The 63,055-nt window shown below is 47.4% G+C and overlaps 2 protein-coding genes across 4 annotated transcripts; one reads left to right on the top strand and one right to left on the bottom strand.

The window, feature by feature from the left end:
- The first annotated feature begins 7,710 nt into the window (after nucleotides 1–7,710).
- On the top strand, nucleotides 7,711–18,755 carry MPO (myeloperoxidase). The gene is made up of 12 exons (XM_003272305.4): nucleotides 7,711–8,041; nucleotides 8,187–8,280; nucleotides 8,632–8,807; nucleotides 9,000–9,123; nucleotides 9,221–9,350; nucleotides 9,433–9,639; nucleotides 10,503–10,821; nucleotides 12,939–13,099; nucleotides 14,954–15,209; nucleotides 15,691–15,861; nucleotides 16,718–16,955; nucleotides 17,747–18,755. Exons 1-12 carry the CDS (start codon nucleotides 7,888–7,890, stop codon nucleotides 17,952–17,954), a joined length of 2,238 nt encoding a protein of 745 aa, XP_003272353.2. The 5' UTR covers nucleotides 7,711–7,887; the 3' UTR covers nucleotides 17,955–18,755.
- A 1,265-nt stretch (nucleotides 18,756–20,020) lies between these two features.
- Nucleotides 20,021–50,152, bottom strand: LPO (lactoperoxidase). Of its 3 annotated transcripts, XM_030827154.1 has the most exons (13): nucleotides 49,841–50,025; nucleotides 45,536–45,613; nucleotides 44,510–44,597; nucleotides 40,948–41,108; nucleotides 39,407–39,524; nucleotides 38,888–39,017; nucleotides 37,962–38,168; nucleotides 36,072–36,396; nucleotides 33,587–33,747; nucleotides 23,612–23,864; nucleotides 22,278–22,451; nucleotides 21,018–21,255; nucleotides 20,171–20,817 (listed from the first exon to the last, which is right to left on the bottom strand). In XM_030827154.1, exons 2-13 carry the CDS (start codon nucleotides 45,609–45,611, stop codon nucleotides 20,610–20,612), a joined length of 2,139 nt encoding a protein of 712 aa, XP_030683014.1. In that variant the 5' UTR covers nucleotides 45,612–45,613; nucleotides 49,841–50,025; the 3' UTR covers nucleotides 20,171–20,609. The 3 variants fall into 3 exon arrangements, with proteins under 3 accessions (XP_003272351.1, XP_003272352.1, XP_030683014.1); XM_003272303.3 differs by lacking the exon at nucleotides 44,510–44,597 and having other exon boundaries at nucleotides 20,021–20,817; nucleotides 49,841–49,996; XM_003272304.2 differs by lacking the exons at nucleotides 40,948–41,108; nucleotides 44,510–44,597 and having other exon boundaries at nucleotides 20,091–20,817; nucleotides 49,841–50,152.
- Nucleotides 50,153–63,055: the final 12,903 nt, after the last annotated feature.

Raw genomic sequence — 63,055 nt, 5'->3', positions numbered from 1 at the left:
AGGAGATCGACACCATCTTAGCTAACATGGTGAAACCCCGTTTCTACTAAAAATACAAAAAATTGCTGGGCGTGGTGGCGGGTGCCTGTAGTCCCAGCTACTCGGGAGGCTGAGGCAGGAGAATGGTGTGAGCCCGGGAGGCGGAGCTTGCAGTGAGCCGAGATCACGCCACCGCACTCCAGCCTGGGTGACAGAGTGAGATTCCATCTCAAAAAAAAAAGAAAAGAAAAAAAGCTTACTTTGAATGTTTTTAAGGTTAAAAAAATACTTGTAAGATGTTGCAAGTTCTGTAGAGAAACTTAATGACCAAATTTACATTTTTCAAAAAGGAACTGCTTAGGACAAACCTAACAAGAAACAAACCTAACTGGAAACAAGCAAGCCCTATATGGGTAAAACAATAACATTTAAAGGAAAGATACGAAAGGAGACAAATGGAATGACACACTGAATTACTCAAGAATGTAAACTCCATGGGAACAAGTAATTGGTTAACTGCTGTATCCCCAGGACCCAGAACAGTGCTGGCGCATGGTAGGTGCTCAGTACATATATGTTGAGTGAATGAATGAATGTACAGGGATAGGAAGACAATATCATACAGATATCAATTGTTACCAAATTTATGTATAAATTGAATGCAATATCATTAAAAATCTCAACAGGATTTTTTATGGGACTAGACAAACATTCGGAAATTCTTAAGCAAGAGTAAATATGCTAAAATGCTAAAGATTATTTTTAAAAAGAATGAGGAAGGATAATTTATCTTACCAGTAATGAAAACATATTAGAAAGTTATAGTAATTGTAAGGATTAGGTATTGACATAGGAATAGATAGACTACTAGGAAGGTAGAGTAGAACAATCAGAAATACACACACATTTATGGTAAGTGACAAAACTAGTATCTGAATTCAATGGAGACATGACAGATTATTCAATTAAAGGCATTGGGACAACTGATTATCTGTTTGGGAAAAAAAAAAAAAAGATGGCTCCCCACCTCATACCATTCACACACACAAAATTCCAGATGGATTTGAGACCTAAGTGTAAAAAGCAAAGTGTTAAAGTATTATAAGGATATACAGGAAAATATGTTTATAATCTTGAAGAAAGGAAGAGCCCCTTTAAAAAAAAATCTGAAAGAGCGAAATCCAAAATAAATACATAAAACAAAAAGCAAAATCCATAAAAAAATTGATAAATTTGACCACCTTGAAATTAAGACACTATAAAAAACATAAATGAAAAGCGATGTACTAAAAAGAAATTTGGAACATACATAACAACTGAAGGACTTTAGTGCTTACCCAGAATATAGAATACTTGTTACAAATCAATAAAAAGAGTGACAACACCATAGAAAAATTAACAAAACAAAGGAAAGTTGCAGAAGATATAATTCAAATAAAAATATGCTCGACCTCACTATTAACCAAAGAAATAAAAGTTGAACCAATAATATGATTCCGTTCTTTGCTCATGAGATTTTTACAAAGCTTGGAGGACAGTTTAGCAATACGTATCTGTTAAGATTTTATTTATTAGACACAGGGTCTTGCTCTGTCGCCCAGGCTGGAGTGCACTGGTGTGATCATAGCTCACTGTAACCCTGAACTCCTGGGCTGAAGTGATCCTCCTGCCTCAGTCTCCCAAGTTGTTGGGACTACAGGGGTGTCACTGCACCCAGCTAATCTTTTTTTTTTTTTTTTTTTTTGAAGAGACAGAGTCTCATTATGTTGCTCAGGTTGATCCCAAACTACTGGGCTCAAGTGATCCTCCCACCTCAGCTTCCCAAAATGTTGGGATTATAGGTGTGAGCTACTGTGCCAGGACTTAATTTTTTTTTTTTTTTTTTGAGATGGAGTCTTACACTATCATCCAAGCTGGAGTGCAGTGGTGCCATCTTAGCTCACTGCAACCTCCACCTCCCGAGTTCAAGCGATTCTCGTGCCTCAGCCTCCCAAGTAAACTGGGATTACAGGTGTGCACCACCACACCTGGCCAATTTTTGTATTTTTAGTAGAGATGGGGTTTCATCATGTTGGCCAGGCTGGTATCGATCTCCTGACCTCAGGTGATCTGCCCACCTCAGCCTCCCAAAGGGCTGGGATTATAGGAGTGAGCCACAGCACCCAGTGTTTTTACTTTTATTTTTTTTTGAGACAGAGTCTCGCTCTGTCACCCAGGCTGGAGTGCAGTCATGCAATCTCAGCTCACTGCAGCCTCGACCTCCCAGATTCAAATGATTTTCCCACCTCAGCCCCATGAGTAGCTGGGACTACAGGCATGCACCACCATGCCCAGCTAATTTTTGTATTTTTTGTAGAGACGGGGTTTCACCATGTTGGCCAGGCTGGTCTTGAACTCCTGACTTCAGGTGATCTGCCCGCCATGGCCTCCCAAAGTGCCAGGGTTACAGGCATGAGCCACTGCATCTGGCCTTAAAAATTGTAAATGAACAAAACCTGTGGTCCACTTCTTCATTTTTACCACGGAGAACACTTGTGTGTATGTACAACAAGGCCTCTCAAGGTATTGTTTTGTTTTATTTTGTTTGTTTGTTTGTTTGTTTTGAGATGGAGTTTCACTCTTTGTTGCCCAGGCTGGAGTGCAGTGGCAGTGACATGATCTCAGCTCACTGCAACCTCCGCCTCCCGGGTTCGAGCAACTCTCCTGTCTCAGCCTCCTAAGTAGTTGGGATTACAGGTGCCCGCCACCATGCCTGGCTAATTTTTTTATTTTTAGTAGAGACAGGGTTTCACCATGTTGGCCAGGCTGGTCTCAAACTCATGACCTCAGGTGATTTGCCTGCCTTGGCCTCCCAAAACGTTGGGATTACAGGCATGAGCCACCGTGCCTGGCTGAGGGATTGTTTTTAATAGTGAAAAAAAATGTTAAAATGTCGGCTTCCATTAATAGAAGAATGGTCACAAAATGGAGAGACAGGCCAACTAAAGAATATCATGTAAGTTAAAAAAGTGTGATCCTACTCAGGAGGCTGAGTCAGGAGGATGGCTTGAGTCCAAGAGTTCCAGGCTGCAGTCTGCCACTGCACTCCAGCCTGGGCAGCAGAGTGAGGCCCTGTCTCTGAAAAATACCAAAAACCAAAAAACTTAAAAAAAAAAAAGTGACATCACGCTCTAAGATCACTTAGATCACAAATCTAAACATGTGCTGAGTGAAAGAAACACATTGCAGAACAATACATATAATGTGATATCATTTATGGAGAAAAACCAGGAAACAGAATATTTTTCACAGATCCATAAATATGAATGAATGTAAAGTATTACTAAAAGATTTGGAAGGTCAAATAGAAAAATGTCAACAGTGTTTACATCTAAAGAGTGGAGGAAGGGGACTGGAACTGAGGATGATGCAACAACCTAATCTAAAAGGAGCTTTAGCCTGGTCTGTAATTTTAAATTTTATTCCAAATATATCCAGATATTACCTATAGAATTCAAAATTAATTAAAACAGTTGTAAAGAGAGATAAAACAAGATCTATGGGCTGGGTAAAACTGGTTTGTCTAAGCAGCCGCTGCCTGTGCCGTCTCCCCAGCTTCCATAGCCTTCTGGGGGTGCCTCTTTCTCTCCAACGACACACAGGAAATCTGGCTGAAATCCCAACTGAATTGTTTCCTAAACAGCATTAAGAAAGAACACGCTGTTTTGCAAGCAGTAGCAGAGAGGGTCCGTTATCCCACCAGCAGTTGGGCTTCACCCTGGGGGTGGGGATATTTGGGAAATCTAAGTGGGCAGAAGAGACGGCAGTGGGGTGTGAGTGTGTTGGAGGTGGGGAGCTCTCTCAAATCACTATAGCCTTGAGATGTAGCAGTTCCAGCAGTGCCCTCCAGAGGCTACTCCCAGGAAGGGGAGCTGGCGGGTAACTCACATGGGACAAGGCTTATCTGAAATCCCTCCCACCCCCTAGAGCTGCATTCTCCTGGTTGCTCTGCATGCTGAGAAGCACTTTGAGCCTCAAACACACCTGGCCCGACAAATAGGGCCTAGATGAGGGAAGGACAGAGGTGCAGACAGGAGAGGCTGACCGCCTTGGGGTAACCTCAGGTGGGTCATTATTAATTGGTTGGAAACATGTCAAGTCATAGAACATCTCTAGCCCTGGCACACACATGTACACCCCCCGACTCACCCCAGGGCCAAAAGCAGGGGCTTTGGGGAATCCACGTCTTGAGAGTGCCCTCACCTCTGTGTGGGTGGAGCACTCAGGGAGTTTAAACGTCATTCTTGGAAAAGTATTTTCAAACATTCCTGGCCTGATTGCTGCCTGTGAGGAAGCAGAGCAAGCCTCTTAACAGGTGAATTGCTGACGTGCTGCCTGCCAGGTCTCCGTGTCCGGGCCTGCCTTTCCAGCTCACACTCCACACTGCAACCGGAGCGGGTGAGCTCTCTAAAGTAACTTGGACCATGCACTTCCACTTCACAGACCTCATGACTCCCTGGGGCTTCGGGACAATAATTTCTCAGTAGGTCTGTGAGAATGTTGCATCCTGGGCCTCTGCTTGGCCCACCAGCCTCACCCTGCCCACCCTCTCCCTGTGTTGGAACTGAGTGAAGCTGACAGTGTCATTCGCTGGGCCCAGAATGCTCTTCCTCTCTGTCTACTTGGTCAGCTTTGAGACATTCTTCGAGACAGTCTCCAGAATCAATTCCTCAAGAAAGCCTTCGTTGACCTCCCCCAGGTGATCCAAGTGCTGCTCTTCGCTGCTCCCTAAGGTCCCTGCATTGGTTCTGGGGGTGCCATTTGTTTGCCTTTCTGCTCCCCTCTGTGAGCTCCTTGAGGATAAGGCTCATGCTTTGCTTAGTGGAGATGCCCAATGCCCAGCGCAGCACCCGACAAGGGCTCAGTAAATACTTGTTGAAGGAATCATTGAATGACAAGGGCTCAGTAAATACTTGTTGAAGAAATCATTGAATGAAAGGTCAGGAACAGGTGTCCAGAGGCTACTGGGTAAAGAGCACTGGTTTGGAAGTCAGGAGACTGGGCATGGAGATTATTCTGAACTGTGCCACCCTGCCGACCTTGGTCAAGTCGTTTTCTTCCCTGGGCTCCTTCTTTCTCAGCTCTGCAATAAGGGGCTTGCATTAAATATCTCTCCCCTGTTGAGCCTTGACAATTCCCTTAAAAGACCAAAAGGACACTCAAGCATACTCAAGGTTGACAAGGGTGGCAGGGGACAGGCGCTCTCATACATGGCTGATGGGAGGATGAGGTACAATCTTCAGCAGGCCATTTGACTATCAATATTAAAAAGCCCTAAAACACGCATACCCAAATATGCAGGAATTTTACTTCTTGCCTAAGGAAATAATTGATGATGTGGTGAGAGATTTAACTCCATGGATGCTTATCCTAGTACTACTTATAATAATGAAAATCAGAAACAACTCTAAGTATCTAATGAGATAGAATTAGTTAATAAATCATATAAAATAGTTATATGAAATATTATACAGACATAAAAATGAAGTAAACCTATATTTATTGACACAGGGAGATGCCCAGACTAGAATTGTTAAGTACTGAAAGTAGACGGTAAAACAATATTTAAAGTTCTTCTTATCAATATTTAAAAAGATATATTATTATGTCTACATATAGGATATCAAATTCTTAAACGAGGTATTGGTGAGTGGTGGGATTATGGGCAATTATTTTCCTTCCTACTCTTTATTTATGTGAAGACAATGATAAACCTTGAAAGAAAAAAGTCCCCCAATCTCAATTGATGATGAGTAATTTTGATTTATTTTTATTTTTGCATACTCGTGTTCTCAAACTTTTCATCAATGAAAATTATATTACTTAAAGGATTGAAAAATCATTTCCGAAAGCCTCTAAAATTCTAGAGCCTGATTCACAAAGAGCCACTTGACCAACTTCACACATAGCAAGTCACTGGCAGGGCAAAAGCTTGTTCCCCTTCTCAGCAGGGGACAGAATCCCTGGACACACTGGGAAGATGTTCTGGGTGTTGCTTTCCCTTGTCCCTTGGCCGAGAGGTGGTCTGGGCATAGGAGACAAGAGTGGGCCGGGCGCGGTGGCTCACGTGTGTAATCCCAACAGCCGGTGGATCAGGAGGAGGTCAGGAGTTTGAGACCAGCCTGGCCAACATGTTGAAACCCCATCTCTACTAAAAACACAAAATATTAGCTGGGTGTGGTGGTGGGCGCCTGTAATCCCAGCTACTCGGGAGACTGAGGCAGGAGAATTGCTTGAACCCAGGAGGCAGAGGTTGCAGTGAGCCGAGATTGCACCACTGTACTCCAGCTCCACCAACAGTGAGAGACTCTATCTCAAAAAAAAAAAAAAAAAAAAAAAAAGTGGGTGGCAGGAAGGTGGCTGAAGGTAGGAGGGGGAACCTAAATGGGACATGGGAGGCATGGTTGGCACGAGCTCAGCCTGACCAGGGCCTAGAGAGGTAGACTGATTCAGTCAAAAGTCGTAGTACTTTTCCTGCTGAGATTGGTGGCCCTTTTGCTGGGCTTTCTCAAGCAACAAATATCCTCTTCTATTTCAGAATGATTCTGAATCATTAACCCAAGCCCTCCCAACTGCACTGATCTTGTCCCAGAGAGGCCCTGGGCTGTATCACCTAACTGATCACTGACCACAACCAGCTCTGCTCTGTCCTGGTTCCTGAAATCCAGGAGCAGATGGTGGTGGGGAGGAGGAGTTTGCAGACAGCCCTCTACTAGAAGCCAAGAAGAAAGGGGAGTGAGGAGGGATAGAGGAACTTATCTTGGTCCTGCGCCTACAGCCCCCAGGGTCCTCCTTCCTGTGAAGCCCAACGGTCTCCAGCCAGATTTCCTGTCCCCTTAGCCCCACCAAGAACAAGAGGCTGCCCATCGGGTGGCTGTAGGATGCAGGTTACTGTTGGAGTGGGGGATGGCCACCTGAGGCCAATTGGGTCATCTTTACTCCAGGTCTCCCTTTCATCCTCCTGTCTTCCCTGGGGGCACTCTATTCCCTGAAATTCCTTGGGCTACCAGTTCCTGACTTTTGCTCGTTTCAAAGGAACCCTGGATAACCAGTGTAACCAGAATTTCAGAGGGGTTAGTTGTGTATCCCCTGAGGACAGCACTGGTATAGGCACACAATGGTGAGCTGAGAAATCTTGGGCTGGAAGTGCTAAATTCAAAGGGTGGGGACAGGCTGGGGCCAGTGGTTCATGCCTGTAATCCCAGCACTTTGGGAGGCTGAGGCGGGTGGATCGCTTGAGGTCAGGAGTTCAAGACCAGCCTGGCCAACATGGTGAAACCCTGTATCTACTAAAAATACAAAAGTTACCTTCTTGCCTAAGGAAAAATACAAAAATTACTTCTTGCCTAAGGAAATAATTGATGATGTGGCTAGAGGCTAGGGCGTGGTGGCGAGCACCTGTAATCCCAGCTACTTGGGAGGTTGAGGCAGGAGAATCACTTGAACCATTGCACATCAGCCTGGGCAACAGAGCAAGATAACATCTCAAAAAAAAAAAAAAAAAAAAGGCTGGGGACAATGCTGGCCCCTCCTTTCCTGCCCCGTCCCCCCATTTCAGGGGCCCCTCTGTGTGTACCTTCCAACCCCAGTGGGGGAGGAGAAAGAGTTCAGTCTCCAGGACCAGACCTTCCTCTGCCTCACCCCGCCCCCAGCTTAGAGGACATAAAAGCACAGATTGAGCTAAGAGGAGCTGACAGTATCAGGTGAGCTGTGGAGGTGGGGTCCTTGGAGGCTGGATGACAGCAGCTGGCAAGGGGATAAGGGTGCAGTGAGCCCCTCCCTCAAGGAGGTCTGGCTTTATCCATAGACAGGGCCCTCTGAGGTGGGGCTGAGGTACAAAGGGGGATTGAGCAGCCCGGGAGAAGAGACATGGGGGTTCCCTTCTTCCCTTCTCTCAGATGCATGGTGGACTTAAGACCTTGCTGGGCTGGGGGTCTCACTGCAGAGATGAAGCTGCTTCTGGCCTTAGCAGGGCTCCTGGCCACTCTGGCCATGCCCCAGCCCTCTGAAGGTGCTGCTCCAGGTAACAGTTCCCAAGGTGGGAGAAGATGGTGTGTTGGGATGGCTGTGTTCCAGAGACCCCTTTTCTCAGAGCAGGGCTTCCTAGCTCTGGGGCCTGATAGGGGGTTGGGGCCCATTCCTGACTTTGTGATCCTTGCTCTGGGCAGCTGTCCTGGGGGAAGTGGACACCTCGTTGGTGCTGAGCTGCATGGAGGAGGCCAAGCAGCTGGTGGACAAGGCCTACAAGGAGCGGCGGGAAAGGTGGGGCACGAGGCACTGTCCCGCTCTGGGCAAGGATATCCCAGGCCTTTCAGAGAAGGAGCAGGTGGCAGGGAGCTTGAAGGTGGGAGAGGGGGACTACGGGGACCCATGTGGACTCCCTTTCTGTCTGTCTGTCCCTGTGTCTCTGGATGGGAGAACAGCTTAAAAGCCATCCTTCCCAAAGCCTTGCCTCTGTCTGGACACCCAGATCCATATCCTTTTTATAAAAGGAAGCCTTCCTCCCACCTGTGGGCCTGCCTGCATGGTCCTGCATGTCTGCCCCTGGGCTGGGGCTCTGCTGGGTGGGTCTGCATCCCTTCTCTGGCCCTCACTCCTCCTTTGTCCAAGCAGCATCAAGCAGCGGCTTCGCAGTGGCTCAGCCAGCCCCATGGAACTCCTATCCTACTTCAAGCAGCCGGTGGCAGCCACCAGGACGGCGGTAAGGGCTGCTGACTACCTGCACGTGGCTCTAGACCTGCTGGAGAGGAAGCTGCGGTCCCTGTGGCGAGGGCCATTCAATGTCACTGGTACTGTTGCCCATCCCACGCCAGGTCCCTGCTCCACTGGTGACTCCTCCTAGGGACCCCAGCCGTCTCTCAGTGATCCCCTCAACTTCTTCTTCCAGGGAGTCTCAGGGGTCTCCAGGGCTCCTCAGCCTCAGGTTGCCTGGGATAGGAAGTGAAGCGGCTCAGCTCCCCCATTGTTCTTTCCCCCGGCAGATGTGCTGACGCCCGCCCAGCTGAATGTGTTGTCCAAGTCAAGCGGCTGCGCCTACCAGGACGTGGGGGTGACTTGCCCGGAGCAGGACAAATACCGCACCATCACCGGGATGTGCAACAACAGGTGCGGCTGGCGGGGGGTGGCTGCAGGAACCGGGCTCAGAGAGGCGTCCCGGGCGCCACAAGCCTCCCAGTATCAGCGCCCTGTTCTCCCCTTGCAGACGCAGCCCCACGCTGGGGGCCTCCAACCGTGCCTTTGTGCGCTGGCTGCCGGCAGAGTATGAGGACGGCTTCTCGCTTCCCTACGGCTGGACGCCCGGGGTCAAGCGCAACGGCTTCCCGGTGGCTCTGGTGAGCGCCGGCGGGCAGAGGGGTCGAGGCCTGGCCACGCGGTGCCCGGACCCAGGCGCCAGCTGACCTCCGTGTCCCGCAGGCTCGCGCGGTCTCCAACGAGATCGTGCGCTTCCCCACGGATCAGCTGACTCCAGACCAGGAGCGCTCGCTCATGTTCATGCAGTGGGGCCAGCTGTTGGACCACGACCTCGACTTCACCCCTGAGCCGGCCGCCCGGGCCTCCTTCGTCACTGGCGTCAACTGCGAGACCAGCTGCGTGCAGCAGCCGCCCTGCTTCCCGCTCAAGGTGGCCCTGCTTCCCGCCCACTGCCTGGGTGGGGAGAGGGGAGATTGTTTCTGGAAGGGGCCATCTCCCTTCTGTGCCCAGGTTTCCTTTCCCAGCCGCTGAGGAAGGCTGGCCCTGCCTCCCTTGTGTCCAGAGGTACTGGCTGCTCAGCTATGACCTGTCTCCTTCCTGCGCCTGGGCTCAGCCAGCTGGCAGCCAGGGCCGTCCATTTGCTCACTGCCTCTCGCAGGCCAAGGGAGAGAGGGTTGTTCCTCTTTGGCTGACAGGAGTCCTGTTGGTGGAATCACTGGCTCTTTGTTAGGTTGGGAGAGGGTTCTGGGAGGAGACGTTTCCAGTGCCCCCCAAGCCTCCATGCTCAGTCCTGTTCCCTCCCCACTGAGGGGGCAGCCCCAACCCCCATCACACAGAAAGAGAGAGCCTGGGGGTCTGGTGGGTGCCGTGGGACAGGGCTGGGAGTGGGCAGGGTGGTCGAGGCACTGCTGAGTAGGGAAGGAGGAGGAGAGAAAGGAGAGAGCGCCTGAGAGAGGGAGAGACCGACAGGAGAATGTCAGGGCCAGAGGGAAAGCAGGCACAGAAGAGAGAAGGGGAGAGAGACAGGCGACGCTTTAGTGAGGAGGGGTCCGAGGCCTGGCAGTGCCCAGACCCAGGGGTTTTCCAGGTTCCCAGTTCAGTGTTCTGCTCATTAACCCTGCACCTCAGAGGCTGCTGCTGATGGCGCCCCAGGCAGCGATCCCGTTCAGGCCTCCAGACGCCTCTCTGCAGGTTGAGGGTACCAGAGGTCCTGAGGGCAGGGGGAGAGCCAGTTCTGCCTGGGCACCTTCCCCGCCCTCGGTGAGCCAGTCTAGCCTCTCTCTGTGCCTCAGATCCCGCCCAACGACCCCCGCATCAAGAACCAAGCCGACTGCATCCCGTTCTTCCGCTCCTGCCCGGCCTGCCCCGGGAGCAACATCACCATCCGCAACCAGATCAACGCGCTCACCTCCTTCGTGGACGCCAGCATGGTGTACGGCAGCGAGGAGCCCCTGGCCAGGAACCTGCGCAACATGTCCAACCAGCTGGGGCTGCTGGCCGTCAACCAGCGCTTCCAAGACAACGGGCGGGCCCTGCTGCCCTTCGACAACCTGCACGATGACCCCTGTCTCCTCACCAACCGCTCAGCGCGCATCCCCTGCTTCCTGGCAGGTCAGCTTTGGGGTGGGGACCAGGGGGTGGCATAGGAGGTGTTTCTTGTTGGAGCCACAGTGAGTCTGTTTGTGAGCAGCTTGTCGGTTTGTACTTAGACTGTCCTCACCAGCCATTACTATCAACTTCATGATATTAATCCAGTTGCCTTGGTAACAAGTCAGATGGAGCCAGAAAAGCAGAAAAGCAAACAACCTCTCCAGCCCTAAGATGGTGACCCAGACATGGCCAAGGAGCCTCTGTCCGTCAGTCCATTGCTTTCTCTGTTCCTCTTTTCCCTTCTGGACTCTGGAAGAGAGGAGAGTCGAATCCCTCAGGGGCGGGGAACTAAAGGACAGAGAGCGCTGTGGTGCCCTCACCCTCTAGAGCGACACTATCCAATGTGGTAGCCTCTAGCTGCATGTGGCTATTTTAATTTTAGTTATTTTAAATTAAATAAACCCAGTTTCTCAGCAGTGCTAACCACATTTCAAATGCTCAATTGCCTTACAGTCTAGTGGCTCCCCCTATTGGGTGGCACAGATGTAAAATATTTTCATCATCTCGGAAGGTTGAGTTGGACCACACTGCTCCAAAATATCCCCTCCTGCGCATCTTAATTGCCCATAATAAGAGATGATGGGATTTTAAATGTAAACAATTGGCAGTTTTGGAGACACAATTGGGGCAGTGATGGCAGCCATGACCAGACATTTTCCAGTGTTTTTTTTTTTTTTTTCTAAGACGGAATCTCACTCTGTCACCCAGGCTGGAGTACAGTGGCACAGTCTCGGCTCACTGAAACTTCTGCCTCCTGGGTTTAAGCGATTCTTCTGCCTCAGCCTCCTGAGTAGCAGGGACTACAGGCGCCTGCCACCATGCTTGGCTAATTTTTTGTATTTTTAGTAGAGATGGTGTTTTACCATGTTGGCCAGGCTGGTCTCAAACTCCTGACCTTGTGATCTGCCCACCTTAGCCTCCCAAAGTGCTGGGATTACAGGTGTGAGCTACCACACCCAGCCATTTTCCAGTGTTTTTAAATGTAAACCCAATAGTGGACCTCAGGCCCTTTCCTCTGGCCTCCCTCTGTCTCCTCCTGGTGGTTCCTGCTGGTCTCTCCCTGGCTGGGACCCTGGGAGGAGGATCCAGGTTGGACTTTCTGCAAGAGATGCCCGACCTCTTCTGGGCTAGTTAGGCAAGGGCAGCCCTCCTTAGCCAGACTCAGCTGCCCCCAGCCTAGCTTTGATGAGCCCCATGTCCCAAGCCTGGGTCATTATGACCTCATCCCCATGGAGATGCTGCTCTCAGAGAATTTCCTTTCCACCAGCTTCTAGAGCTGGCAGGGACTGACCCTAGTGTCCTGACCCTAGCCCTCTGGCCCCTGCAGAGAAGGGTTGTGGGAGACCTAGGGGAACCAGGGGGAATCTGCTTAGTTTTCTTGAACAGTCTCAGGTGTGGACTCCACACATCTCATGTCCTAACCCCCTGCCCTGGGGCAGGCTGCACGATTGGCATGTAGTAAAGGGCAGGGCTGACAACTCTATTCAAACGGTGGTGGCTTTCTGGAGTCCTGTGTTGAGAAGGATTCCGAGGTTGCATCCAATTTTAGCAGGAAAGAGTGCTGTGATCATTAGCTGCATCAGACATGGGCATGGATGTAGGCTGTGCTGACATGCATGCTTCTTCCCAGACACTCCTTGGAATCAAGAGAATCAATGAACCAAGCAGTGTTCATAAGTCTCATACTTTGCACCAGGCACTCTGTTAAGCCCCATGTATCCATATGTGTGGTAGGAGGGAGGGTAAAATATAAAAAGGCACAAGCCTCGGTCCTGTGCTCAAGGAGCTCCCAGTTTCAGGTACAGGAAAGTGGCATGTCATGTGTTGGAAGTGATACCTATTGAATGAGCATCCCCAACCAGCAGCGGCCCTGAGCTGAGGCAGAAGCTATTATTGTGGACTGGGGCATCAGGGCAGGCCTCCTAGAGGAGTGTAAATTGGGGATGGTTTGAAAAGATGGATGGGGAGGAGGGATGAGTAGGAGGCATTTCAGGCCTTGGCTGGGGAGGGGGTTTCAGTGGAGCAAACCTTTTCTGGGATGGAGGCCTTAAGAATGACAGTGTTTTTGCCTCCCCAAGGGGACACCCGTTCCAGTGAGATGCCCGAGCTCACCTCCATGCACACCCTCTTACTTCGGGAGCACAACCGGCTGGCTACGGAGCTCAAGAGACTGAACCCTAGGTGGGATGGGGAGAGGCTCTACCAGGAAGCCCGGAAGATCGTGGGGGCCATGGTCCAGGTAGGCAGTCTTGAGCAGCCGGCACACGGGATCCAGATGTGCCCCTGCAACATCCTAGCTGTGTGACCTTGGGCAAGTTCCTAACCCTCCTGAGCCTTGCCTTCTTCATCCATAAGGCTGTAAGGATTATAATACATATACGAAAACATCTTTCAGACAGTAAGTGCTTGACAAAGCCTCCTTCCCTTCCCTCTCCTTCTTCGCTGGTTTGCTCCCTGCAGTCTTCTTTCCTGTGGGTCTGTTATTGGTGTTGGGAGGGTTGAATGTTTGGTTTAGTGCCTGAGTAGCTGTTCAGTAAATTCTTCTTCCCTCCATCTCACTGTCGCTCTTAGCTCCTTTACCCACTCACCTCTTCTTTTTAAAATTAAAAGAATTATAGGGCTGGGCGCGGTGGCTCATGCCTGTAATCCCAGCACTTTGGGAGGCTGAGGCGGGTGGATCATAAGGTCAGGAGATTGAGACCATGCTGGCTAACATGGTGAAACCTCATCTCTACTAAAAATACAAAAATTAGTCAGGCGTGGTGGCGGGCACCTGTAGTCCCAGCTACTTGGGAGGCCGAGGCAGGAGAACGGCGTGAACCCGGGAGGCAGAGATTGCAGTGAGCTGAGGTGGCACCACTGCACTCCAGCCTGGGTGACAGAGCAAGACTCCATCTCAAAATAAATAAATAAATAAAATAAAATTTAAAAAATATTATTATTATTTTATTTTTATTTTTTGATACAGTTGCCCAGGCTGGAGTGCAGTGGTGCGATCTTGGCTCACTGCAACCTCCACCTTTCAGGCTCAAGCCATTCTCCCATCTCAGCCTTCTGAGTAGCTGGGATTTCAAGCACAGGCCACCACGCTGGGCTAATTTTTGTATTTTTTGTAGAGATGGGGTTTCGCCATGTTACCCAGTGTGGTCTCAAACTCCTGGGCTCAAGTGATCCACCCTCCTCGACCTCCCAAATCCCTGGGATTACAGGCACGAGTCACTGTGTTCGGCCCACTCACCTCTTCCTTTTGGCTCTGTCATAATCCACCCAATGTCCTTAGCCTCATTTACTCCTGGGGCAATGTTCCTGGTTCTGTCTCTCAACATCTGGTGCTTCATTGCCCCCACCCTCTCCCTCAGAGGCAGACGCAGACACACACACACACACACACACACACACACACACACACACTCCTAGATTCTGGAGGAGAGAGTTTTCGGTGTCAAGGGTGAGTTTGTGATTTGCACTAAGAACTCAAGTGAAATTTATTTACACTCCAAAATAACTTCTAGAATCTAGAATGTAGAGTGAGACTGTTCCATGTCTTCACTTTTCACAGGGAAAATCATGCCAGAATGGCTCTTCATTCCTTCCTGCTTCTCTGCTTTCCACAAACCTAAACTGAGCCCTACTGTGGGCAGGCACTTGGTGGGCACTGTGAAGTATTTCAGCAACTTCAATTTCCCTTGCTCTCAAGGACTTTATAAGATAGTTGCAGAAATGAGACATTGATAACTTGAGGACAAGGAAGTTATCACAATGACTAAAAAAGTGATTTGCTATTTAGTCCTGTAAGGCAGAGGGCAATATAATTATCCTTAATGTACATTTGAGGAACTCAGGCTCAGAGAGGTTAATAACTGGTCCAAGGTCACCCAGCCAGCAAGCAGTAGAACTCTATTTATGCCTCTCAGTGCCACTCTGTTAGGCCCAGGTCCGGTATTGTAGGAGGCTATTCCCTGACCATAGAGGGATGGGAGGGGTCCCCCAAGCCAAGAGCAGGCAGAGACTCTGGCCCTCCTGTGCTGCCTGCCAGGTGGCATTTGCTGTGGAGGAGTGGGTGGAGAGGCCATTCCAAATGACTTGTCTTTAGATCATCACTTACCGGGACTACCTGCCCCTGGTGCTGGGGCCAGCGGCCATGAGGAAGTACCTGCCCACGTACCGTTCCTACAATGACTCAGTGGACCCGCGCATCGCCAACGTCTTCACCAATGCCTTCCGCTACGGCCACACCCTCATCCAACCCTTCATGTTCCGCCTGGACAATCGGTACCAGCCCATGGAACCCAACCCCCGTGTCCCCCTCAGCAGGGTCTTTTTTGCCTCCTGGAGGGTCGTGCTGGAAGGTAAGCAGGAGCTAGGCCAGGAGCGAGTGGGCTGACAGCTAAAGGCGGGGTAGGGGTCACCTTGGCTCTAGAGAGCTAGGGTGGGGAGCAATCTGCTTTCCTCCCATCTTGGAGATCTGGTCTGACTCTCCAGCCTCAGTTCCTCTGGCTCTGCTTCCATATCTGATAATAAACAGTGGGGTGGGGATGGCCCTCAGAGGGAAATGGCTACTTCCTATGTGTTGTGACGAAGCCATGGCCTGGGAGCATCCCAATCTTGCGAGTCTGAATGGCATAATCTCCCGAGACCTATATGCCCCTGGGGTCACGTAGTGACTGGTGAGGACCTGCTCACTGGGGCCACCACCTTGGCACCAGGCACTGCATGTGCCCAGCCCTCTTCTCGAATCCTCCTGACCCTACCTGGACTTGTCCCTGACTCCAATCTGAGCTCTGATACTGAGCCAGATACTTCCCCTGACCTGGCTCCTCTGGTCCCCAGGTGGCATTGACCCCATCCTCCGGGGCCTCATGGCCACCCCTGCCAAGCTGAATCGTCAGAACCAAATTGCGGTGGATGAGATCCGGGAGCGATTGTTTGAGCAGGTCATGAGGATTGGGCTGGACCTGCCTGCCCTGAACATGCAGCGCAGCAGGGACCACGGCCTCCCAGGTGAGGGGCTGCAGGAGTCTCCCCTGATGCTCCCCTCCCTTGAGCTGCCTCCCAGGTAGCCCATCACCCCCCTTCCCACTCTAGGGCCCCTGCCCTCTCCAAAGCATATTAGAGGCACTTTGCTCTCAGGAAGTAGTCTGAGGCCAGGCCCCTGCCTTTCCCCGGACCCACCTGATAAATTTCCAGCTCCTCTCAACCTCCTTTGCATGCTGTAATTCTCATATTAGGGGCATCATCATCATAATGATAACCCACAGTCTGAAAATCTGTCTCTGTCATCATTCCATTTTGCTTCATTGTACGTTAACTCTGGGGGAAGAGATTATTGTTGCCTTCATTTTACTGATGAGGAAACTGAGGCTTGATGAGATTCAGAACCTGGCCAGGTTCTCTAGCCAAGTCAGTGGGAAAGCTGGAATTTGAAGCCAGATTAACCTAACCCCAAAGCCTGTGCCTATGATATGGGGTAGCCCATGTGGCTGAGGCTCCTAGATACATTTCACCTCTCATGGGTCAGAGACAGACACATTGGGCTGCTCTGGAGGGGGACAAGGAGATGTCCCTATTCTTGGACCCAGCAGGAACTGTGGCAGTTTAGGGTTTGCCTTATGGTAGGAGAGTAAGAGAAAGACAGAGAAGGTCCCAGAGAGGCCCAGTTGTGCCCCTTGGTCTAAGCCAAAGGTTCAGGGTTCCCTGAGGTGAGGTCCTTCCTTCCCTCTGTGACCTTGGTTGTGTTGGGAAGGTGGGTTTTCTGAGCTGCTGGCAGGTATGTGAATCTTCCCTGCTGTCTCCAGTGACCTCCCCACCTGGAAGCAGAGGGACCTGCCCATAGCCACCTGTCCCCTCCCCCATGCAGGATACAATGCCTGGAGGCGCTTCTGTGGGCTCCCGCAGCCTGACACGGTGGGCGAGCTGGGCACGGTGCTGAGGAACCTGCAATTGGCGAGGAAACTGATGGAGCAGTATGGCACGCCCAACAACATCGATATATGGATGGGCGGCGTGTCCGAGCCTCTGGAGCGTAACGGCCGCGTGGGTCCACTCCTCGCCTGCATCATCGGTACCCAGTTCAGGAAGCTCCGGGATGGTGATCGGTGAGGAGGGGCAGGCGCCACGGGTCGCTGGGTGGCTGTGGGCCCATCCCTGACTCTCTTGGAGCCCAAATTTCCTCCCATCAGTTGAACAACTGGAGGGAGTCAGTGATTTTCCAGTGTGTTCCAGGAATCCTCCAGATGCCCTAGAGTGCCCCTAACGTGCCCTGAACCTGTTGGGGGTGCAGCAAGGAGAGACCTGGACCCCTGGTTGTAAAGGGAGGAAGATAGAAAAATGCCACCATTAGCTACTTCTTCCCATGGGTTTCACTGTGCAACCACGTGGGCGTCAGTCACCAGTGGGCAGTCCCCTCTCAGCTTTCCCACAGCTCCCCTTAGTGTCATTTCCTCGTGGTCCTGACGTCTTCATGTCTAGTTCTTGCTTAGCCTGTATCGCACCTTTGGGAAAATTAGACAAAGGTGCCCCTCTCTGGGTGGACGAATTATAAACCACCCCCAAGATTCTCTTCCACTCCTGTGGATGCAGCTCCTGGCCAGGGCACAGGACTTCAGGAGTGTGTGTGGGCCCGGGTCCCCCTGCAGCATGGTGCCCTGGAGGCCGCCGGGCTAGGGGTAAGGGAAAGGCCACTGGGCAGCTGTGCTTTACTCTGCACGATGAGTGGAGCATCACTTGTGTGAAAGCCCCTGGGCTGCCCAAGAGCCTGGGGCCCTCCTATGCTGCCAGGTGGCATTTGTTGTGGCTTTGTTATATCCAGGGAGCAGCACAAGCCCGTCGATGCCCTGCCGGCCCAGAATATCCTCGGGCACAGTGTCCATGGGTGTTCCCTATGCAGGTTTTGGTGGGAGAACGAGGGTGTGTTCAGCACGCAGCAGCGACAGGCCCTGGCCCAGATCTCATTGCCCCGGATCATCTGTGACAACACAGGCATCACCACCGTGTCTAAGAACAACATCTTCATGTCCAACTCATATCCCCGGGACTTTGTCAACTGCCGTACACTTCCTGCATTGAACCTGGCTTCCTGGAGGGAAGCCTCCTAGAGGCTAGGTAAGGGGGTGCAGCAGTGAGGGGTATATCTGGGCTGGCCAGTTGGAACCACGGAGATCTCCTTGCCCTAGGTGAGCCCAGCCCTGTTCTGGGTGCAGCTGAGAAAATGAGTGACTAGACGTTCATTTGTGTGCTCATGTATGTGCGAAGTATATAAATTGGCATTTCATGTGTGTGTGTTGTCTGAACATGGGGAGTGTTTCATGGGTTATGTGTATGTGCCATTTATGTGAGTGTGTGTTTGTGCTGATGACAATACTGAGTATGTGGAAGGCAGCAGAGCAGACTGGTGAGGAGCACAGCTCAGGAACTAGACTGCCTGAGTTCCAATCTTGGCTCTGTGGCTTGCTAGCTATGTGACCTTGAGCAAATTACCCTCCTTAAACAAGAGTTTTCTTCCTTGTAAATTACATCTGTCACGGTTTCTTGGAGGGCCCACTTGTGTCCTCTGGTTCTTCATTTATTGAGCACCTACGACATGCAAGGCACTGTACTAGGCATGAGAAGCATATAGAGGCAAGAAAGAGATACCAAGATGCCATCTGCGTCCTGGTTAGCAGAGCTGGACCAGTGGTGCCTTGGAGGGATGAGCCAGCCGCAGCTGGGCTGTGTGGTTGACTTATGGGCCCAGCCAGCCAGGCTCAGGCCATGGCTCCCCTTTTTCTTCCTCACCCCAATTTCTTGCTTATTCACTGAAGTCCTCCTGAAGAGGAACTGGGCCTGTTGCCCTTTCTGTACCATTTATTTGCTCCCAATGATTATGATAATAAAGGCACCGCCGACGGGGACCTCCACTCTGTCTGTGTCTGAGGAGGAACTGGCGCTTTTGCAGAGGCTTACTCTGGGCTCTGAACTTGAACCAGTGTGGTCTGTGCTCAGGGCCCTGTGTTTCTGAACTGAGGGTGAGGGTGTTGGGGAGTTTTCCTTTGAGATCCATACGTGGAGGGCAGTCATCTCTTGGAAGCCTGGGGGCCAGGGCATGCAGTGCAGACCCTCCTTCCTCACCTTCTGCCCCTGCCACCCTGCAGGGAACTGTGGTCACCAAGCCCTCATGTTTGTTCATTGCTCTAGCAAACGTTTGCTGTGTGTTCACTCTATGTCAGGCCTGTGCCAGGGGCTAGGAAGTGGAGGGGACAAAATGCTGTATGGTAGGAGAGAAAGTACAGAGACCTGGTGAGGAGGAAGGCCCTTCCCCGACGAGAGGGGCCTCTGCATCCTGCATCCCAGCAGCCTGGCACAGGGGTTCAGAAGCCCTCAAGAAGTGGACTCCTTCTCATTCATGTTGCACATGGCTCCTGGAGCAGCGAGAGCAGATGTCTGGGCCCAGAGGACAGGGCCAGCACTGAGGGAGGGAATGGAGTGTATATCCCTAGTTGTCTTGCCTGGAGCTTGAACCCTGAGTCTGACCGGCAGACTCCCTCCCTCTCCCCTTCTTTTTCAAATATGGGGAGGCGGCCAGAAGTGGTGTAGGATGGTGGGGTCTACCATACTCATGGGGCCCCTGGTAATGTTAGGACCTCACCATGGTAAGCAGCAGCATAAATACTGCTTGTCCTCATTTCTATGATGAGGAGAGGGCTGCTCAGAGGAGTGAAGCGACTCGTCTGAGGCCTTAAAGAAGTGGGTGGCAGTGCCAGGCTGCTGCCGCGGTCATCTGGCTCCTGGGCTCTTCCCACAGGATGACTGGGTGTCTCCCACTCCCACCCCACCAGTTGGGGGATCTGGAGGCCCTGGCTGGGCTAATCTTTCCCAGGGGGTCATTTAAAAGAAGAACATATGAATATGTACTGGGCAGAAGCTCAAGGAATGTTCTGGAAGTGCCCCTTCAGAGGCATCACAGGATCTAAGGACCACTCTAGAAGAGGGTATTTCTCAGAAGGGCCACTGGAAGGGATATTAGCTTCAGCTGTGGGGGACCCAGGCTTGGTTTTCCTTCCTGTTTTATCCCTTGGCACCACCACCTACCATCCCCCCCAATGCCCTCTCTCTTGCTACTCCACGGCCAGTGCTTCTTTTCCCCAGGAGCCCGCTGCCCCTCCCCTTTCTTTGAGAACTCTTGGAAATCCCACCAAACCATCCCCTCTCACCTCAAGACCCATGCACGCGCCATCTCAGTGGTAAGACATGTATGGCCTGTAAACATCTAGTTACTTATTTGGCAGTGATTCCAAGGTCTGCTTTTGGAGGGAACAGTGTCACGGCTAGCATCTTTAGTCAGTCATCAGGTGTTTTTGAGCACTTCTAATGTGCTGTGCACCATGCTAGGTGCCACAGGGGACCCTCGGAGGCAGGCTGAAGTCCTGGTCCAGGGAGCTTACAATCTAGGAGAGGACTGGAGAAAGATAAAGTTAAGGGCCAAAACTTGTGGAGGGAAGAGGCAGGTAACATCCAGCAAGCTGGAGCAGAAGGGCATCTCAGAGGGGCTAAGTCTTGACAGAAAGGAGAAGCCACAGGAGCCGAGTGTAAGAGCTGGGAGGGCCGAGGCAGCCACCCTGGGGCCCGAGCAAGCTGTTCACCCAGGGGTGTAGAAAGGCCCAGCTGCAAAGAAGTGTTGGGACTGCGGTATGGAGCTCTAAGGGACCAGGTCATTGAACTTGCTTGAAATGGCCCTGTGGACCAAAGGGAACTTTCCTGTGCAGCGCGGGCCCCTAATTCTTCACTGAGGCCCAGGGTGACAGGTCCAGCTTGTCGATGGCTGAGCAATCCACGAAATCATAGGGGTAGCTCTTGGCCCGGAATGGGTCCCGCGGGACCTTGGTGATGCGGGTGTTGTCACAGACAAGGCGTGAGAAGGACATTTTCCGTAGAGAGTCCTTCTGCTCCTTCGTGAAGACCCCAGGGTTTTCCCACCAGAACCTGCAGAGACAGAAGTAGAGTCACTCCACAGTCTGGCCGCTGGCCCCTCCCCCCTCTGTTACAGGGGAAAGAAAGGGTCACAGGGACCATGAAAAGCCCTACTCACACTGAGATCCAGAGTCAGCGCTCATGCAGGACGTTGGGACACCCCTCTTGGAGAAGGGCCCTGCCCTTCCCTCCCTGGCTGAGGACGCACTTGCCTGTCTCCATCACGGATCTGCTGGAACTGCTTGCCCAAGAGGCAGGCCAGGAGAGGCCCCACCCGACCCCTTTCCACCAGCGGCTCAGCAATGGCCCCTATCCAAATGTCAATGTTGTCAGGGGTCCCGTAGAGACCCAGTAACTTCTTGGCCAGCATCTTGTTCTTCAGCACTGTGTTCAACTCCTCTAGTGTCTGCGGCTGTGAGAGGTCACAGAAGGCTCTCCAGGAATTGTACCCTAGGGTGGAGAGACTGAAGCTGTCTTATCCCGGGGACTTCCTGTTCACAGCCCCCTTTGGGGCCATGTCCACTCCAGCTCTATCAGCCCTAGAAAGTCTGGGCTTACAGCCTTTGGGATGGGGAAGGAGAGAATCCATTGTTTTTTATCTGCACTTCAATCTTAAGGGGGCTAGTTGGTTAAGTCCTATGTAACCACTAAGCAATCATGAAAGTTATGTGGTACGTACTATGAGTCCAGGCACTATTCTAAGCACTGTGCAAATAGGTAACTGAAGAATAGAAATGTTAAGTAATTTGCCCAAAGTCTTATAACTAGTAAATGGCATAGGTGGGATTTGAACTCAGGCAGTCTGGTTCTTAATTAAATTGCCTTTCATCGGGGCAAAAGAAAGATCCAACAGTCATTGGTTTCTCTCTATTGTTTTCTTAATGTTTTCAGGGCTTTTAAACTGTTTTTAAAGTTAGTTGGTGACCTCTTTTTCATTTAAGGAATGCCAAGATAGTACCAGATATATGCTCTTTTCTCTGTGTTAGGGGAAATGGGACATTCTGTTTCATAGATGAACAAAGTGGTTTTAAAAATGGCCTGGGGCTGGACATGGTGGCTTGCACCTGTAATGCCAGTGCTTTGGGAGGCCAAGGTGGGAGATTGCTTGAGGCCAGGAGTTCGAGACCAGCCTGGGCAGCATAGCAAGACTATGTCTATATTTTAAAAAAAAAAAAAGCTAGGCATATGGCACACCTGTAGTCCCACCTACATGGTAGGCTTAAGCAGGAGGATTACTTGAAGCTAGGAGTTTGAGGCTGCTGTGAGCTGTGATCACACCACTGTACTCTAGCCTAGGCAACAGAGCAAGACCCTGTTTAAAAAAAAAACCTCAAACAAAAAAAACTGGCCTGTCTTTTGTTTCAGAACTGATCAGATGATCAGATCCTCAGGGTTATAGAAGAGAGTCTCCAGGAGCCCTAGAAAGTTAGCTAAAATTTCCCCAGTGCAGGCCAGACTTCAGACCCACTCACCAGGTTGCCCATGGTCCCGGCAACGCTGTATGTTGATGGCAGCCAGGTCAAAGCCATGGATCCTGTGAGTTGGCTGGAAAAGCTTGTTGCGCAGCTCTCCAGTCATCATTTTATTCTGTTTCATCAGCTTGGATTGCTTGGCCAGCAGGCCCCGCACCAGAGGATCAATTCCACCTGCCAAGGGAGACCCAGAAGCCATGCTTAGGATGGGGGAAGAGTGGGAACATCATCCATGGCTTGCCTCTGCCTCCACCAGCCATTTTCTCTTGGTTGAATGTGGGTCAGCTGGACATCCCAGGCTGAAGGAGGGAGAGAAGAGCACAGTGCAGCCTGAAGGGTGTGCTCAGGGAGACAGGGGCATCCAGATTGTCCGCTCTGGGGGTGGGCAAAAAGGGGCAGTCGTGGGATGATGGCATGAATATAAACATTGAGATATTTTTTGGCCATGCATAGTGGCTCATGCCTGTAATCCTAACACTTTGGGAAGCCAAGGTGGGAAGACTGCTTGGGCCCAGAAGTTTGGGACCAGCCTGGACAACATGGCAAAACCCCGCCTCTGAAAAAAAGGCAAAAAAATTAGCCGGGTATGGCGGTGTGTGCCTTGTAGTCCCAGCTACAAGGGAGGCTGAGGTAGGAGGATTACGTGAGCCCAGGAGGTCAAGGCCGCAGTGAGCCGAGATTGCGCCATTGCACTCCAGCCTGAGTGACAGAGTGGGACCCTGTCTCAAAAAAAGAGGTATTTTTAAAGCTCTAGTTCATGGAGTCAGCTTTTTCTTCCATATGTTCTGCTGAGGAACGTTGCATAATGGAAAGAGGTTGCATAAATCTCAGGAAAATGTCCTTGACTCGCTAGGCTTTAAGGAAAGCGAATTTCAACACAACATAGCCTAGGGATAAAGGAACGTTGGGTCCAACATCTGGCACCTCTATGAAGCGAAAAATTCTAGAGGAGATCAGAAAAGAGCAATTTATTTATCAAACCCTGTAGGAGTCAGAGAAGCCTAGGGCAGGGAAAGGAGGTAGGGAAATCCCAGTCATCTTAGAAGCCAAGAGGAAAGAAAGAATAACTGATACTTACTGATCACCTCCTGTGTGTCAGGAACCATTGTAGGGTGCTCCACATGTATATCTCACTTAATGTTTTGGATAGCCTCGTGAGATGGGTACTATTATTGTCCCCATTTTATAAATGAGGAAACTGAGGCTCAGTGAGGTGAATTCACTTGCCCAAGGTCATGTAAAAGTGCTTGGAATCTGACTTCCAACCCAGGTTTCCCTACGACAGGCTGCAGAGTGGGAGACCCAGGTGACAGCACTTCCCTGAAAGGGCATACCATCTTTGACCATCCTCCAAGTGTTGAAGAAGAGGGTGTGGAGGGGGAGTTCTGGTTCTGGCCCCCATGGCTGATAATTCTCATCCAGGCGGAACATACTAGAGGGGACCTCCAAGTGGCCAAAGCGGAAGGCGAAGGTGAAGACATTGGAAATTCTGGGATCCACAGATTCATTGTAGCCTTGATATGGGGGTATCCACTTCTGCATGTGGTCACCTAGCAAAGTGGGTAGGTAGTCCCTAAAGGTGATAATCTGGAGGGAGAATAAAATCAAGAGGAAAGGATGTAAGAAGGTTTAAACCTCTGCAGAGGGAGGCTGTGAAAGAGCTGCAGCCAAGAGTGATGAGCTGTTGAAAACCAAGGATGACAAATGGATAGCATGTGTGCCCAGTTCCCATTCCTATGACCATAGCAGACATTGCTAATAAATCATGTTTTTTTCTGCTGATCTCTTACAATTTGTCTCCACGTAGGCTCTACTAATCAGTCATTTGAACTTGGCATATGAAACGTACTGTCTTTGTCATCTTTGTGCTAAGTTTGTGACCTTGATGCTAAAGTGACAGTCTTTGTGTGTCACTTTAATGTAACAATGTCAGGGCAAGAGGAATGATAAACCACAGGAATGATTCAGGGGCAACTGAGGAAAGTTCATCCAATCTCCAGTCCTGAAAGAAATACAGAAGAATGGAAACACTGGTTTCTGGTTTTCTTTTACATAAAAACTCAATGAACTAACACAAATAAAAAATTTTCAGAAAAGAAAAATGCCTCCACATAACCTAATAATTATATTAGTTTTTATTCTTGTAGTCTTTGTCCATATGTTACTGACTTTTACATAGTTATAATCCTACAGAATGCATCCTGTGCATTCTGCTTTTTCGCTTCACATTTTCCACATTTCTATCTAGCTTTCACAGTGAAGCCCTGTGTCTCTCTGCTCTTAACCCAGTGCCATAAGGAGCTCAGGTGCAGTGATTCCTGTTCCTCTAGAAGGTTGCTCAGCAACAGCAGGCAGCCAGGGAAGTACTTTCCTGCCTTGCAGACAGCACCAGCAGGGATTGAGTGGGAAGCCCCCAAACACCAGAAGAGTGAAGTAGACCAGAATAGCATTGCAAGGCTCAGGAAACTAAGCTTTGGCGGACCTAAAGCCCACAAAAGTAGTCCAGAACCTACATGCTAAACCTAAACAAGGTAACTATGTGCTAAAATAGAAGTGCTTTTTTTTTTCTTTTTTTGACAGGGTCTCACTTTGTCACCCAGGCTGGAATGCAGTGGTGCCATCTTGGCTCACTGTCACCCTGACCTCCCTGGTTTAAGTGTTCCTCTTGCCTCAGCACCCCCAAGTAGCTGACACCACAGGTGCATGCCACCAAGTCCGGCTAGTTTTTGTATTTTTAGTAGAGACGGGGTTTCACCATGTTAGCCAAGCTGGTCTTGAACTCCCGACTTCAGGTGATCCACCTGCCTTGGCCTCCCAAAGTGCTAGAATTACAGGCGTGAGCCACTGCACCCGGCCTACAATAAAAAATTTAAATAGGATCAAGGGTCTCCTAATATAGCAACCAAAATGTCTAAGATACAACTGAAAATCACTCATAATACCAAGAGCCAGAAATGCCACGTTTTGAGTAAAAAAACAAGCAACTGATGCCAAGGATGACACGAATCAGATGCTATAATTATCTGATAAAAATTTTAAAAGCAGCCATTATAAAAATGCTTCAATAATCAATTAGATTCTCCTGAAACAAATACAATATCATAGCAAAGAAGTAGAAATTATAAAAAAGAAACAAATCAAAATTACAGAACTGAAAATACACTAACTGAAATTTTAAAAAAGCTTGAATAGACTCAATAACAGAGTGGGAATGACAGAGGATAGAACTGGAGACAGATCAATAGAATTTACTCAATCTGAACAACAGAAGGAAAATAGACTTTAAAAATGGCTCAAACAACCCAGAGCCTCCGGGTTCTGTGAGACCATAACAAAAGATCTGGCATTCATATCAATGGAGTCCCAGAAACAGAAGAGAAAGGGGGTGAAACTGAAAAAGCATTTGAATAAATAATGCCCGAAAATTTCTCAAAATTGGTGAGAGGCACACATTTACAGATTCAAGAAGATGAATGAATCCCAAACAGGATAAACAGCGAAATTCACTCCAAAGCATATCATAATTAAATTTCTGAAAACTAAACATAAAGTATTAAAATAGTCAAAGAGAAATGACGCATTACCTATAAAGAAACACCAATTCAAGTAATGGTAAAGGGCTGGGTGTGGTGGCTCACGCCTGTAATCCCAGCACTTTGGGAGGCTGAGGCGGGCAGATCACCTGAGGTCAGGAGTTTGAGACTAACCTGGCCAACATGGCGAAATCCTGTCTCTACTAGAAATACAAAAGGAATTATCCAGGTGTGGTGGTGCGCATCTGTAATGCCAGCTACTCAGGAGGCTGAGGCAAGAGAATCACTTGAGCCCAGGAGGCAGAGGTTGCAGTGAGTCGAGATGTCGCCACTGCACTCCAGCCTGAGCAACAGAGCAAGACTCCGTCTCAAACAAACAAACAAACAAACAAACAAACAAGATATCAGTGAAGCTCTCATCTGAAACCACAGAAGCCAGGGGAAGTGTCGCCACATTTTTCATGTGCTGAAAGACAAGAACCGTCAACCCTGAATCCAATAGCTGGTGAAATGATTCTTCAGGAATAAAGGGGAAATAAAGACGTTCTCACACAAAGGAAGATTCAGAATTTGCTGCACACAGACCTATCCTTAAACAATGGCTAAAGGAAACTCTGTAAACACGAAGAATGGTAACAGAAGAAGGACAAGACCTTCAGAAAGGAAAGAACAATGTAATGGGTAAAAATAGAAGTAAACATCAATTCTTTTCCACCTCATGAATTTTTTCATTATATTTTATGGTTGATGCACCATCTGATGTGCTGTAAAATGTATATAGAAGAAATGCTTCAGACAATTATATTTCAAAAGTGGGGAAGGTGAAGGGACCAAATGGAAGTAAGTTTTCTACATGTCACTTGAAATGATAAAGCACTGACACCAATAGGTTGTGATACGTCGTAAATCCATATCTCTATCTCTATCTCTATCTTTATTTCTATATCTATCTACCCATCTATCCTGAGAACAACCACTAAGAAAATTATACAAAGCAATATGTGATCAAATGGACCTCTAAAAAATGTTCAATTAACCCACAGGAAGGCAAGAAAAACAATATTAGAGGAAGAAGAAACAGAAGGAACAAACAGAAAACAAATAATAAAATGAGAGATATGGGAGATTTAATCTCTAACATGTTAATAATTACTTTAAAGATAATTTAAAGGTAATAATTACTGAAGGTCAGAGATTGGCAGAGTATATTTCTTTTCCTTTTTTTTTTTAAATGACCCAACCATATGCTGTCTAAAAGAAACTCGCTTCAAACATAATGACATAGGTAGGTTGAAATTGATGGAATAAGAAAGATCATGCAGACATAAATTTTCAAAAGCAGGGGTGACTATATTAATATCAGATAAAGTTGACTTCAGAGGACAAAAGTAGACATTACATAATGATAAAAGGATCTATCCATCAAGAAGATGAAGCAATCCTAAATGATATGGATCAAACAACAGAACTTTAAAGCTTTAAAATACATGAAGCAAAACCTGACAGGACTGGAAGAAGAAATAGGCAAATTCTCATTTATAGCTAGGGATTTCAACACCTGACTCTCAGTAAGTGGGAGAATTACTAGACAGAAAATTAGCTGGAGTGCAGAACTGAATAGCACCATCAGCCAACAGATCCAATTGACATTTACAGAACATTGCATTCAACAAAGCAGAAAACACATTCTTTTTAAGAACTCATAGATTATTCAACAAGATAGTCCCACAGCAGGCTTATAAAACAAATCTTAACAAATTTAAAATAATTGAAATCATACAGAGTATAGTTTCTGATCATGATGGAATCAAACTAGAAATCAATAACAGGAAGGCAACAGGCAAATCTACAAACACTTGGAAATTAAATAACACACTTCTAAATTATACATAGGTTAAAGATGAAGTCTGAAAGGGAACTTAAAAAATACCTACTGAATGAAAATGAAAACACAACATATCAAAATTTGTGGAAGGTAGTCAACTCAGTGCTAAGAGGGAAATTTATAGCACTAAATACATTAGAAAATAGAAAAGATTGCAAATCAGTCATCTAAGTTTCTACTTCAAGAAACTTGAAAAATAAGAGCAAAATAAATCCAAAGCAAGCAGGATAAAGGATAAAAATCATATGAGCCTATCAATTGATGCAGAAAAACCATTTGACAAAGTTCCACACCTATTCATGATAAAAACTCTCACTACACTAGGAACGAAGCAGAACTTCCTCAACCTCATAAAGGGCAACTATAAAACATTTATAACTAATATTATACTTAATGGTGAAAGATTGAATACTTTCTCAATTGGGAAGACAAGGATGCCTGCTTTCTTACCATGCGCATTTAATATAGTATTGGAAGTTTGAGCCACTAGGAAGTTCTAGGAATTGCCACGTAATAAGGCAAGAAAAAGAAAGAAAAATCATATAGATTAGAAAAGAAGAAACACAACTGTCTTTATTGGCATATTACATGATTACCTGTGTAGAAAATCCAAGTAATCTACAGCAGAATGCCTAGAACTAGTTGAATTTAGCAAGGTCACAGGATACAAAATCAACACATAAAAAAATCAATTATATTTTCATACACTGATAAAATAAGTAGAAACTGCAATAAAGCTGTAATACCATTTATAATTCCTCCAAAGAAAATGAAATACTGGGCTGGGCGTGGTGGCTCACACCTGTAATCCCAGCACTTCGGGAGGCTGGGGTGGGCGGATCATGAGGTCAAGAGATTGAGACCATTCTGGCCAACATGGTGAAACTCTGTCTCTACTAAAAATACAGAAATTAGTTGGGTGTGGTGGCGGGCGCCTGTAATCCCAGCTACTCAGGAGGCTGAGGCAGGAGAATCACTTGAACCCGGGAGGTTGCAGTGAGCCAAGATCACACTACTGCACTCCAGCCTGGTGACAGAGCAAGACTCCGTCTCAAAACAAAACGAAAAGGAAATACTGAGGTATAAATCTAACAAAACATGTACAGAATCTGTGTGATAAAACTACAAAATGTTGATTAAAGAAATAAAAAATCTAAAGATTGGGGAGACATACTGAGTTTATGGATTGGAAAAATCAACATTGTAAAGATGTCAACTCTCTGAATTTATATATAATTTTAATGCAATTTCTATCAAAATTTCCATAAGGTTTTTTGTTAGACATACACAAACTAATTTAATAATATGTATGGAAAGGGAAAGATCCTAGAATATCCAAAACAATTTTGAAAAAGAAGAATAAAGTGTTTTAAGGCTTACTGTATAGCTACAGTAATTGAGCACTGTGGTATTAGAGGAATAGACATACATACAAACCAATGGAAGAGAATAGACAACCCAGAAATAGATCCATGTAAATATGCCCAAATATTTTTTGCCAAAGAAACAAAAGCAATTCAATGGAGAAACAACAGCCTTTCAATAAGTGCTGCTGGAGCAATTTAACATCCATAGCCAGAAAAAATTTAAAAAAGCATCTTGACCTAAACCTCACACTTTATGCAAAAATTCACCCAAAATGGATCATAGACTTAAATGTAAAACATAAAACTATAAAACTTCTAGAAGGAAAAAGCAGGAGAAAATCTTTGGGACCTAGGACTAGGAAAAAAGTTCTGAGACTTGACACCACATGCACAATCCAGGAAAGGAAAATTTGATTAAAAGGACTTCATTAAAATTAAAAGCTTTTGCTCTACAAAAGACCTTCTTAAGAGGATGAAAAAAAAAAACCCACAAAATTATAGACTGGGAGAAAATCTCTGCAAATCACATATCTGACAAAGGACTTGTGTCTAGAATACATAAAGAACTCTCAAAACTCAACATTACAAGTCAAATAGTCCAATTTGAAAATAGGCAAAATATATGAACAAGTATTTTATTGAAGAGGATACACAAGTGGCAAATGAACACAGGAAAAGATGTTCAATGTTACCAGCCATTAGAGAAATGCAAATTAAAACAATGAGCTATTACTACACACCTATCAGAAAGGATAAAACAAAAAATGGTGATGACACCATCAGGATGCTAAGAAATTGGATCATGCATACATTGCTGATAGGAATGTAAATGGTACAGCCACTCTAAAAAATAGTTTGGCAGTTCCTTTTAAAACTAAAAGTAGAAGACTCAGAGTAGCCAAAGCTGTCCTAAGCAAAAAGAACAAAACCAGAAGAATCACATTACCTGACTTCAAGTTATACTACAGAGCTATAGTAACCAAAACAGCATGGTACTGGCATAGAAACAGACACAAAGACCAATGTAACAGAATAGAGAACCCAGAAACAAATCCACACATCTACAGTTAACTCATTTTCAACAAAGATGCCAAGAACATACACTGGGGAAAAGACAGTCTCTTCAATAAATGGTGCTGGGAAAACTGAATATCCATATGCAGGAGAATAAAACTAGACCCCTATCTTTTACCCATATATAAAAATCAAATCAAAATAGATTAAAGACAAATCTAAGACCTCAAACTGTGAAACTACTGCAAGAAAACATTGGAGAAAATCTCCAGGACATTGGTCTGGGCAAAAATGTCTTGAGCACTATCCCACAAGCATAGGCCACCAAAGCAAAAATGGACAAACGGGATCACATCAAGTTAAAAAGCTTCTGCACAACAAAGGATACAATCAACAAAGTGAAGAGATAACCCACGGAATGGGAGAAAATATTAATATTTGCAAGCTACCCTTCTGACAGGGGATTAAAAACCAGAATATATAAGAAGCTCAAACAACTCTATAGGAAAAAAAATCTAATAATCCAATCAAAAGATAGGCAAAAGATTTGAATAGACATTTCTCAAAAGAAGACGTACAAATGGCAAACAGGCATATGAAAACGTGCTCAATGTCATTGATCATCAGAGAAATGCAAATCAAAACTACAATGAGATATTATGCCATCCCAGTTAAAATAACATATAAAAAAGACAGGCAATAACAAATGCTGGCAAGAATGTTGAGAACAGGGAATCCTTGTACACTTTTGGCAGGAATGTAAATTAGTACAACCACTATGGAGAACAGTTTGGAGATTCCTCAGAAAACTAAAAATTGAGCTGCCATATGATCCAGCAATCTCATTACTGGGTGTATACCCAAAAGAAATAAAATCAGTATATCAAAGAGATATCTGCACTCTTAGATTTGTTACAGCACTGTTTACAATAGCTAAGATTTGAAAGCAACTTGTGTCCATCAACAGATGAATGGATAAAGAAAATGTGATACATATACACAATGGTGTACTATTCAGCCATAAAAAAGAATGAAATCTAGTCAATTGCAACAACATGGATGGAAGTGGAAATCATTATGTTACGTGAAATATGCCAGGCACAGAAAGACAAACATGGCATGTTCTCACTTATTTGTGGGATTTAAATACCAAAACAATTGAACTCATGGACATAGAAAGTAGAAAGATGGTTACCAGAGCCTCAGAAGGGTAATGACGGGCTGTGGGGGGTGGAGGTGGAGATGGTTAGTGGGTACCAAAAAATAGAATGATGGCCGGGCGCGGTGGCTCATGTCTGCAATCTCAGCACTTTGGGAGGCCGAGGCGGGTGGATCACTTAAGGTCAGGAGTTTGAGACCAGCCTGGCCAACATGGTGAAACTCTATCTCTACTAAAAATACAAAAATCAGCAGGACGTGGTGGCAGACGCCTGAAATCCCAGCTACTCAGGAGGCTGAGGAAGCCTGGGCGACAGAGCAAGACTCTATCTCAAAAAAAAGAAAAATAAAAAGAGTAAGACCTACTATTTGATAGCACAACAGGGTGACTATAGTTAATAATAACTTAATTGTACATTTTAAAATAACTTAAGAGTGTAACAGGATTGTTTGCAATTCAATGTATAAATGCTTGAGAGCATGGATACCTCATTCTTTTTTTTTTTTTTTTTTTGAAGGGGAGTCTCACTCTGTCGCCCAGGCTGGAGTGCAGTGGTGTGATCCTGGCTCACTGCAATCTCTTCCTCCTGGGTTCAAGCGATTCTCCTGCCTCATCCTCCAAGTAGCTGGGACTACAGGCGCATGCCACCATGCCCAGCTAATTTTTGTATTTTTAGTAGAGACAAGGTTTCACCATGTTGGCCAGGATGGTCTCGATCTCTTGACCTTATGATTTGCCCACCTCGGCCTCCCAAAGTGCTGGGATTACAGGCGTGAGCCACCGTGCCCAGCAGGATACCCCATTCTTCATGATGTGCTTATTTCGCATTGTATGCCCTTATCAAGACATCTAATGTACCCCATACATATAGACGCCTACTATGTACCCACAAAATTAAAAAATTAAAAAAAAACTAAAAATGGACTTACCATGTGACCTAGCAATTGCACTCTTAGGCATGTATCTCAAAGAAATAAACATTTCTTTTCATGCAGAACCTAATGTTTGAATGTTTATAGTAGCTTTATTCATAATAATCTCAAACTGGAAACTATCCAAATGCCCTTCAAAAGTTGAATGGTTAAACAAATTGTAGTTCATTCATACCATGGAATGCTACTCAGCAACAAAAAGTAGTGAACTATTGATATACACAACAGCATGGATGAGCCTCAAAGATATTATGCTTAATGAAAAAAGCCCATCTCAGCTGGATACGTGTTGCATAATTCCATGTATATAACATCTGTGAAATAACATAGAGGTGGAGAACAGATCAGTGCTTGTCAGGGGTTAGGGATATAGGGGTGAGGGTGGATGTGGCTATGAAGAGATAGCATGAGGGAGTTTTAGAGGACAGTACAGTTAAGAGTCTTTATTGTGGTAGTACTTGAAGCTACATATGTGATAAAACTTCATAGAGCTATGCAGACACATACACACACACAGATGATTGCATTTATAATTGGTGAGATCTGAGTAAGCTCTATGGTTTCTATCAATGTTAACTTCCTGGTTTTGCCATTGTATCTTGGTTATGTAAGATATTAGCACTTACATGCTAATGTAAGGAGGAGACTGGGTGAGGAGTGCATGGGACCTCCTTGTACATTTTTTTAAATTTCCTGTACTTAGATTCTTAGAATCTAATAATCTGCAGGGAGGGAGTCCCAAGAGCCCTGCCACCAGGGCCCACCTGGCTCCCACTCCTGGCTCTGCCCTCTGCTTGCTGCTGCGCCTCCATCTACCTTCTCTGTTCCCAAACCTGTTTCCCCCGGCCTCTCTGCTGCTTCTCTCCTGTTGTCTCATCTTTTGAAACTCCCCTCCTATTGCAATATATTAGAATCTATAATTATTTCAAAATAAAATGTTTAAAAAATATGTGCATGGTTAATATCAACATATCAACCTTTGTAAGTCTCTTCTAGTTAGTTGATCAGCCAATCAACAGTATCCGTTGAGTATGCCCATGAGATGGGCTTAAATGTAGAGAATTAAAAAGGAAGAGAATCAAATCAAAATAACCCAAATCACTGCGATGTAGCAGTCCCAGGCGTGAAGGAGCCTACAGTCCCAGTAATGGCACCCGAGCAGGCACACTGAAGGGACCAATGCACAAGTGACTTTCCAACACTCCAAATCCAGAGATTCATTTTGAGACAGAGAAGGTGAAGAAATGAAAGGAAGGGTATTTCAAAGAATGAGACAACAAGAGAGAAGCAGCAGAGGGGCCGGGGGAAACGGAGGTGTGGGAATAGAAGAGAGAGCCTGAGGCACAGCAGCGAGCAGAGGGCAGAGCCAGGAGTGGGAGCCAGGTGGGACCAGGTGACTGTGCTCCTGGGACTCCCTACCTGCACGAAGGCTCCCAGGATTTTCCGGGCTTCCTGGTAGAGCTTCTCTCCATCCCACTGAGGGTTGAGTCTCTTTAGTTCTCTGGCCAGCCGGTTATGCTCGCGGAGAAACAGGGTGTGGGACGTGGCCAGCAAAATATGCTCTGAGGCTCGAGAATCTCCTGAAAGCCCAGAAGGCAGGAAGTTAGATTCTCCCTAACAGCCCCAGGACCCAGTAACCTGCACAAAGAAATGATGGTGCCCCACAGCAACCCCCCCCCATCAACAAGCCCTCCTTCCCATCAGGTGAAGAGGGATGGGGAGGGAGTGCTGAATCATAGGTTTGACTCTCAGTTCTGTATACACACTTTTTAGCTGTGTGACCTTGGACAAGTTACTTAACACTTCTGAGCCTCGGTCTCCTTACCTATGAAAATGAGAATAAAGCCTATGATAGCACTGTGACAAAGGCTAGTGGTGACAAACTACACAGTAACATTTTGCTAATTATAACCCAGCCGCCTTCTAGGAAGGGGGGCTTCGAATGAATGAGGAGCTTTTTACTTCACAGAGCAAATTTGAAGGTTTTAGGAATGTGGGTTTGAGATGGGGAGCTTGGGTAGGGCTGAGTTCCTTTGGGTAATAAAGGGAGAATAATCTGGCGATGGGGGTCTATAGTGGGAGGGAGAGAGGAGTAAGGATGGGGGAGCAGTTAAATGGCCAAAGACCAGGTGTCTCATAAGGGGATAAGGGACTTCTCCCTGTGCCCTCTAATCTTTAGGAGAGTCTATCTATCTGTCTATCTATCTATCTATCTATCTATCTATCTATCTATCTATCTATCTATCTATCTATCTATCTATCTATCTATCTATCATCTATCTATCTATCTGGACAGTGTTGCTCTGTTGCCCAGGCTGGAGTGCAATGGCATTATCTTGGCTAACTGCAGCCTCAACCTCGTGGGCTCAAGTGATCCTCCTGCTTCAGCCTCCAGAGTAGCTGGGACTACAGGCATGTGCCACCAGGTGTTGCTAGTTTTTAAATTTTTTGTAGAGACAGGAGTCTTGCTATGTTGCTCAGGCTGGTCTTGAACTTGTGGCCTCAAACAATCCTCCCACCTAAGCCTCCCAGTGTTGGGATTACAGGCGTGAGCCACTGCACCAGGCCAGGAAAGTCTATTTAAAATTGCAAATTCTTGGTGTGAGTGCATATTTTTATGAAAAACAAAAAAGAACTCAGTTTTGTGTCTGGATTGATGTAGGGTATATGTGAACACAAAATCCAAAAGATCTATAAAGGTATCTTGGCCTATGAGCTGGCCTTCTGCAATGTCAGGGTGGCCAGGGGGTTTGTCCAAAGAGAGAGGATGTTTGAGGCTGGAATAGCCTCTAGAAGCTGGAGACAGAGAGGACCAGGAGGGCACCTGGAATGAACAGAATTGGCAGGGCTTTGGTCGTGCACAGGCTGAATGGAGTGGGGATTTTGCCCCCAGGTTATAAAACGCTTTAAAAATATACATTCCTCTTCATCTAGAACTTCCTCTTCTGGGAAATTATCTTAATAAATGTATTAAAAATAAGAACAAAGATTTATCAGTGAAGATGTTCATTACCTAAACAACAGCAACAAAACACAGGAAAACTGGAAATAACTAAATCCCCCCAAGTCGGAGAAAATAAATCCCCCCAAGTCCCCCCAAGTTGAGAAAATAAATGATGGTAATATGTGTCATGAAATACCAGGCAGTCATTAAAAATCATGTCATAGAAGAACAGTTAATGGCATGGAATAGATTAAGTGAAGACGTCAGGTTTTGGAGCATTATTTATAGTAAGACCTGATTATGTAAAACAATGTAGAACTGTACCTGTGATAGAAAAAATACTGGAAAATAAGCATGAAAATGTTAACGATGATTATTGGTGGGTAGTGGGATTGTGTGAATTTTCTTTTTCTTTTCTTTTCTTTTCTTTTTTTTTTTTTTTTTGAGACGGAGTCTTGCTCTGTTGCCCAGGCTGGAGTGCAGTGGCGTGATCTCGGCTTACTGCAACCTCCGCCTCCTGGGTTCAGGTGATTCTTCTACCTCAGCCTCCCGAGTAGCTGGGACTACAGGGGTGTGCCACCACGCCTGGCTAATTTTTTGTATTTTTAGAAGAGACAGGGTTTCACCATGTTAGCCAGGATGGTCTCGATCTCCTGACCTCATGATCTGCCCGCCTCAGCCTTCCAAAGTGCTGGGATTACAGGTATGAGCCATCATGCCTGGCACTTTCTTTTTATTTTCTTTGTTACTTTTCTGGACTTCCTGATTTTGTTTTACAGTGAACACATGTTCTTGAATTCTTTATTCATCTGGGCCCTTCTGCTAGTCCTGGACCAGTGCTAGGGACAGCAATGGCTCAGTGTGCATTTTTCCAGAAAGACGACAAGAAGGGGGCAGTGGTAAAGCTTCCCTGGATAATCCCCTTGTCCTTGGGCCCTTCTGTTCCCAGGCTAGACTCACCTGCCAGGAAGCAGGGCACATGGGCAGTGGTGTTGATGAACTCACAGGGGCTTGGCTTCTTGCTGTCATAGGGCAGGTAGGGTAGTCCATGGTCTGAGACCTCCTGGTTGACAGCCATGAGGCCCAGGGGGCTGCTGAGGTTGCGGAGGCGGCTGGCCAGGCTTGGCTCAGAGCTGTACACAAAGCTGGCATCCAGGAAGGAGGTCAGAGCGTTGATCTGCTCTCGGGCCAGGGACTTGTAGGGTGGAGTGGGGCAGACGAACCCGGCTCGGAAGAAAGGCATGCATTTCCCTTGAGTCCTCGCCTTGGGGTCATTGGGTGGGAACTGCAGAGAGAGTGGGCATAAGTGACTGGGCAGGGGTGGAACAGCTGGGCCCTGGCAACCTCTCCCCAGGGCAAGTCTGGATGCAAAGATGCTGATGGCGCCCTCCTGGGAACCTGGTACCAGACACTGACCCCAGACACTTCTTGCTAACATTACACACCCTGGGTTCATAATATCCTGAAGTTCCTTACATCCTGTTGTGTGAAAGAGCTGAGGGTAATCATTCAGTCCTCACAGTGACAGCTCCAAATTTCTGGTGGGGAGGGAGTCCTGAGCTCCCTGGACAGGAAAGCAGGACACGAGGTGGGAACAGGTTTGTTAATAATTACTACTAACGACAGCTGCCATGTGTTTATTTTGGACTTACCATGTGCCAGGAATTAGGCATACTTTAACTCATCTCAGTCCTCAAAAAAACCCTGTAAGGTGGACAATTCAGTTCCATTTTATAGATGAGAAAACTGGGGCTCAGAAAAGTTAAGTAAGTTGCCTAAGAACTTATACACTGGAAGGGAAAGATGTAGGATTCAGATCATTGTCTTCATTCCACAGTTTATGCTCTTTATACCACAGCACAGAGCCTCGATTTATTTTTTGAGTGAATAAATGACTCTCCAACTGTAATACCCATGAATAATAAGAAAAGATGCATTGCTGCAAGCTCCTCTCCCTTCGGATGGAAATCCCTACAAATCCCCGCTGCTCACTCAGATTCATCCAGGTTTCAGGTCCTTCTGAGTGGAGTTGAAGTCATCCTCCACAATGATGTACAGCAGTATAAACTTTATCATGTACAAAATGAATCTCTGGTGATCTTAGTAAAAATGTAGAATCGATTTCCTAACGTCTTGGGTGAGACTTGAGATTTTGCATTTCTTTTTTTTTCTTTTTCTTTTTTCTTTTTTGAGTTGGAGTCTCGCTCTGTTGCCCAGGCTGGAGTGCAGTGGCGTGATCTCGGCTCACTGCAACCTCCGCCTCCCAGGTTCAAGTGGTTCTCCTGCCTCAACCTCCTGAGTAGCTGGGACCACAGGCATGTGCCACCTCGCCAGGCTAATTTTTGTATTTTTAGTAGAGACGGGGTTTCACCATGTTGGCCAGGCTGGTCTCAAACTCCTGACCTCAGGTGATCTGTCCACCTCAGCCTTCCCAAGTGCTGGGATTATAGGCGTGAGCCACCTCGCCCAACTGAGATTTTACATTTCTAATAAGCTCCCAGGTGTTACCAATGCTGCTGGGTCGGAATGTAGACAACCTTCTCCAGTGTTCCCATTCTGCTATCAGTAGTTTACTTGTCCAATTCCCACACTGGCCCTTTGTTCTTGAGAGCAGGAGCAGTGTCCCGTTCACTTTGGAATCCTCAGCGCTTAGTGCACTGCCTGGTATGGGGTGGTCAATGTCTATTTACTGAATAAACGGATGAGTGAATGAATGGACACGTGAGGCATGGGAAACTACCAAATCAGTATCCAAGATCTATCCAGAGATCCTAGCTGATGAGCTGGGAATGTCTGCTACATCAGGGTGGGCAAGGGACTAGTCAGAGACGCCCAGCTGCAGGACCCTACCATAATGGGGAAGCAGTTGTCTCCCTGGATACAGTACTCATCACACTGGGCTTTGGAGTACTCGCTACTCCCCAGCTCGGTGTCAGGGGCAAAGTCCAGGTCGTGATCCACAATCTGACCCCACTGCATGAAGAGCAGGGACCTGTTTTGGTCCAGAACACCCTCCTCATTCAGATAGCCAACAATCTTGTTAGATACCTCCCGGGCCTACAGATGGAGAGAGAAGGGGAGGGCAGATTAGAGGAAAAAGTGCTTTGAGGATTCAGATGCAACTACAGCTTATTAACTACCTACCATGTTGCCGGTACACTTAATCCCTACAAGGAGTTTGTGAGGTGGGCGGCATTAACCTATTCGGTATCGGGGGAGATTGAATCCTGGACAGGTGAAGTCAGTTCTCCAAGGTCCTGCCGCTACAAAGGGACAGGGATGGGATTGAACCCAGATCCGTATGACTTGATGACTTGCCAGGCCAGTGCCCTTTCCACTAAGAGAGGGAAAACAAAGACAGGCTGCCTCTGAAATGCGAGCTAGGGAGGTGCCAGGTGTCCAGGAATAGGAGAGGGGCTCTGGGTAGGGGCTGCCAACTCGATAAGGCCAACAAATAGGACCTCCAGGCAAACAACAGCTGATGCACTCCAGGGGCGGGGGCTGGGGTAAGCGCGAGCGGGATGGGGCAGGGAGGCCATCTGCCCGGGAGACCCCAGGGTATCTGGCCTGCGGCGGCCGGGACGTGACCACCACGTGGCCGGGCTCCGGGCTCCGAGCTCTGCTGCCCTCTAGCGGAAGGTGGGGGTCTGTGCAGATCTCCTTCGCGCACCCCTGCTGCCCCCACCGATCCCTCCTCCTCCTTTCCCCGCGTGTTTGGATAGTGCATCCTGTCCCCTCTGGCTCCCATCCTTCACCCCCGCCCGGCCTGCCCTCACCAGCGGGAGAGGGAAACCGTTGCGCGTCTTCCCCGGCGTCCAGCCGAAGGGCAGGGAGAGCCCGTCCTCGTACTCCGCGGGCAGCCAGCGCGCCAGAGCCCTGTTGGCGGCGCCTAGCTCAGGCTTCCTCCTGAAACCAGCACGATCCTCGCTGAGTTTCGGCAGGGCCGGTTCCGGGGCTCCAAAGCCCAGGACCCCATGGGGGAAGGAGCCTCTGCTCGAGGCGGAGGGGACGCAGAGAAGGGGGCCTCTCAAATGTGGGGTCTCTGAACTGCGCCCACCCCTTGAAGGCGCGGGGCTCCCCCGCCCCGGGGAAAGGTGCCGCTTCCAGAGACACACAGTGGGCTGGAGGGAGAGGGCTGGAGACGCGCGATCTTGAGAAGGTGGGGAAGGTGGGAACGCCAGCCCAGGTGGGCAAGGCAGTGGCAGATCTGCCTGAAGTGCCCAAGGGACAAAGGCCTTGGCGGGGCGGGGCGGGGTGGCTGGAAGTGTCGGCCCCCACACCCCAAGCCCCGCCACCTGTTGTTGCAGTCTCCCGTAATGGTGCGGTAAGGGCTGCACTGGTCGCATCTCACCACGGGAGCAGGAGCACCACAGCCCACCTCCAGAGACAGTGAAGTCAAGTCCAGGCTGGGATCTGAAACAGAAGGGACCCCAAAGGGACTGAGTTCTTTCTCCATTCACAGGCACCCGTGGGAGGCAGGAAATGAAGACCAGAGGTGAACCTGCCATGTTTTGGAATGCATTCCATTCTAAGTAAGCGTTTCTCAAGTGGTTTCTCAATTAATCTGACAGCACGTTAAGGTAATACATTTTATTCCCCATTCTACAGGGAAGAAAATGAGAACACAATGTTCAAGAGACTTGCCCAAGGCCACACAGAGTAACTGGGAAGGTCCCCGGAATTGCTAGTCATTCCTGGTATACCAGGTCCAGATTCATTTGAATTGACAGACCTTTCTTTTAGAATGGAAATACCCCGGGAGGTTAAGCATATGTTGGTATGAGTTAGTGTGTAAAGACTGCTTTCTTCTAAAGCTTCGTTTACATCTAAAGTACCAAGCAAGCAGCGACATAGCTAGGACAGAGGTTGGGAAGGGACAGGTAATTTTTCAGTGAGGGGCAAGGGTTGTGGGAGGAGTGACAGAGTAGGGGGGCTTTAGGCATCAGAGTGTTCAGTGTGGGCACAGGGTGGAGAGAGATGCCCACTTCTGAACGCATACCGTCATGCACGCTGGTGTCTGCAAGGATAGGGAGGTGAGGGAATCTGGCTCATGGGGGCTTCTTCTGGGAGGGGGCATCTCTGGAAGGTGGCAGGATTTCAGCCCTCAGAACCTTTTGTATTTCAGAGGTCAAAGTGCTTCCTACTTCTTACCTTGTCCCAGTTTCCTTCTTTTGGAGCTTTGGAATTTGCCCAACTCCTGGGCCAGGTATCCCCCCTCACTCGATGTTTTCCCAGGGAGAACCTGCAGCCTTTTTCTCCTGTCAGGACCAAACCCCTTTCTCATGACCCTCTGTGGGCTGTGGCATTTGGTTGGGGGTGAGAGTGGAGGGGATGGAGGAAGCCATGACCAAGCCATCAGTTAAGTTCATTTACTGAAAGCTCCATCTTACCCAGAACAAGGTGGAAATCCTAGCTCCTGTGACATTATCCCAGTAAATCCCCCTCACACACGTGGCTTAAATTCCCCTCTACTAGAGGAAGTGGTGACACTGCGGTTTAGGACAAGGAACCCATGTTTATTGACTTTAGCACTTCCTTTGGGCAGAGGCCTTTCAGACAGTGTTATACAAAGAGCACCAGCGTCCCCTCACTTGGAGTCGGCAATGTGAGCTTGCTAGGTCTCACTTCCTTCCTCTGCTGAAACGGCATTGCCCTAGCTGTCCTCTAAGCCCCTCTTTGCTCTGCCAGTCTCGTCTACGGGTCTAAGAAGGGAGAGACAGGAGTGTTCCTCTGAGGAGACAGCTCTCAACAGGAAGTGCAGCTTTGGGTGGCCTCTGCTCTCTCCTGTGGGGAGATGACCCCTTCCTGCCACAGAGGGCTGGTGGGTTTTCTGTACCTGTGACATTGGCCAAGGACGTCTTCTGCCTCAGTCTCTTTAGAGACTCCTCCCACACCTGTCCGTTGCGGATGGCTGTGCGCGTCCGGCCTTTGGCGTGCTTGAGGTATTCTGAGAGCTGTCGGCTGGTGGGAGTCTCAGAGCTCATGGCGGTCTTCAGCCTACAGTGGAGGGAGATGGGGATCATGGTCTGGACCCTGTAGGAAGGGGGCTGGGGGCCGCTGGAGGGGTGGGAGGGGGTGTGTACAACATGGCCTCATAACCCAGGCTGCTGCACTGTCCAATACAGTAGCCACTAACCACATGTGGCTATTTAAATGGAAACTTATTAAAATTAAAATTAAAAATTCAGTTCCTCAGCAGCACTAGGCACACCTCAAGTGCTCAATAGCCAGGTGTGGTTAGTGATGACAATGTTGGACAGTGCAGATATAGAACATTTCATCATCCTAGAAAGTTATCTTGGACCCTGCTAGCCTAAAGTGGGATTAGAGCTGGACAGACACAGGGGTGGATCTGGGTTCCACCAGGATTGGTTTAATGATATGACCTCTGAGTGACTTCCCCTCACTTATGAACTGGGAATCACAATTTTCTCCCATCAGAGACTTCTGTATGGACTTCGGGATAGACTGACTGGGATTGGCTCCTGACTGCCACTTTCTAGTTGTGTGCCCTTGAGGCAAATTACTTAAGCTCTTTGTACTCAGTTTCCTTATTGGTATAATGAAAATAATGATAGTAACCTTCGGTTGAACCATGTTGTTTCATCATTTTTGACCTTGAAAACAGCTGTTTTCTACAGTTCGATTCAGTACTTCCTAGGATTTTGGGGAAGAATGAATGTAGGGCCCCCAGAGCTGCATCTGCACAGAGCACACACTCGCATGTGTGAGCAAAACTGTCACCATCAACTGGGTCCCAGAGGGGCTGCTGCAAGGTATTTTAGAGTCCCCACTTCACACCATGAACAAAGGCAGGCAGGCCGCTGGGCCTTCCTGGGCTTAGCCTGTAAGCTCCCATCCAAGGTTCCAGATGTTCCTTCCTTTCCCGCCCCACCCTGGGCTCTGCATGCTTCCTCTGCCTGAACACAGATTCACCAGGGACTCACCTCCTGCTCTGCCCTGGGGCTGGGCTCTGTTGGGGGCAGGCAGGGTCTTGGAAGGACCTCTGCCATCTCCACAGTCTCCACCCTGGTCCTAGCCGTCATCCTCTCCCATCTAGACAGCTGTTACTTCCACTCCTGTCCCCTTCCCATTGGTTCTCCACAGGGCTGCTGGAGTGATCTTTTTAGCATAAAAATCAGACCATGCCACCGCTGATTCAAGTGTTCTAATGGCTTACCCTGGGGTGACACACCTCCCTGCTCTCACCTTATGCGTGATCCTCCTTGCCTCCTGCCTCCACTGGCCTTCCTTTTCCTGAGCACCCACAGTCTTTCTTGCCTCAGACCCTATGCTGTTGCAGTGCCTGGAATGTCACCCCCATGCCCTCTGCCTGGGTGGCTCCTTCCCATTCTCCAACAGGTTTCCCTGATCCCTGTGCCTAGAGTGGCATCCCTTGCCCTGTTTATTTCCTTCATTTTCCTTATCATAAATTGTGAGTCACTGCACTGTGTGTGTACTTGTGTAACAGAATGTTTAAATGTGACTCGTTCTGTCTCTGTGAGGCCCCTGAGTCCAAGGACTGACCAGCGGGGAAGGGCTCCTCCACATTTCAAAGCAGGGCGCTGGTTGGCCTGTGCAGGACTTGCAAAGGAGGTGTATGAACACCGGTTTTGTGGCTTTTATGCTGTTCCCCATCTTGAGGCTATAAAGGGATTGAATTTGGGGAGGGAGAGAGAATTTTCCTTTGGAGACATTTGCAGAAATACTGGGCACTTCCCTCCCAACACCATGGGGCTCCTCCTTTGCTAGTTTAATTCTAGGGAGAAAGGTCTTAGGAGGAGGGCTTGACTGTGTGTCCTGGAGTCATGGCTGGGGTTTGACACCTGCCTGAAGAACAGTGTCCTGAGAGCACAGAGAGAGGGGCAGAATCTGGAATCTGCACCGCCTCAACAGCAGGGCGAAGCTGCTAGTCTTCTGGAGGCTGCTTAAAAGGGACCTGCCCCAAGACAGGGTGGGGAGGGGTGAAGGAGTGGGCCCGATGGTCCCAGGCAGAGAGGGTTAGAGCTGGGAGCCACTGGCCAGAGAATTTTCCAGATCACAGAGTTGGCAGCAGAATCTCTCTCTGAATTTTCCAGATCACAGAGTTGGCAGCAGAAGCTCCAAGAGAAAGCACCCAAGGGGAGAGAGAGAGCTTCCGGCCCCTTGAGGACTGAGCTGTTCAGGGGATGTAGACTCACCACCCCTTTTTCCTTCCTCCCTCAGCTTAACCCCCAAGGAGCAGAAACCCAGGCTGGGAAGGAGGAGCCCCAGAAAGAAGGAGAAGGAGACTGCACTGTCTTCTCCCGCCAGAGGCCTCAAGCAGTTCTGAGCTGAAGGAAGAGAGCAGGTTTGGCTTTATCTTCTTATGCTGACACTTTAATTCCTGAGATAATCCTGGTCTGGGGACTAGAAGCGTCCAGAGCGTGTTTTATCATCTAAGTCACCAAAAAATTTATCTGACGGCTTGAGAGTTCATTCAAGGGCTGAGGAGGAGTGAGTGGAGGCCCAGGTCCAGTGTAAAGGGACAGCGAGAGGAAAGAATAAGGTTACTTTTTTCTCAATGTCTACCCTCTCCCTAGAGTGTGCATTTCCTGAGGGAAGCTGCCCACGTTGCCTCCGTACAGGATTGGAGGGCAGTTGACTCCACTGGTGCCCTGTGGGCCCTGGGCTCTTCCCCTTGCTGCCACGGGTGCATCTGCTACAGGCTCACTCCAGTAACCTTGTTGGGCTCCTGCTTCTGAGCCACTGGAGTGGCCTGGCTGGGGGTGCCCGGGAATTCCACAGGTGTGCTGCAACACCTCTCAGCCACCTGCAAGCCTGCAGCCATGTCTGACTGATGTGGGCAGGTGAGGGCTCTGCTCCCTCGCTCCAAGATGGGACAGGCTCTGAGGAGCAACTTCTGCTCCAGGTCTCCCTGTGGGGTCAGGCTGAGGCTAGACCTGAAGCCACTTGATTTGTCTAACCTCTCCCTTCACTTCTCCTGCTTCTTCACCCCGTCACAGCTTCCTTGTGAGCATTCCCCTAATACGTCACCTGCACCTGAATGCAGGGCTCAGATTCGGCTTCTGGTGGACCTGGCTGAATCAGTCAATATCAGCTGGATGAATGAAGAACTTTTACTGAGAGGCTTTCTGGGACTCTGGAATGCATGGTCCAAGGAAACACTGGGCCACGTGGAAGAAAGTCCTTCTAGGGTTAGATTAGATGTCCTCTTTCAGGTGATGTACAGGCTGAGGACTTCAGGATTTGTGGGCTATTGCTCCTACTTGTCATGTACTTGGAGGGCTAGGAGGATGGAAGGGTAAGTTTTATCATTGTTCGCCTCATTGGCTCCTCCGGGCTGGCCTAGATGTGCTTCTCATGAACAGGAAGCCTGTGAAGGGAAGTGTGTGTGTGTGTGTGTGTGTCTCACGTACCTGGTTCGGGAGTCCAGGAAGGCCTTGTTGACTTGGACCTTGGCCTGACTCACAGTGTCGGAGATGGCAGAGGTTCTGGTAGTCTGCGCTTGGGGTTGGAGTGAGGAGCAGGAAGTAGGGTGTCAGACACCACTCCTTTGCGATGTCTTCTGCTTTTATCTCCCTCTTTCTCAGCCATTACCCCCACCCCTCAAATCTGGGCAGGCAGGAGATCAAGATTAGGAAAGTTTCATAAGAGTCCTTAAGGGGAAAAAGCACAGAATGGGAAGAATACTCTTGGATCTTCAACAAGATGTCAAAATTGCTCTTTGAGATCTCAGTAGAATGCCCAGAGATGGGATGAAGAGGGAGTGTGGCCACTCAGGGTGGCTTGGGCTACTGGACTGTGGGGATTTCTCTGGTTCCTGGTGAGATGGTCTTGTGGACTATCTCAAGTTCATCAAAGAGGACCCACTGATCACCAGGACTCTGACGTAGAGAAGGGGATGGCATGAGAGTAATGGTGGGATTCCCTGTTACCTCTTGTATTGGGGTCTGGAGCATGGAGGACAGGATCTGTTTTCTCAACAAGGAGAGTGTAGTGGGTTAAATAATGGCCCTCCCAAAATTCACATCTCCATGGAACCTCAGAATGTGACCTTATTTGGAAGTAGGGTCTTTGTAGATGTTATGAATTAAAATGAGGTCATACTGCCTTAGCATCAGCCCTAAATCCAATAAATCGTGGTTTTATGAGAAGAGGAGAGGACACACAAAGAAAAAGGCCATGCAAAGACTGAGGCTGAGATTGGAGTGTTGCAGCTACAAGCCAGGGAACACCAAGGACACCAGGGCCACCAGAAGCTGGAAGAAGAAAGGAAGCATTCTTCCCTAGAGCCTTCAGAGGGAGCACAGCCCTGCCAACACCTTGATTTTGGACTTCTATCCTCCCGGACTGTGAGAGAATACATTTCTGTTGTCTTAGGCCATCCAGTTGGTGTGCTTTGTGACAGCAGCCCCAGAAAACCCGTAAAGGGAGACACTCACCTCTTGTGGCAGATGCTGCAGCCTGAAGCAAGACGAGGGAAGCCAGGAGGGCTGGGAGATGGAGAAGGACCCTCATCACTGAAATGAGATGCAAGATCACACCATGAGCCTCTCTAGAGCCCAAGTGGGAGGTTTGAATCACAGAAAGCAGAGGAAGCCCAAGGAGCACCAGACACCATAACATTGGAACAGGAAAGGAGAGACCACATTAACGAATGAAGCATCTACCATACACACAGGCCTGTGCTAGGTACTGGGAGAGACGGAAAGAGGAGAAGCCATGGTGGAAGGGAAAGAACTCAGGCTTCAGGATCTAAGGCCCTGAGTTATCATTCTGCATTTGCTCCAAATAGCTCTGTGACCTTGGGCAGGTTACTTAACATCTCTGGGGTCCTGGCTTTCTATGGGAGGAGGTGGGACCAAGTGATCCAGAATGTTCAATTCTGCCCTGACAGCCTGTGGTCCGGAGATGCTGTACCTGTCTTGTCACAGGTGTGAGAAACGCTGTTACCAAGGCTGGAACCTGTCTTTGAGTCCCCCTCCCTCCTTCCCTCCAGGATGCATTGCTCCCTGCAAGCCAGTTTCCTCTGGCCCAGCCCCAGGGGAGAATGCCTGAGGGGCAGACACTCATCACCTCCCTTCGGAAACCTGGCAGGGGCTTCCCCTTCCCTCAAAGTGCCAACTTGATGGCAATACTGAAAGAAAGTTATGACAAAGCTCAGAGCTTCCCTGAGCCCACAGCTGTGCCCCAGCCTGCCTGGAAAGATTCCAGCTCATGGATTAACCCCTTCCCCATGAGCTTTAACTCTGAATGCAAGTCCTTAGACTGAAATTTGTGAAGCTTTGTTTTCTGATGAGCGTCTTCATTGGTCTTAGTGGAGCAGACCCCATACATCTTCTGAGGAGATTCTGGCTCCAGCCTGGGGGGCGGATGGAATGATTGTGTGTTTAGACCACGGTCCTGAGAGGCTCCTCAGCTTTCACAAGAGTGCCTGGGCTCTCCCTGCAGCACGGCGTTCACTGGTGGAATCCAGAAGCACACCAGGGAGAGCAGCCTCAGGTTGCCCCCCAGCCATGTCTCCCCAGGGCTCAGCCCCCAGAGAGAAATCGTAGTTCTGGATCTTTGCCTGACAGACTTCCCCGCCTGTCTTGCAGACCCTCTCCAAATCATCTCCCTTTGGAATAGGCCAGACCAGGAGAACTCTGTATCTGGATCAGGTCATTTCAGCCTCCTTCACCCCTGCCCACCTCCAATTTTTCCCTCTGCCCTTTTGTGGTACCCCTAATAATTTGTATCTTGTTGTACTTTTTGCCAGCTAACTCTAGAGAATGGGCAAGGCATGAATAAATACCTCTCTGGCCAAGATTCTCTCTGTTACTTCCCCCCACCCCAAGATGAGTTCTCAAACAGCTTGACCTCTCAGTGGGCTCTTGTCCTTATACTTGTATGGCCCCAAGGAGGAAGAAATTCTGTGACCTCCTTCCCTCTGTCACCATATTTTGCAACTTCAGGGAACCCATTGCAGGGTTCATTGAGTTAGCAGAAATCTGCCCTTCAGACAAACAGAGATGATGGTTTTGGAGGAAAAGGTATCATTGACTTTAAAAAACAAACTATGGTAAAAAAAAACATGGCCAGGTGTGGTGGCTCATGCCTGTAATCCCAGCACTTTGGGAGGCCGAGGTGGGCAGATCACTTGAGGTCAGGGGTTGGAGACCAGCCTGGCCAACATGGTAAAACCCTGTCTCTACTAAAAATACAAGAATTAGCCAGGTGTGGTGGCAGACACTGGCAATTCCAGCTACTCGGGAGACTGAGGCAGGAGAATCGCTTGAACCTGGGAGGTGGAAGTTGCAGTGAGCCAAGACTGCACCACTGCACTCCAGCCTGGGCGACAGAGTGAGACTCTGCCTCAAAAAAAAAAAAGAAAAGAAAAGAACAACAACAACAAAAATCCACATAGCATAAAATTTAGCATCCTAGTCATTTAAACTATACAGTACTATAATGTGAGGTATATTCACATGTTGCACAATGGATCCTAGAACATTTTCATCCTGTAAAAGCTGAAACCTTATACCCATTGAACACCAACTCCCTATTTCCCCTTCCCCCCAGCTCCTGGCAACCACCATATCATTGATTTTTTTTTAAAGAGGGCTGTGGGCCCAAGAATTCATTATATTGTTCTTTGAACAACTAATGCATTTCATAATAAATGACAAACACAAAGTAAAAAATTAGTCCATTTTTTAAAAAGACATCATCTGAGACAGCCTGAGGAAGACAAAATCATAGAAGAAGACATGAAAGTTGAGAAATTTGAACGGGAAACAATACTTAAATACTCATTTCTCCTCTCCTCTTCTTTGGGACCCCCTTCATGCTCTCCTCACTGGAAAGTGGAGGAGGGGGGACTTCAAGGCCAGAAATAAATTATTTTCCCATGTCTTGGGCAATGTTCCTGGTGGGTGTGAAGGAAGGTTGTGAACAAAAATCAGAGCCAGGTAAATACAAGGTCATGTCACTGAAAACGGGATGTGCAAAAAGATTCTAGAGGGACACTCTGCAGCCAGAACCACACAGGGCAAGAGGGCATGGGGCTTTAGAGTGTAAGAGGCCAACAAGAGGCTTCTGTGATGTGTAGATATTTATCCATATTCTTATCAACATGGTGAGTGCAGAAACCATTTCCCAAGCCCTTTGGTTTGCAGCAAAGCCTGGAGCCTTCCCTGGGACATGAAGCACTATCTGGAGACAGAGCCACAGCCTTTGCCCCTCAAATGCCAGGCTGGTCCACAATCCCATGCCTCTACTCATGCTCTTCCCTATACAATACCCTCTCTGTCTAATAAACTCCTATTCATTCTTCAAAACCCAGACCAAATGCCACTTCCTCTGTGAAGTTTACCAGTTTTCTCCAGGAAAAGTTAAATCGTCCCTTTTTCTGTCCTCCCACGGTATTTCATCCATATCTCATATTACTGTCTTCACATCTGTTTCCCCTATCAGAGCATGAACTCCTCAAGAGCTCCATCTTATTTATTTGTTTTCCCAGGAACTAAGCATGTCAATACATATAGGTGTTGGGTGCATGCTGAATGAATAAAACTCTTAGAGCAGAGAAGTTCAGCATCTGGAGGTCGCAGAGGGAGAGGGCAGAGATGGTCCCTTGGCAAGCCTCTCACACTGTAATGTGCCTACTAATCATGTAGGGATTGTGGTAAATGCAGATTCTGACTCAGAAGGTCACAGAAAGGGCCTGAAAGTCTGCACTTCCAGTAAGTTCCAGGTGATGATGATGTTGCTGGTCTGCAGACCACACTCTGAGTACCAAGGCCTTCCAGACTTTGGTTCTCAATGTCGCTGAGCAGTCACCAAGGAGATAGGGGGAAGGCCTGAGAAGAGATGAAGTCAGAGAGATTCTCTTCCATGACTGTAAAGAGCCCTGTGGAGGGTGGTGGAGTGAGCCAGTAGGAAAGCCATAATTCTTGCCCCATCCCCTGCAGGAACACTCTCTTGATCTTTTGAGTGACTCCAAGATCAGGATGAGAATGAAGAGATAGCTCTTATCAAGCCCTCTAGAGCAGAAATAATCTACTTCAACCAAAAGATTTGAGGCACACGATTGCATAAAAAACAAATATGATTTAACCACCCCATTCTCCCAAAATGAAGCCTGCCTACTACTGCTGCATACAGGTCACACACCTGCTTGAGAGCCAGGTGTCCACAGGGCACTCAGGACAGCTAGGACTAGACATTGAGGGCAAACCAGATGGTTGGATCTGCTGCAGATGGCAGGCATGAGATGCTGGAAATGAGATGAAGACCTGACACCTCTGGCTTAGGGAACCCCTTAAAATACTGCAAAATCTCCACTATAATGGAGAGGCCAGATTTCATCACACTGTCTCAAGAACAGTACGGGGAGCACCATTCTGTCACTGTTTTCCCCAAATTCCTGTGTGACTCTGGACACATTAAATTGCTTAGGTCTCAGTTCCTAAACAAGGTGGATAAGAGAGGTCTATGGTACCTTCCAGCCCTAAGAGTTCATGATTCTCTGACATAGTTTTCAGACACAGAGAAGCCTTTTTCCCCCACAGTGGTGGGGGGAGGCTTAATTACATTCTGTCTTATACCAAACAAGGGGAGTGTGCCATGGGGTGGCTAAAGCTGGCACCAGAAAGTGCCTGATAGAGACAAGTCCAAATCCAGTGTTAAGCTTTCTGAGAAGACGTTAGGAAATTTCATCATCAACTTTGCAGAAACCAGGAAAGATGAAAGTTGACGAGTCTTACCTGCCTAGTGCCTTGTCTTTTCACAGCAGCCAGGGAGTTGCTCTGCTTGGAGGAGCTGGTCTTTTATACCTTCCAGCAAGAATTTATTTCTGGGAAAGGCCCAGAAAGAAAGATTTTGATGTGGCTTGGAGGAGACGCTGAGGCTTAGCAGGAAAGACCGTGTGACTCCGGGCAGATGCACCAGGAAACTGCAGAATGGCAGGGATTGGCTGATGCAATACCACTGACTGTGGGTGAAGCAACTCCTCTTTCCATTTTCCAGCTTAAATGCATGATCCTGATCCATCCTGGAAAGCAAAACTGCACGCCCTGAGCACATTGGTCCCTCTTAAGCTCCTGATGGGATCCGAATAGCTTTTAGAATTATGGACAATTATTAGGTTGGTGCAAAAGTAATTGCAAAAACCGCAATTACTTTTGCACCTAGCTAAATGGTTCTCCTCCCCATTCATATATTCGCTGCCCTTTGATCCCTCTCTTACTTTCCACCCAATTTACTATGGAATCCAGTGGATTCATCTTTTGGATTTAAAATGATTAATAAACATTAATTTTTTTGGTCAAAATTTCAAAATACTTTTGGCCACCGAAGGGTGAGAAGAGCCCTAAGCTTGTCATTAGGATAGTGGGTTGCAGTCCCTGCCTCTGCCATTGTATGGCTCTAGGCAAGTCACTTCACCTTCTGGTGTCTCAAATTTTCTAGTATTGAAATCAATGGTTGGTTTTGGTGATTATTAGATTCTATGACTTCATGCCTTCTAAAGGGTGACCCATTAAAAAAACTCCAGTATCTGGGAGGCCGAGGTGGGTGGATGACTAGAGGTCAGGAGTTTGAGATGAGCCTGGCCAACATGGTGAAACCCTGTCTCTACTAAAAACACAAAAATTAGCCAGGCATGGCAGTGCATGCCTGTAATCCCAGCTACCTGGGAGGCTGAGGTGGGAGAATCACTTGAACCTGGGAGGCAGGGGTTGCAGTGAGCCAAGATTATCCCATTGCACTCCAGCCTGGGTGACAGGATGAGACTCTGTCTCAACAAAACAAAACAAAACAAAACAAAACAAAACAAAACAAAACAAAACAAAACCACCACTATCCTATAAATTATTGACCTAAAGCTCAAGTATAATGTTACATACCTTTCCTACCTCAATGACTTTGGAAATTCAAGTTCATTAGATTCATACAAGAAGGAAAAAGAAGATTCCGAGAAAACAAAATTTCATGAAAGTATATTTTACAGACAGACAATTTAAAACATAATAAGCCTCTTTATGAAATCATACTTTGAGTTGAAAATACTCTGGGAGCAACTGTCAGAAATTTACCAACCCCAAACCAGACTTCTTGGTTTGCCTTCAAAAAAGTGATGTTTCCTTTCTCTAGAAGATGGAATATTTCTAAAAACTACTTCTCTCGTGATGAATCCAGGCAAATGAGCTGGGCATCTCGGAAGAAGGCAGCTGTCCAGGAGAGGTGAATGAGACATCAGGCTCTTCTTGTTTTCTTTGAAACACACTTCAGCTCCTTAGCCAAGCATTGTTTTTCTTTGTCTGACCATTCCCTGAACTTTGGCACATGTTTCTCAAGGTTCTTGCCTCTGAGTTTTATGCTTAATATGTTCAGGAAGCTGTGTTGTTAGGCAGATCTTGACCTAGTTGGTTCTGAATAATTTGAAGATGGAACTTCCTTTTAGAAGACCCTATGGGATAACATTGCTTCCTATGTACAAAATACAGTGAGTTACTGGTCAGGATAACAGCAAAATACAGGTCTGGTCATTCCTGGGTTTTATCATGTTATGACATGATATGATATGTCCTAGATTTGGTCTTTCTGTAATGGGTCAAATAGGATAGGGCAGTGTCAGCTCCAGCCCAGTAAGGTCCTTCCTTGATATTGGCCATGAAGCACACCTGGAGGCAGTCAATCTGACAGTGACATGCCTATTGTCCTATAGCTAATTTTTATTTGAGCGCTTTGCTGACATGTGATGACATGTTTTCATGGTTTTATCTCAGTCTAGTCAAATCTGTAGCACAGGTAGACGTCTTCCCATGTGGGAATGGCAAATTGGTCTGAGAAATGGAGAGTGGAAGGCAGAAAGTCCAGGAGAAAGCTAAAAAGGCCAATAGCTTCTCATATGTCAGTGCAGAGTCCAAGATATTTTAGCAAAAGCAGCAGCAGCAGGGAGTACCCAATGAAGATAAGGTCTATCGCTGGCACATGGCAGTACACACACCCACACACATACACAAACATGCACGCACACTTCCCAGGAACACACAGTTCATAAATGAGACTGATTTTGGACATAGCTGGCTCACCTCTGCCGCCTTCTAGAATTAGAATGCTGCATGCTGCATACACAACCTTTGGTTGATCCAAAGGATACTCATGGTCAGTAACACAGTGACCATTCTGTTTGTGTAAGGTGATTGTAGCTCTCACACTGGGCCCGTTTCAGGTGCTGTCTCCCATGGGCACATAGCTAGTCCCTTCCTTAGCTGTCTGTTTTCACCCTTGTCCGCTGGCTTGGCTGTCATTCATAGCTGGGCAGGGCTTTTTTTTTTTTTCTTTCCTGGCTAAAATGCATTTCCTTTTGTTGGTTTCCTAGAACACCAAACAAACAGACTTCTTGTCCCAAGGATGGCTCTATACGCCCATATTTACCCCTTTTGGGATTCATCCACTAGTTCTACCCCAGAGAAGGGAGGAACCCAGGCACTCTGGCTTAAGCTGTCCCTGGCCTCTGGAGGGGTGTACAGATGGCAGAGCTTCTCTGAATGGTGTCCCAGGGCGGCATGAGCTGTTGGAAGGGATGGGGACATTGCCAGGCAGCCCCCTTTGGAGAGCGGAGGGATTTGTAGATGAGAAAAAGAAATACTTGGGATGGGTTGTATGTCTCCCTAGCAGACAGGAGGAGGCTCTGTTATCTTCTCCTAGCAACTTTTTTTTTTTTTTTTTGAGACAAGATCTCACTCTGTCACCCAGGCTGGAGTGCAGTGGTGCGATCACCAGTCACTGCAAGGGCTCAAGCCATCCTCCCACCTCATCCTCCCAAGTAGCTGGGACGACAGGTATGCACCACCGATCCCTACTAGCTTTTAATTTTTTGTAGAGACAGGGTTTCCCTATGTTGCCCAGACTAGTCTTGAACTCCTGAGCTCAAGTGATCCTCCTGCCTTGGCTTCCCAAAGTGCTAGGATTACAGGCATGAGCCACTGAGCCCGGCCTCCTAGTATTTTTTAGTGGGAGAATTGATCTGATGCTTGGTGGCTTCTGAGATTGGCATAACACAAACGTTCCAACTGGAAAACCTATGATCAGTGAATTTTTCCAATTAGCCACAGCATGCTGAGACTGAAGGGCTTCCCTGGGAACCGGCCTGGTGGGCGGGCAGAATGCTGTCTCTTCCTCCTCTTCATTAATGGAAATTTTTTTTTTTTTTCCAGTTAATGCCATTCACCCATTTCCCCTCGGTGTTGTCTTTCCTTTCCTCCCTCTTTCCCCGTTCCTCTTAAATATTCACTGAGCACCTAATAGTATGTGCTTCTGGTTTTTTTCTTACTCCTAATCCTCTCTCTTCCTAATTAGTTGACAAATTATGAATTTTAATAAGTTTGCTTAAGCAAAAAAGCTGTCAGATCGGTTCCCTGCCTTGGCAGGGTAATGTAGGCATAGGGCTGGGGAAGGAGACAGACCTCAATGGAGCAAGACAATCTGACCCTGAATAAATCCTGAGTTGCTCAGGGTACAGATGGGGCAATAAACCAATTCCCACTTAAGCCACAAATAAAGAAACACAGGATTTTAAACAAGAAACAATCTTGAATTGCTATTGTTATTCCGTGAGCAGTCTGATGATATGCTTTGTGATAAGTCCATAAAGAAAATATCATGCCAATAAAATGCCCTGTTTCTCAAGCAAGCAAGCATGTGTATGTGTGTGTGTATGTTTGCACATGCACATGCATACAGATGTGAAAAAGCAACTAGCGAAAATGCAAGGAGCACTGGATTATTAAAACTCAGCAAGCCAGGCTCTAGTCCTAGCTTGCTAGTCAGTAGCATGTGACATTGGGAAAATTACTCTTTATTCAGAGGTCTCAGTTTCCTTCTCTGGAAAGAGAAATGGGTCCACTAAGTAATTGTATTGGCTCCCTTGGGCTGTGATGTTTAGAATTCAATTGTGAATCAGTAGATCTTGTAGGTCCCAGTGCCAGTGAGCTTCTGCCTCATTGTACAGTCTTGTACACATTACATACCCTCAGGTTCTCTTTATATAAAAGGGGGATGAGAATCCTATGTTCTTACTCTTAGGACCAGCTGGGATGGGGTAGGGGGACAACTATCCCAAAGGCTGTTTCTCCTTAGTTCTGAGGGACAACCAGAAACAAAAGAACAGGAAGAATCTTGTTGAGAAAGAAGAAAAATTCTGCTGGGAATGTGATCATTCTCTGTCACTCAAGTTGGAAACCAGGGAGACACCCTGAGCACTTTTCTTTTTTCTTTCCCTCTTTTCTCTTCCTCCCCTTCCTCCCGTCTTCTTGGTCACCGAATCCTGTCCATTTGTCCTTCATAAATCTCTTACCTCTGTGGCTTGACTTCCCCATATTCTGGTTCTGTCCTGCCCCGAATTACCTCCCCCATTTTATTTTATTTTTTTGAGACAGAGTCTCACTCCATTGCCCAGGCTGGAGTGCAGTGGAATTATCTTGGCTCACAGCAACCTCTGCCTCCTGAGTTCAAGTGATTCTCCTGCCTCAGCCTCCCAAGTAGGTGGGACTACAGACTTGCACCACCATGCCTGGCTAATTTTTTCTATTTTTAGTAGAAACAGTGTTTTACCATGTTGGCCAGGCTGGTCTCGAATTCCTGACCTCAACTGACCCACCCACCTCAGCCTCCCAAAGTGCTCGGATTATAGGTGTGAGCCATCGCGCCCAGCCCCAGTTTCTGTAATTGCAAAAAAATTACAATTATTTTGCTCCAATGTCATAGCCTTCTCCCTGGTCTTCCTGACTCTGCCCCAAAACTGCATGCCCCTTTACGCTAAAGTTTTCTGTACACAGCACCCCACTACCCATAGGACAAGGTCTTAGGTATTAGCCAAGGCCTTATACTGCCTAAGCCCGTATCTATCCCAGCCTATCACATATTGTGTCTTTACCCAAGCTCTTTGTTGCAGCCAAGTAAACTATTCATTCCCTGACATGCCATGCACATTCCTGATCCTCTGTTTGTTCGTCTGCCATTCTCCATACCTGACTCATTCTCTCCCTTCTTGTCCAAGTCCAATATCCAGCTCAAGCCTTGTCTTCTCCATGAAGCTATCCCTGTCTGCCAAGCTCCAGAAAGCATTGCACACTAATTCTTTTCCTCCCCTTTGCTTTTCCTGTTTATTGTCTCTTTATGCATCTTTCCTCTTGCCCAAATTAAATCAGAAACTTCTCAAGAGCTATAAATTACACTGTACAATCAATAAGATTTGCTTTGATGATAAAGATGATGACACTGGTGTAAAAATTACCTTGGCTTAATTCAGTCATTCAAGTCCAAGTTCTTGACTGTCAGTTCTAAAGCTGTCTCTGAAGACCGTTTTCTAGCCTGAATGAAATACTGCACTGAAGTGTAGCTAGGGCTGGGTGTGGTGGCTCATACCTATAATCCCAGCACTTTCAGAGGCTGAGGCAGGAGGATCCCTTGAGGCCAGGAGTTCAAGGTTACAGTGGGCCATGATAGTGCCACTATACTCCAGCCGGGGTGACAGAGTAATACCCTGTCTCTTAAAAAACCTTAAAAATAAAATTTAAAAAAACGTAGCTAGAAGGAATAATTTCTGAAGTTTTCTCTTTTCTCTTCCATTTTCCTTGATTTAGAGCCCCCACTGCCCATCAGAAGCTGGAAAGAAACAGAGAGAGCAAGAGATCGTAATGAATGACTAAATCTTGGCTCATTTACAGTTGGGAGAAAATAGCAGTTCAAGCCTCCTTTTCCAGCCTTAAGACAGAACTTCAATGCCTGTTTCCCAGATGCTGAAAGAATCTTTCAGAAGCAGCAGAACCCATGCTTGCTTCGTGCCCAGGCTTGCGAAGCTGCCTTCTTCGGTGTCTATGCTGGAGGGAGGCTGGGGTCCTGAGTAGGTGCCCTGAGAAGGCGTCCTGCCCTGCTTGCTGACTAACCCACAGGGTGGGGCAGGGTGCAGGGTGTGTGCTCCCCAGGACTTACTGTAAATGGTTGAATTCTCACTACTTCCTTCCTGGGGCTCTGAACTGATGATTTTGGGGTACATGAGGATAACAGATGCTCTGGAAGATTGTGGTGGAGGCCGGAATGGGGTGAAATGCTCAAATAGTCTGTCTGTGATGGAATCCCTTCCACTCTGGTGGGAACCTGGGGAGGGTGAAGTGGTTATTGCCTCTCACTCTTCTCACAGTGCTAAGAAGGGGACAGAGGCCGGGGAGAGGAAGTGAAAGAATCTTCATGTCCCACTCTCTTTTTCTTCTCTTAATGAATACAGGCTTTTCAAGAGGCTGTAAGCGTGCACTGTAGAATGTCCTTCTACTCAGCAAGCAACATGGCCTCTGATATGCCTCTAACAAAAGATAATCATGACCAGGTACCCCTGAAGGAAACTGAGATTCTAAAATTTATTTGATATCTTACTTTTTTAAAGAGAAAAGTTTTTATTTTGGAACAATTTTAGATTTACCATATTATTACAAAGATAATACAGAGTTCCTGTACACTCCACACCCAGCTTTCATCATGATTATCTTATTTTACAATGATACATTTGTCACAGTTAATAAAGCAATATTGTTACATTATTATTAAGTAAAAGGTCAATATCTTACATTTTAACTTTCAAATTCATGCTTTTATGTCACACTCAAGAAATTATCTGTTTGTTTTTATATAAAAATTTAAAATTTACTTCACAGCAACCTACAATGGACACACCAGGAATGTGAGCCAAATGTAACCTGTGCTCTGTGTTTTCTGGGCCACTACAGTGTTCCCTGGGGGAGGCGCCCAGCTTGGGCCTATGAGAGTGAGTTCAGAGCGGAGTCGGAAGGAAATCTCATAGGGCCCTGACGACCCTGCTCGGTGGCTGCGTAACCCCTAGGGTTACTCAGTCTCTGAGCCTCGGCTTCCTCTTCTGGCGAGTGGGAGTGGGAGCAGCAGCCTGCCTCGCAGGGTGCCATGAGGATAAGCTCGGCTCAGGCATGCAGACATGTACAGCATGATTCACATGAAGTCCGTAGCATCAGGAGCATCCCTGAGACAGGAAGGTGAGCAGCGACTTCAGCAAGAGCTGGTTCTTGAGACGTCACGCTTTCACCCTCCCAGCCTCTGAATCTCCACTTCCAATCCTGAGGAGGGTCAGAAGCTGAAACTGAAAAAGGAAATGGCTTCAACCCCACGTCCTCATAGCTGGGTTGCATGCCGCAGACAGGGGAGACAGAAAGGGAAAGTTTCTTTTTTTGGCTTCTGCTGCTGGACATTCTCTCTGTCCTGGTGACTGTGTGGCTCTCCAATGAGCTGCTTGCTATCTGATGGGAAGAAAAAAGGAGATGATGGGGGCCATGGCACCACCCTGTCCCCAAGAAGCCAGCTCTAGTTTTGCCCTCTTTTGGTCACATGGATGTGAAACAATCCATCTTCAGCTTGAGGACAGCAGCTGGCCCAGGCAGGGTTTCTGCTCTTGAACTCGGCAACCTAGGCTAGTTGCTCCCACCTCTCTGAAGTCCCTGTGGACCTGGATACTGCATAGCTGAAGAAGTCTGCCTGCTGAAATAAAGCCTAGCAGAATTTCCTAGCCTAACAGCTGAAAACCGGCCTGCATTGCTTATAGTAACTCGTGTTTTCTCTTTTCCCTTCTTGCTACAGATTTCAGGAGGCCAATTTTGACTTCAGTACCTGGCCCCCCATGAGGTGATGGCCCCACTGTTAGCTTTCCATGTCTAAACTCTGAAATTTTGCCCTGAATTTCGATCTAGTACCCAAGGTGCTGCCACTCCTGGCAATTTAATCCTGGTCCTTACTGGATTTAACATCCTACAAATTCAACTGGCCCTTCTAACCCCTGCAATGGGGTAAAAGTCCAGCCTCTCCCTCCAGCCCCAAGTTCTAAAACCTGGCGCCGGCCCACCTTCATGAACCCTCCCATTTGTGGCCATGTCAAAAGAGAAAATGATGAATGAGAAAGAAAAACAGAAATTGATCAAATCAGTCTGAGATTCTGCCCTCCTAGAACTTATCAAATCTGTAGCAATAAAACTTTACAGCCTCAGATTAGGGATCTGCAATTCCCTGCTCACAGCTGCAATGAGAGCAAGAGACCATGACCTAACAGACTCAATTGGGACGATTCCCGTTTGTGGGATGTTTTCAATGTGTCACACAATTCTAGATTTCCTTGCTATTTTTATCTTTTGAAACATTCTCCAAGAAACCTAATGTGGAAGTTCTCTTTTTTAACATAATTATGTTGTTTCACTACAAGTTGATGGGGTTCAAGAAATCATTAATTGGGCTACTTTAAGAGCACAACGTAATTCCAATCTGCAAAAATATAGGAAATGTGATATTCTCTAGAAATGGAGTTAAGCATAGATCTAGGACTCATAAATAACAGGGCAGTGTTTTGACCCTGGTGATATTTGCCAAGTAAATACAGCAAGGGGATTTTAGTCAGCCTGGCTTTGCCTCATCCTGATTTATATTTGTCTGATTCTTTTAAAAAGTAAGCTTAGAGTTTGAACAACATTTAACAAAGCCTCTGGTTCAGTGATTCCCAAAGGCTGCATCTGAATCAGTGGAAAGCTTGGGAAAAATACAGGCATCCAGACTCTGCTCCTGGTCTACAGAATTCCAGCTCTGGCATTGGAGTTGGAGAACCTTTATTTCTAATAAACCTCCTGGGTGAGTCTGACATACAGGCAGATTTGGAAACTACTAATCTAGCTGAACTTTCTACCCTCTGTAGGATTCCCCACTACATCCTTGCTCCTCAAGGTATGATCCAAAGTCTTACAGCATTGGAATCTTCTGGGAGCTACTCAGAAATACAGAATCTCAGGCCCCATCCAGATGTACCAAATCAGAATCTGCATTTTCACAAAATCCCCAGGTCATATTTATTTACATTAAAGCTGACAGATGGTCATCAAGTCACTGCTTGAACACTTCTGGGGTTGGGGAGCTCAGTATTTACATGGCAACCTGCTTCATTGCTGGGAGGCTCTAATTATCTAGCTCTTTCTTATAGCAAGTTCACTCACTCATTCATGCATTCATTCTACAAATATGGGCAGACTCTAAAAAATTGACCAAGATGACATAGTCACGTGATCACATTTCAGCCATTTTTAAATTGCAGTTCATAGGCAGAGAGAACTTTTTTTTTTTTTTTTTTTTTTGGAGTCTCACTGTGTCACCCAGGCCGGAGTGCAGTGGTGCAACCTTGGCTCACTGCAACTCCGCCCCTGGGTTCAAGCAATTCCCCTGCCTCAGCCTCCCGAGTAGCTGGGATTACAGGCACCTGCCACCATGTCCAGCTAATATTTGTATTTTTAGTAGAGACGGGGTTTCACCATCTTGGACAGGCTGGTCTTGAACTCCTGACCTTGTGATTCACCTGCCTCGGCCTCCCAAAGTGCTGGCATGAGCCACCGTGCCCCGCCAAGAGAGAACCTCTCTTAACAGAGATGTATTTTCTTGTTTTCACATAGGCCAGTGTGAAACTAAGGGCCTGTCTCTTGTAGAACCTTACTGAGGGCTGTAAGAAGTTGGTAACACAATCCAACATCCTGAATTTTCCCCACCACCCTCCTAATGCAACAGCCTGCATAGTATGTGGTCCCCATTCCCAGACACATCAGTGTAACTCCTTCCTATCCAAAGAGTTGTCCATGGCTCAGCAGCAGTGGCATCACCTGGGAGCTTGTTAGGAATGCAGACTCTCAGTTCCCATCAAATCAGGATCTTCATTTGAACAAGATCCCCAGGTGATTTTTTTTTGCACATTAAACTTCAACACGCAGAGAAACCAGTTCTATTTCACAATCCCTTAAATAGGATTGCTAACTTTCTAGCTCAGGATCAAGCCCTATCTCTTCAGCCAATTCCATCAAGTATAAGCCTGTTAATTGCAGCATGCCTACTTCCAGGCACACATTCTGTATTACTTAGTATGCGTTTGCTGGGTCCAGGTCACCAACAAACTAGCTCAAATTGGCTTAACTAACAAGGCAAATTTCAAATTGAATGCTGGGCACGTGAATGGTGATTATACGATTTGTTCCATATTTGTGTTGCTGTTGTTGGTGTAATTTTTTTTAGTTGTGGTAAAATACACATAATATAAAATCTACCATCTTAACCATGTTTAAGTGTACTGTTCAGTTTTGTCGAGTATTCACATTGCTATGCAACCAATAATTGTTCCATATTTTTTGATCATTTGGAAAAAAAAAACCTCTAACAAGAATCCAGGGATAGGGTTGACTTCAGGGTTGACTTACTTCAGTGGGCCTGGCTTCCTTCACCCTGCAGTTCTCCTGGCTTTGCCTCCTCTCAGCTTCAACTCCATCCTTCCCTTGCAGGCAAAATGGCACACAGTCCCCTGCAGGGGAAGGCAGAGAATCTCACAGAAGAGAAAGAATAGCTTTCCCAGAAATCCTGGCAAGCCTTTTCTTACATCTCACTGGCTTGAATTGGAACATGTGCCTGTTCCTTAATTGGCAAAGACATTTTAAGGGTCATCAGATTATTGCTCTAGAAAGATCACTTGGCTTTAGGGTGGGGAAGAGGTGGAGGGTAGGACTGGAGAGAGGAAGGTCAGGAGGCACCCTATTGCAATGATGAAGGTAGGAACTAATGGTATCCTGGAAAGAGGTAGTGCCTGGTGGTCCTGGAGGTGGAGAGCTGGGAAAGGATTCCAGAGATGTTAATGCGATTGAAATCTTAATTTTCTTCTGTTCAAAGACTAAAAATACCTTTCCCTTCACCCTCTCTCAAGAGAGCAATTAAAGCTTTGTGTCCTGGAGGGCAGAATTTTCTTTGGGAAGATTAACAAGCCTTTGTTGTGAAAAAACAAAATAAACAACAAGCAAATAAACAATAGACCAAACTAACCAAACAAATAACAACAAACAAAAACACAAGTGACAAACAAACATAGCTCACAGGGCTAGGGAGCTCAATTGAGGTATGGTGGGGGGCGGTGGGGGGGAGGAGGGAGAATGGAGAGGAAACTGGTAGGTGGCTGAAGCCTACAGGGTTGGAGGGATTGGTAGTTACCTTGGAGATGCAGGACAAAGAAACAGGGAATTTCAGCTCTCTTGCAGCATTCCTGCATGGGGCAGGACCTCTGACAGGGTGGCACATGGATATCTGGGACTGGACTCTATAGGCTTTGGTCTTTGGAGGCCAAGTTAGTCACAAGGAGGAAGATGGACATGGTAAGCAGAGAGCAGCCTGCTCAGCTGGGAGCTTGGGGCATGACCACCCCAGCACTGACCAGCATGGATTGGAGGCCCCTTTCTGGGACATAGGAACTCTGCACTGAGTCCAGGAAGTGGAAGGGGCCACAATAACAACATTGAACATCGCATCAGCTCTGCTGAGGGGGAGCTTGGAGACAGGTTTAATTTAACAATATAAACTATTCTAATTATGCATATATAATGATAGTGACAGGAGGTAGCCAAATGCCTGCTAGACAGGGTTGGGTACCCACCTCCAAATCAAAGATAATTTAAAGCCTGAAAGCCAAGCTACAAGTTAAATCCTTGGACTGGATTGAGAAATTGTCCTCCTGTTTGATGTGCTTTCCTCTGATTGATCCCCATCCTTCACCTATTTCACATATATCTAGCTTTTCCTAATTGGTTTTCTACACAGTCATGCCCACCTTTGAGTGGTGTTTTCACTTTAACTTTTTTTGCATACCCACAAACCAATCAGCACGCACTCCCCATCTTGTGCCTATAAAGACCCCAGGCTCAGTTGGTAGAAGAGGAGACTCCTGACTTTGTGAAGAGACAACCTGACTTTGGGGAAGATGACCTGCCCTTCTCATTGCCTCTCCTGTTCCCCTCTCCATTGAGCCATTTTTATCACTCACTAAAATTCTCCACCTTTGCCATCCTTCAACTGTCCATGTGACTTCATTTTTCTTGGACTTGGGACACTTTACCCGGAAAGGTTGTCACACTGGCCCTTTGCCCTCGCTGGTGGAGGGCAGCTGCCCCACGTGATGAGGCAAGGGGCCAACTGAACTGTTAACACACTGCTATTCGTGGACAGTGGAACTAAAGGAGCACTGTAACAACCCCTCTGGGCCTTTGGGATTTCGGGCACCCTTAGCTGGGTGCCTCTGCGGGCCCTGCATGGAGGTTGCTCCTGTGTTGGCACTAGGAGTGGCTGGTTGGACCCCACACTCACTCGCTCATGTGCTCCCTCCTGCAAGGGGTTGAGCGTGGTGGGCTGAGTAGAGGGGGTACCCCTGCTGTAAGTCCAGTGAAGGGGCTGAGAAAAATCTTGCATCAGTTGTAAGACAGTTGAGACAAAATACACCCATGCCCCAGCACCCAGCTTTGCATTCGCTGTTTCATCCGCCTGGAATGCTCATTCTCCAGATAGCCACATGGCTCATTTCCTCACCATCTTTGAGTACTTGCTTAAATATCAGTCTTAGTGTTTCCAGATTTCCCTTTTAAAAAATGTCAAACTCTTCTTTTTCTACAATTCTTTTTTTTGCTTTTTTGAGACAGGATCTTGCTCTGTTGTGCATGCTGGAGTGCAGTGGCACGACCACAGCTCACTGCAGCCTTAAACTCCCGGGCTTAAGCAATACTCCCACCTCAGCCTCCCGAGTAGCTACAACTATAGGCATGCACCACCATGCCTGGCTAATTTTTTTTAATTTAATTTGTGTAGAGACAAGATCTTGCCATGTTGCCTAGGCTGGTCTTGGCCTCAAGCAGTCCTCTTGCCTGGGCCTCCCAAAGTGCTGGGATTATAGGCGTGAGCTACTGTGTCTGGCCTTCCTCCTGTAATTCTTATTACCTTTGTTTTCTGTTGCTTGTAACAGAATGCATGAAACTGGGTATCCCTATAAAGAAAAAGAATTTCTTTCTCACAGTTCTAGAGGCTGAGAAGTCTAAGGTTGAGGGGTCACTCTGGTGAGGGCCTTCTTCCTG

Source organism: Nomascus leucogenys, chromosome 14 (assembly GCF_006542625.1).
Source record: "Nomascus leucogenys isolate Asia chromosome 14, Asia_NLE_v1, whole genome shotgun sequence".
NCBI classification, from domain to species: domain Eukaryota; kingdom Metazoa; phylum Chordata; class Mammalia; order Primates; family Hylobatidae; genus Nomascus; species Nomascus leucogenys.
The sequence above is the reverse complement of the archived record's forward strand: the minus strand, read 5'-3'. Positions and strand labels throughout refer to the sequence as shown.

Coding starts and splice junctions, on each gene's coding strand:
- MPO (XM_003272305.4), top strand. CDS start 7,888: ATGGGGGTTCCCTTCTTCCCTTCTCTCAGATGCATGGTGGACTTAAGA. Junction 8,808..8,999: donor AGGGCCATTCAATGTCACTG/GTACTGTTGCCC, acceptor TTCCCCCGGCAG/ATGTGCTGACGCCCGCCCAG. Junction 9,124..9,220: donor ACCGGGATGTGCAACAACAG/GTGCGGCTGGCG, acceptor CTCCCCTTGCAG/ACGCAGCCCCACGCTGGGGG.
- LPO (XM_030827154.1), bottom strand. CDS start 45,611: ATGAGGGTCCTTCTCCATCTCCCAGCCCTCCTGGCTTCCCTCGTCTTG. Junction 41,109..44,509: donor TTCCTGGACTCCCGAACCAG/GTACGTGAGACA, acceptor CCTCCACTGTAG/GCTGAAGACCGCCATGAGCT. Junction 39,525..40,947: donor GTCCTTGGCCAATGTCACAG/GTACAGAAAACC, acceptor CTTCTGTTTCAG/ATCCCAGCCTGGACTTGACT.